Here is a 71464-nt window from a genome sequence, read left to right as displayed (position 1 = left end):
TCTTTTTCATCTCCTTTGCCTGAGGTGCCTGAAACAAAAGGAGCAGGAATCCTGATGAGAATTTCAGAGAGAGATACCGCTTAGAGGGGTGAGGAGGGTTTGCTTAGGGAAAACACAAATTCATTAACTTGTCAAATCTTTCCTCTCAGAAAATAAGAGTGCAAGAGATTCTTGAGTAACCAGAGATCATTTCCTAAAGTAGGGAGCTTCCCTTCTTTGGCTCCTCTGCGTTCCAGTGGAGACTTCCAGAAGTTCCCATGAACTGGCATAGCTTTCCAACAGTTTTTTATGGTGGTGGACAACACTTTGTAGTAATAATTCACATGACTTTTGACTTTGTGTATGAAGGTCTAGAATTAACATGCATGGCACGTGACAGCAATTCATTACATTAGCTGATGAATACAACAGTTATGAATGTTCTTGTTTACAAAAAACATTTATAACTAATTGAAATTTCAAAAATCAAAATTAAAAAGTGAGTTTTGTTTAAATAATTAAAACTTTTATATAGGTTGAAAGTTTATTTAGCCTTTTAATATTAACTATTTTGAATATTTTTTAGGTTTTAAAACTTTTTATTTGCATATTAAAAAAATTGTGCATTCCAATAATTAAAATCATTTGAACAACAACAAAAAAAATGGCACTCTGATTAAACTACATTTTACAGTCCGCAGAACATCTTAGACCAGCTTTTTACTCTAGATTTCACTGTCGTCCCACCCAGCTTCCTCCTTCACCAACATGCAAGTTCTTTTCCTTTCCTTCACAGGCCGATGGGAGAGGCAGGCGCCGCCTTCGTTGTCAGTAGTTCTCCATTCTTTGATGTGAAAAGGGGTAGCACAGTCATTTAAACTCGATCCAACTTCTTTGCATCTTACAAAGTTAAACAGCTAAAAGAATTAAAATACGAAGGCAATGCTTGTGGGATGTACAGTGCATACTGGTGGTGCACGCTTCATTACGACTCGCCTGCTTGCTTCTCCTGTTCAATCCTTTCTTTCGAAGGCAGTGGATTTTTCTCTTGCGTTCCCGTTTTCTTCAATTTCGACTTATCTAACTTTATCTCGGCGGTATTGGGTTTGTCAGACACGGGTGCAGAGGGCTCAGAGCGAACTGCGAGCGAGTGAAGTCGTGTCTCCGCTGTGGCCGCCGCCGAGTCTATTTTGAATACTTTAAAAGCTAACTTTTGGAAACAGATGAAAAAAGAATTCGAATTTTAAATTCTTTTGTTTTTTTTTAAATATAAATTTATTTCTTTTAATTGGAGGCTAATTACTTTACAATATTGTATTGGTTTTGCCATACATCAACATGAATCCTGCAGTAACTTCAATTTACATTTTTTATGAAGGTACAGTCTACTTTTGTACACTTTGAATAATTATTTTTTAATCCTGTAGATTCTGAGTAGATAAGATCATAGTAGAAACAGGAAGTACAAAAATAGAGGTTAGAAGCCAAAAGTAAAAACAAACTAGAAATAGAAAATCTTCAGTGAGGTGGTGGTAGTCTGCTTAAAACTTTAAAACTCCATAATATCAAGTGGGCACAAGCAAGATATATAACACATTTTTAATTTAAAGAAGATTTAATTACTGATCACAAAATGTAAAGTATGTGAAAACCATTCTCATCAAATCCACACCATGAGAAGGTTGAAATCTCTGCAATTTCACCCTGATTATTAATTTAAAAAAATAATTACTGGGGCTTTCCTGATGGTTTAGTGGTAAAGAATCCGCCTGCCAGTGCAGGAGATACGGGTTTGAGCCTTGATCCTGGAAGATCCCACATGCCGCAGAGTAACTAAGCCCGTGCGCCCCAACTACTGAGCCTGTGAGCCGCAGCTCCTGAAGCGCGCGAGCTGGAGAACCCATGCTGCACCGCGAGAGAAGCCAGAAGCGCGCGAGCCCGAGAACCCATGCTGCACCGCGAGAGAAGACAGGGCACTGAGCAGCCTCTGCGCCCCGGCTAGACAGTGGCCCCTGCTCCCCGAAACCAGAGAAAACCCTTTGCAGCAAGGAAGACCCAGCAGAGCCTAAATAAACAAAGTAATAACTGATTAAAACAGTAAGACCAGGGGAGTTCTTTGGTGGCCTAGTAGTTAAGATTCCAGGGTTTCATTGCCATGGCCCAAGTTCAATTCCTGGTCAAGGAACTGAGGTCCTACCAGCTGTGAGGTACAACCAAGTGAAGTCGCTCGGTCGTGTCCCCATGGACTGCAGCCCACCAGGCTCCTTTGTCCATGGGTTTTTCCAGGCACGAATATTGGAGTGGGTTGCCATTTCCTTCTCCAAAAACTAAATTACTTAAAAAAACCCAACGAGACCATAGCTGCGCCTCTGGTGGTAGGCTAGCTCCAGGCCCAGGGCTATCAGAGCCTGGCCTCCTCGCCTTCAGGGAACATTTGCAGAGATGTTGGCATGGGCCCATGTTCTGTCTCATGCATGCTGAAATCATCGTGGGAAAGTCAGAAAGTAGGGCAGTAAAAATGGTAGAGGGATTAGGGGTCAAAAAACACTAGAAGCAAAGGCTTGTTTTGAAACTTGTATAAACTTGTTTGGAAATTTTGTCTTTTCTGTTTTTAGCCTGAGCCATATAGCATGCAGGACCTGAGTTCCCTGACCAGGGATTGAACCCACAGCCCTTGCAGTGGAAGTGTAGAGTCTTAACCACTGGGATACCAGGGAAGTCCCTTGAAATTTTTATTCTTCAGTGGTTTGCCATGGATTGCTGAGGCCCGGTGGAAATTTTAGACCAAAAAACCTGCTGGGAGGCTGCAAACATCTGTATGAATTTAGGGTCAACTCGGGGCTTCCCTCATAGCTCAGTCGGTAAAGAATTTGCCTGCAGTGCAGGAGACCTGGGTTTGATTCCTGGGTCAGGAAGATCCCTTGGAGAAGGAAATGGCAATACACTCCAGTATTCTTGCCTGGAAAATCCCATGGACAGAGGAGCCTAGTGGGCTACAGTCCCTGGCGTTGCAGGAGTTGGATACGACTTAGCAACTAAACCACCACCACCACCAGGGTCAATTGGGGGCTTCCCAGGTGGCTCAGTATTGAAGAACCTGCCTGGCAATACAGGGATGCAGGAGATGAGTTCAAACACTGGGTTGGGTAGGTCCCCTGGAGTAAGAAATGGCAACCCACTCCAGTATTCTTGCCTGGAAAACTCCATGGACAGAGGAGCCCATGGGATGACAAAGAGTTGGACATGACTGAGCACCACACTCACACACAAGGCCAACTGAAGTGAGAAGTGTGTTAATTCCAAGACAGCAGGAAGGTTCACACCAAATGATGACCTGTTAGAACATGACGGTAGATGAATGGAGCCTCAGTTTTTTAGTGTTGAGTAAAGCAACACCCACGCCTTTCTGTATCTAGTCAGTTTTTAGTGTTGGTACATTTCAACCTGAGTAATTCCCAAGAATTCTTGCCTGCTGTACAACTGCAGGTTTGTTCATGCTCTTTATTATGAAATACACTTAAAATGAGCTTAGCAGCAATCAATAAGCAGCATATCCTGAGTTTCTTCTGTCTACTTGGGAAAATCAATTGGGTTGAAAAGATGGAGCATTAATACTCAAAGGAACTGTACATGCATTATACAGTGACAGGTTTCTTCATATGACCGAGTGCAAAATAACTCAAAGGACCCACAGAAGCTGTCTACTCAATCAGAGGTGCTCCCCTCAGACTCCCCAACTGTCCAAAGATGCAAAACCTTACAATTCTGGCATTACTTTATTGCGTTTACATCTCCAAGAGGAAAAAAAGAACAATTTCTCTCTAAGAGAAATGATTAGATTTTAAAACACCAAGTTCAGTTCAGTCCAGTTGCTCAGTCATGTGCGACTCTTTTTGACCCCATGGACTGCAGCATGCCAGGCCTCTCTGTCCATCACCAACTCCCCAGAGTTTACTCAAACTCATGCCCATTGAGTCAGAGATGCATTCCAACCATCTCATCTGTCGTCCCCTTCTCCTCCTGCCTTCAATCTTTCCCAGCATCAGGGTCTTTTCAAATATGTCAGTTCTTCCCATCAGGTGGCCAAAGTATTGGAGTTTCAGCCTCAGCATCAGTCCTTCCGATGAATATTCAGGACTGATTTCCTTTAGGATGGACTGGTTGAATCTCCTTGCCATCCAAGGGACTCTCAAGAGTCTTCTTCAACACCACAGTTCAAAAGCATCAATTCTTCAGCACTCAGCTTTCTTTACGGTCCAACTCTCCATACATGACTACTGGAAAAACCATAGCCTTGACTAGATGGACCTTTGTTGGCAAAATAATGTCTCCGCTTTTTAATATACTGTCTAGGTTGGTTGTAACTTTTCTTCCAAGGAGCAAGCATCTTTTAATTTCATGGCTGCAAACACCAAATCTAAAGTGATTTATCTAATCATTAACTCTGCTGCTAACAAAGGTAAACTCTCATTAAGGCAAGCCTCACCAAGCCTCCTATTTTGGGGCGGGAGAATTTCAGTGAACACACTGCCCATGATTGCTTTTGGCTCCACAGAACTAAGTGCACGGCTTCTAGTTGGAGCCCTGGGAGAGTGACTGGTCACTCTGAATGAGGAAGTCACCTCTGGATTCGGTAGGAGGTGCCCTTCTCGTTCCTTCCGCTCTACCCCTCTGATCAGGTGGGTGTTTGGAGACTTCTGGGTTTGCTTAGTCGGTTCTGTTATATTGGGGTGCTGCACAAGTTGAAAAGGAATTCGGACTTTGGGGCTCAAACATTACTCAAGTTTGAGCTTGTGATGAAAATGCTGAGGGGCAGAGTTCCTGACAAAGGCAGACTCTAGATCCCAGGCCCAGGGATCTGACTGGTAGGTCAGGAAGTCTCTTTCCACAAGGACTGCAGGTGATACAGGACAGAAAGCCCAGGAGAAGGCTGTCTTTACACCACTAGTAACTGTTACGTTGTCCCTCAGACCTCAACATCCCACCATATTTTATGTTTGTTTTTTTTTAAAGCTGTGCCAAATCACTTAGTTTCCCGAACAGGGATCGAATCTATGCCCTTTCTAATGGAAGCTCACAGTCCTAATCACTTGACCACCAGGAATGTCCCCTCCTGCACTTTACATATAAATTTCCAAGAGCCTGCTGGACATCCTACTGGGACAGACCTGAAAAGAAACATCGTGTCTAACGACTCAGGAATTCTGGGACATGGTCTGCACTTTAAGACTCCAGAAGTTACTCTAAAGCACAGTGAGGACGTTGATACAAAGGACAGAAGATGAGTCATGGTAGAATCTTGATAAATGAAAGAATGTCCACGTAAGGGAAAAAAACCAAGAGTGGATCAAAAGTAGACGTTTGTCAAAAAGCAAAGGAAGCCGAGAAGAGGGGTATCCAACGCTATAATGTCACCAATTATGGGTAAAAAGATAACTTTAAGAAAATCATTTACATTCACTGACAAAAGTGAACACCAACCAAAAAGGGATTAAAGGAGCAGGAGCTAAGGATGAGCAGATACCAGAGCACTTCTGGAGACTGAAGGAGGGAGCCAATCGGGCTTGGTTTTTCAGTCGCTAAATCATGTCCGATTCTCTGCGACCCCCTGGATTGCAGCACGCCAGGCTTCTTCTGTCCTGGAGTTTGTTCAAACTCATTTCCATACAATTGGCCTAGACCAACTACAAGTGAAATTATGAGAGAATAATGATCCAAGTTCCTAGGGAAGCTCTTCTCTCTCTCTTTTTATGATGTGACACCCAGATGAACTGCCCAGCTTTGGTAGCATCTGACTTACGAGGTAACACTCGTTGGCCAGTTTTTCTTTAGGCTTCGTGGGCAAGGAGCACACTTGGGGATATCAGGTCCATGTGTATCTAGCATTTAAATGTAAAAAAAGAAATTACTTTGCAGGTCATAATAAAACCATGTCAGATTTAACCCCCAGGCCCTGGTTCTGCCCACCCAATTTAAACCTGGGTCCTTGGACTTGACATGCTTTGAATGTTAGTTTTTTGTGTTTTTTTGGGGGGGTCCAAGAAAATATTATGTTTGAGTACTTCAAGTCAAATCACATATAATCAAATTACAACCAAAGGCAAGCTGCCAATCCCAAGGCCAGGGTGGATGGTCCAGTTCATGTGAGAGGCTCCCCCAGGGAAGTCTTCCCACTCAGCACACACACACTGCTTTGTGAGGGAGGGTCTTTCAAAGTGGTCAGCGCTGTTTATCCACAGAGGTTAAACCTTCAAGGAATTAGGTGTCAGACCCCTTTTCTGTCCTCTCAGTCCCGTGTGGCTGAATGGAGCTGACTGCATGGCTGTGTCTATTTGACAAAGGCAGAACAGTCAGTTAAAGGTAAACGAATGCACAAAGGGAAAACTTTCAGTAACCCCATAGGTAGCTTTAATTTTATTTTAAATTACACAAGATTATATTTACTTTATTACAATTGTATGTTCTAATATAATTATGAAATTCAAATAGTCAGGATGATACCAGTGATTCCCGTGGCTGCCCTCTTGACCCCCAGCCCCAGGGCAGCCCCCAGCATGTTGACTGTATTTTCTGAGTTTATTCCAAGAATTTATATACATGCTTGGACTTACAGAATATATAGATTTGTACTGTTGTGCACAAATCTTACATGATGTGTTATTTTCTTAAACAATGGAACTTGGTGATGATTTAATCTCGGAACATGGGTCTTACTCTTTTAAACTGCTGCACTGGATTACATGGTGTGTGTGTCCACAATTTATTTATTCTCCCACCTAGCCATTTCTAATTTGTCACTACCGCAAACTCTGCTGCCCTCAAAGTCCCTGACATGCCTTCCTGTCCATCCTGCCAGAGGCACTGACCACAACAGCTGGGTTTCTTTTGTCAACAATCTGTAATTTATGTTTATTTTCCAATTAACCAAGGTTATTTAAAGTTATGATGAGTTTCTTTTGCAGCCTACCTTTTGGTTATTTACTTCTCATTGTGTACAGTAAATGTTGCCTATAAGTCTGTCTTTTTGGCATTTACAAAAGCTTCCTCTATGGCAAAAATTCAAAATTAGATAAATCACTTGCATTTGAAAAGAAAAACTTCTCCCTGTATATGACTATATGTCAGACTTGTTGATTATGCTACCCAGTCCCTCTCTGTTCTTACCATTTCCTACTTGACTTGTTGATTTCTAAGTCGGAGGCTGTGATTATGACTCTAGCAATGTTTTCACTGTATTTTTATTATTTGTCTGGTTATCTATAGTTCCCAGCAACACTGTAAGAGGTATCAACTTCATGACTACTGGACCTTCTTGGTGAAGGCTTCCTGTTATATTACTAGATATCATTTTCTGCCATTTAAAAATTATTTTTGTCTTTAACTCCATTTTGATGCTAAGTTTGCTGTTCTTGCTTCCCTCTTGGTAGCATTTTGAATGGGCTTTCTCCTCTTCATTTCAGCTTTCCTGTGCTGCTGTTTTTTTTAGGTGTTACTAACATTACGTAGCTGGGATTTCAATTTTTCTTCTGTCCCATCTTAACATAGTTTAATGGGTGAGTTTAACCCATTTATACCTCTAAGTTTTACTATGTTTGGCTACCTTGCTTTGTTTTCCACTTACCATAATTTCTTTGGGGAAAAAGGCTGTGTAAAGTTAAGGTTTTTTAAATTATTTTTAAAATTTGTATTTTATGTATGGTCTTCACCGGGTCTTCTTTGCTGCTCATGGACTTTCTCTAGCAGTGAGCAGGGTCTACTCTTCCTGGTGGTGCACGAGGTTCTCATTGTGGTGCCTTCTCTTACTGTGGAGCTTGGCCTCCAGGCTCATGGGCTTCAGAAACTGCAGCTCATAGGCTGACTAGTTGCGGCATTCGGGCATGTGGGATCTTCCTTGGACCAGGGATCAAATCTATGTCCCCTGCATCGGCAGGCAGACTCTTAACCAATGGACCACCAGGGAAGTCCTCAAAGTTACATGTCTTTTTTTCCCTATATATTCTGAGTTACCCATACAAGTGATGCCAAGTCGAACATCCTGCAGCCACTCCCGCCCAGATCTGCATTCTGCTCCATCTTTCTTCCTTCCTCAGGGCAGTTCTTTGAGGGCTGTGATGGAGATGAATTGCTTCTTTTGGAATCTCCTTAGTTTCCTTTCAGTACCCTTCTCACTCCTCTGCTGCCTCTTCCTATTGCCCTATCCACCCACCCGCCATTCTTTCTCACCAAACCCACATGCTCCCACCACACCGGTTTATTTGTCTTACAGGCCATGTTCTCAGCTAGTTTCTCCGCTTGAAATGATCTGAAACAATCTCTGAAGAATTATTAGCTAGTAAAGGGCTAGGTGGCAACAACCTTTTTATTAGGACACTGCTAAAAACGAACAAACCTTAACGACCCAAAGGAAGGAATCTGACGGGGCCTTCACCAGACAGACTGAGTCTGAATCATTTCTGTCCTGTATCAATAAGCAACTTATTTCTCTCTCCATGCCTCAGTCTCCTTGCCTTTAAAATGGGCTCACAAGAGCACCTACTGTATAGGACTGAGTTAAAAACGTGTCGAGAGCGTAGAATAATGGCTGGCATGTGATAAGAGCGTGAGAGACCTTAGTGCTATTGTTATCATTCTAATGGATCTAAAGAAATACTTTTTTAAATGATGAGTTTTCTAAAACTAATTTGGCTGTGATAGGTCTTGGTTCACATGCAAACTCTTGAATTGTGGCCTGTGGGATCTAGTTCCTTGATCAGGGATGGAACCCAGGCCTCCTGCATTGGGAGCATAGCGTCTTAACCACTGGACCACCGGGGAAGTCCCTAAATACTTTTGCATGGGGTTGGCCTTGGTGGTTTTCTATGTGTGAGGACTCACTAATGAGAAGAGGAAAAAAAGACACCTGACATACACATTTTGATAAGACTGTGGTCTTACGCATCCTTACACGGCAGCCTGGAGCGCACAGCACCTTGTGCCCTTGGCCGCAGTGACTGCCCGACTCACATTGCTGAATGAGAAATGTAAAGACGGACTGATACTTAGATTTCCAACACATTGTAGGAAATGATGGGGAAGAGATAGGCTGAAACTTCCTATGAGCTTAGACAACAGTGTATCACTGAGGAAAAGGTCCGACAATACAAGATTTCCAGAAGTGATACTACAAACACAGGCATAAATATCAGCTAGATATTTATGTGAGCTATACTGTGAAGTGAAGTCACAATTGTGTCTCATTGCGACCCCATGCACTGTAGCCTCCCAGGTTCCTCCGTCCATGGGATTTTCCAAGCAAGAATACTGTAGTGGGTTGGCATTTCCTTCTCCAGATGATCTTCCCGACCTAGGGATTGAATCTGGGTCTCCCGCATTGCAGGCAGACGCTTTAGTGTCTGAGCCACCAGGGAAACCCCATACATACTGTGAAGATGTGCTCAAAAGAAGTGACCTCTCCACTGAAGAGCTGCCTTTTTTTTTTTTTTTTTGCCTTAAAAAGAAGCAGGGGAGGGGGATGATCAACCTGGTAAAAATTTTATTTAGCATCACGAATTTAAAATTGGTCTCTTCCCTGAAAACAAACAAAATCGGCTTACGTGACAGGCAAGCTACCAGCTTGGTAAACAAAGGTGCAGTGTCTGTCTTGCGGGAAGAGTACATTGTTTTCTTACTTCTGTATGCATAACAAACAATTTGGCTTTATTAAAGTAGCAAAAACCTCCAGGTAGTGCTTTATTTTTTCATTCTCTGCAGAATATTGATTTTGTAACACTGATTACAGTCTGATGCGTACCATTATGACAAAAGTTTTACTTTCTGAAAGATCAGCAAAAATACATCAGCAAGGATATAACTAGTACATTTACTAAAACACACCATAATCACAAAACCAAGTGATTACAATCATCCTCACATTTGACATACAAGCTACATCCTAGGAGAGCTGGTATATTTGGCAGGTGATTTATAAGTATAAGTAATGACACCCATCAGTCTTAACACTTCTGAAATGTTATTCCTTTATCAGTTAAACCTAAAACAGATCAATAAGAGGACTAAAATATAACAAGGATGAAATCCAGAATGTGTTGAACAGAGACAGTGGTGAACAGGAGAAAGAGCACTGAATTGGGAGCCAGTACATTTGGATTTCTGTCTTATCTTTGGCCCTGGATGGATGATCTTGGGTAAGTATTCTGGGCTATATGAATCCTTCACTTTTATTTATTTATTTATTATTATTATTTTTTTTTACTTTTTTTTAAAATTTTTATTTTTACTTTATTTTACTTTACAATACTGTATTGGTTTTGCCATACATTGACAAGAGAGTTGGCTGGATGGTTCTCTAAAGTCTTTCTAAGATTTGAAAGTGAAAGTGTTAGTCACTTAGTTGTGTCTGACTTTTTGTGACACCATGAACTGTAGCCCGCTTCTGTACATGGAACTCTCCAGGCAAGAGTATTGGCGTGGGTAGCCATTCTCTTCTACAGGGATCTTCCCCACCCAGGGACTGAACTCTGATCTCCTGTATTGCAGGCAGATTCTTTACCGAGACACCAGGAATTGGGAGCTTTCCATAATTCTAAAATCTTTGACACTGATTCATTTTTGTGTGGTAAAGTGAAATTCCTGACAATACTGATGTGGCAGTTGGGGTGAGTCCAGCTCTGCCCACATAAATATGACTTGGTGCTTGTGTTCAAGTCTCTTCCTTCTGGGCCCTGTAATGGCCCTATCCTCAAATTAACAAACAGTAATGACAGGTTTCAGGAAGTAAACAAGTCTGTCCTTCCACTAGACACAAACTCAAAACCCCCAAAGTCATGGTTATTAAGAAGAGCTATCATGGAAGAACTATGAGGAAAAGCCACCACATCCTCTTTGGTAAATGGTACAATAACAAAATTCACTAATGGAAGAAGGCAGGGATAGATATGAACTATACTACATGATTTTCAGTTGTCATTTGCGAACATGCACAAAAATATACACACAACTAGAACTGTATTAATATGAAATAAAAATTCAAGGTTCAGGTATATACAGAAGCCTTTCTCGCACTGCTAATCTGAACAAGGTTTACTGTAGCTTCACATGTTTATAACTCTAGGGGAGGTAGTTAGCATTACTGATGTTGGTTTCTACTCTGTCATCTGAAAAGCCCACCTCACTCAAATAACCACAGAAATCAAAGGTGTCCCTGCCCCGCTTTAGGACGATTCATCCATCCCCTACTTTCCTTATCAGAGTACTGTCCTTTCGTTCTGAAAGACTGAATGACTAGTTTCTGTCAGCTCCCTATCTGAAAGTTAAGTAGACTTGATCTCTTTTGATCAGAGGTCTAAATTTGTCCATATTTCTTTTTAATATTCTAACGTAACTCCTATCTCCACTGTCCTTACACAATTCTGAATACTTAACCATGATATGCATTATACAAATTTGAAGAATATGAATGTGTAAAGCAAAATTACTTTGAAAATGTCATTTTCTTAATAAATGTCATCTTTTCATTAAAGTACTAAAGTGCTTCCCATTTGACAGCAGTGATTGCTTTAAACAACTGGATGAACGTTGAAACATTCTCCAACACCTTTAATCCTTGCCCTGTCTCAGGAAATATAACACACTCAGCCCTTCACTGTCCACCTCCCCACTAGGGGACAGAGGACTTAGATCCTATTCTGGTCGAGAATCCCTGATACTGAAGAAGTGGCATCGCCAGCTAGATATTTTGTTGAGCTTTGCCTTTCCATAATTTGTAAAACAACAGATTTTTGCCTTCCCAGATATGTCCTTTTTTATAATATCTCAATATGCTTTTCAAACCCTACAGCTCTCTTGTATTTCTCCTTCCTTACAAGATTTTAATACACTTCATTAAGAGGGTAAGACAACCCCTCTGGAGAATCACCAAACTAAAGTATAATTTCTGAATTACCTATCATGATAAAGCTCAATAACTAAGCTTGAGTAAACAATTTTACTCAGTATTCAATTTAAATTGAAGCTTAAGTATTCAATATAAACAGAAGTAAACAGCATTGTTGGTAAAATGAATATTACAATGTTGAGTATATTCTGATTATTAAATCAAATTATTCAAACTTCATACTTGAAAACTAATGTAGAGACTTTTTATTCTTTTTAAGTCTGATCATCTTTTATTTATTTATTTAAATTTTTTTTTTTTTTTGCTGTCAGCTCTTCTGTCACCTGGGATCTTTGGTTGAGGCCCACAGGCTCTCTAGTTGGGTCACGGGGACCCTGGAGCATGCACATTCAGTAGTTGCCGAGTATGGGCTCAGTTGCTCCGTGGCATATGGAATCTTAGGTCCCCTACCAGGGCTCAAACCCACGTCCCCTGCACTGCAAGGCAGATTCTTCACCACTGGACCATCAGATAAATCCTCAAGACTTGTTTTCAAAATGGTCTACTGCAATCATCATAAAAGACACCTTTTACACTGGTCAGTTATAGTAACAAATTATATTGCTTTCCTTTGTTAAAATGTTTTCTTCAATTATATAAACTATAGAGTTATACCCTCATTTTCCACTCACTTTCTTATATTCAGAACTAACACTTTTCAGTTCAGTTGTGTCCAACTCTTTGCGACCCCATGGACTGTGGCACACCAGGCTTCCCTGTCCATCACCAACTCCCAGAGCTTGCTCAAATTCATGTCCGTCGAGTTGGTGATGCCATCCAACCATTTCATCCTCTGCCGTCCCCTTCTCCTCCTGTCTTCTATCTTTCCCAGCATTGGGGTCTTTTCCAATGAGTCTTTTCCAAAAACTTTTAGATTTTTCCAAATAAATTTTTATCAGTGTCTACCTAGTTTAGCAACTTAGAATTGAATCTGTTTGTTCTACAGAACTGCCAAAGATCACAAATGTCTCTTTGACTGATGATGAATAATGATAGAATATAAAATAGCCATATCTGCAAGAAAGACTTAAACTGTCTTTATTTTTCCAAATTCTAATAAAGTGAAACTTCTGTATACTGAAGCTAGAATGATAATGCATACAGAGTGTTAAAAGTAGTTTTGGAGAAAATACGGGTACATTTCTTCCCAAATTTTAAAAATGATTTTCTGTGCCTAAATTAAGCAGACTGTAAAGAAAAGACAGAAAGGGTCTCAGATCCAAGATGAAGGGCCCAAATGAGATCATTCAGTGAGATGGAGGTCCACAGCCCCCAACAAGGCACGGAGCTTAAAGTTTGATACCAGTGGCACCAGGGAGGGCCCACTTCTTTGGCTGTCCTGTCAGTATTCCGCACGGATGCACTTTGCGATGGTGTTCAGCTGGATATTTGAAGTTCCTTCATAAATTGTGCCTTATAGAAAGGGGAGAAAAGGAACATAAAAGAGTGGAGCCACAGTAAAAGAGTCTGTACGAGAATCAGGTCTGCAAACACCACCTCTGCATTTGCTATAAAACTTTACCAGGAACACTATCCAATGTCCCCTCAATGTGGTATTATTTGACAAGGTAACTCTACCTAAGAGATCACAATATTCCATTTGATTTACAGATTCCCAGAATCAGTATTAAACAGGTGAAGTTTCCCGTTCCTAAACTATCAATGCACCAGCCTGTATGGTTTCCTGGGAATAGGCAGCTTTTATAACTGCTAAGTTTCTATCTTCCTACCTGGCAGTAGAGCAGTGGAACGCTCAAGCTTGGTTACCCACTTAATGTCTAAAATTAGAACTGAGCTTCCAGCAACAGCATTAAGCCAATCAAAAATATTAACATTTTCAGTAAAAGAAAAATTAAGACAGTAGAATCTGTTGTGGTTTTATTGAAAGGCCTTCAGAGGCCATGAGGCATTTAAAAAGACAATTTGATGTTTAAAAAAGAATAAACCTACTTTTTTGAAGGAAGAAGTAGAGGGGGAAAAATCCAGCCACAAAAAAAGGAGAGCCAAGAAACATAGTAACTGAAGCGATTAAAACTGCCTCTGCCTAGGTACCAGTAACAACAACAAAAATATCAAACCAATACAACAGCCTAAAACACCTACAGAGTCAAATAAAACAAAATAAATGTTTAAAACTCTATTTACCAATCTTCGCATCTCGGAAATATTTTTCCACAGGGTAACTTTTGGTGTAGCCCACGCCTCCCATCCACTCGATACACTTGCTGGTAATGACGCCTGCAAGCTACCAAAAAGAAGCACAAATGACGCTGAAACCACATAACTTACACATGACCAACACTCTAAAATATTCTTAGTAACATGGATTCACTGCCATTGGCAACTGGAAGGATCAAGGTTATTTTGTAAATTAACATTTCTTTGTCCCAGTCTCTATACCATTTATGGAAAATTTCCTATTAGTTCATAAAATTCTTCTTTTCTTAAGACAATTAGGGTCTTTGTTTTAGACTCATACACTTGTCAACGGTGTCATTTACTCAGCAAATGTTAACCAAGGGCCTTCCTGTATCATCCACTCTGCCAGCCACAATGTCTGGGTGCTGACCGGTCATGGCCCTTTTGGTCTTGCTGGTCATTCGGAGAGACAGATGTTGAACCACGATCACTGAAACTGAAAAACTGTATGGGGTCAGAGAAAAGCCTGCAGGAGAAGCTTCCACGGTTTAGATGGGGCAATGGGTGAGGAAGGTACAGCCTCGCTGACAACTAAAGGACAAGTCAAAGGACATTTCAAACTGAGGACTGACACATAGAAAGGCTCCAAGGAGGGAGTGGGTTCATCGAGCTCCAAGGCCTGAGGACCAATGGGGTGGGATCGGGGTAAGCTGTGAACAGGGAATGGGTGTGGGCAGCAGTGGGCCTCATGTGATGTGAGCAGTTTAAATAACCTGCTGGCCCCCAAAGGTGTCCACAGGAGAATCCCCAGAAAGTATAAATGTGTATCACCTACATGGCATAGGAACTTGCAGGTCGGTTAAGTTAAGGGATGATCCCAGGTTATCCGGGGAGGTCCCGTGCCATCACAAGGGTCCTTATAAGGGAAAGAGGGAAGTAGAGAAGGGTGATGTGACCACAGACACAGGAAGAGCTAAACACAGGACACACTGCTGGCTCTGAAGACGGAGGAAGGGACCCTGAGACTCAGAAAGCGAGTGGGTTCTAGAAGCTGGGGAAGAAGAGGAGATGGACTTTCCCCTAGAGCCCCTAGGAAGGCAGCTCCACTGACACTCAAAGTTCACCCCATGTGTATGTGCATGCACACGTGTGTGTAGACACGTGTGTGAACGTGCATGCATGTGCGTGTGTGTGCTCAGTCACTCAGTCGTGTCCAACTCTCTGCAACCCCATGGACTGTAGCCTGCCAGGCTCCTCTGGGATTCTCCAGGCAAGAGTACTGGAGTGCACTGCCATGTTCTCCTCCAGGGGATCTTCCCGACCCAGGGATCGAACTCGAGTCTCTGCATTGCAGGTGGACTCTTTACCACTGCACCACCTGTGAGGCTCATTTCAGATGTCTTACCCCACAACTGTGAGACGATAGAACTGTCCTGTCTCAGGCACTAAATTTTTGGTAATTTGTTCAAAGCAACAATAGGTGAATAAAAAGGTCCCATTTGTTGTGAAGAGTCACTGAAGGGTTTAAAACTGGAGCATAGCATGGCCTCATGGACACCTTGAAAGGGACACTGGACTGGAGGAAGCCACAAGGACCATCGAGAAGTTAGAAGTTGCCTCCGGTGGTTTGGTAAAGACGTGGCACAGCTTGGACTAGATGACTGGTAATAAATACCAGGGGAGAGAGAAACAAATTCAAGACAAATTGAGCAGCAGAATTCTCGTAACGGATGACGGATTCAACAGGGAGTGGGAGCAAAGGAGGGGCGTTGAGGGGACTCAGGTTTGTGACTGTGCAGGGTGGGGAGGGAGGGTGGTGTTCGGGGGAGGGGAATGGGGTGGGTAAAGCAGAAGTGGATCTGTTAGTCTGGAGCTCAGAAAGGAGGTTGAAGCACAAGATTAGACCTGGGGACTGAAGGGGTTAAAGTAATATCTGAGGCCAGGGAGCGACTAACACACTACTGAGCCCTGTGATACGACCAAGTTTCAGCCCAAGTCCAACGTGTTACATGCAGAGTACAGTCAACACGAGGATGGTATCTTCCTGCTATTTTCTATTTCACGTTACCTCCAGGGCATTCGCTTCACCCCAACTTGGAACCACAGCCATGATGCCAGTGTTCAGCTGAGGCCCACCTAGGGATTTACAGTGGGGTTTCCACCTGAACTGGGTGACTTGGTTTCCACCCGAGAGCCACGGGAACACAGAAACCTTACAGAGTTAAAGCACCTCCTATGGCAGCTTTACTTTCTTGCATTTCCTGTGTAGCAACTAGAAGGTCCATGTTATTTTACTTGAAAAACAAACAAATGTTCGAGCAACATTCCTAAATGACAAGGTTAATAAATAAATATCTTAAAAATTAAAAGACTGCAACCTGAAACTATCACAGCATTGTTCATCAGCTATACTCCAATACAAAATAAAAAGTTAAAAATTTTAAAAGACTGCATTACTCTTGTTTGTTTTACCTCTGATGCATGGTACTTGGCCATAGATGCTTCTTTAATGATTGGCCTCCCAGCTTCTAAGAGCCTCGCAGCGTTGTATGTGAGTAATCGTGCAGCTTCCAGCTGGGTGGCTATGTGAGCCACTTGGTGTTGGAGCCCCTGGCATAGACAGATCCAAAGTAGAGAATCACAGTTTCTGGAAACACAGCTCATTGTCAAAATCCTGCCTGTATATGGAACACTGACAGACTCGAAACATACTTGCCCCAAAATAAACATTCATTTTGCAAAAGTGTTAGTTAGTTGTATCCAACTCTTTTTGACCTCATGGACTGTAGCCTGCCAAGCTCCTCTAGTCCATGGAATTTTCCAGGCAACAATACTGGAGTGGGTAGCCCCTTCAAGGGGCTTCTTCCTTGAAGATCCCCTTCAAGGGATCTTCCCAACCCAGGGATCGAACCCAGGTCTCCTGATTGCAGGCGGATTCTTTACTGTCTGAGCCACCAGAAGGCAGTTTAAAACCTGCAATCTAAAATAAACTGCTCCACATATTGCTTCTGAAAAATTTTTCAAAGCTCATGTAAATTGTTTACGACTGCCGAGATTTAAAGCTTTCCTTGGTGGCTCAGCGATAAAGAATCCGTCTGCAATGTAAGAGCCGTGGGAGATGCAGGTTTGATCCCTAGGTAGGGAAGATTCTCTTGAGGAAGGGCATGGCAAACCACTCCAGTATTCTTGCCTGGAGAATCTCATGAACAGGGAAGCCTGGCGGGCTACAGTCCATCAGGTCGAGAAGAGTCAGATAGATACAACTGAAGCAACTTAGCATGCACGTGAAGATTTAAAAGATCAATTATCGTAGAATTATGTTTAAAAATGTGTTATTTTTAATACTGTGTCAAGCACTTGGAACATCTGAAAGAAAGTGAAAGTCGCTCAGTTGTGTCTGGCTCTTTGCAACCCCACAGACTGTAGCCTGCCAGGCTCCTCTGTCCATGGAACTCTGCGGGCCAGAATACTGAAGAGGGTAGCTGTTCCCTTCTCCAAGGGATCTTCCTAATCCAGGGATCCAGGTCTCCAGCACTGCAGGCAGATTCTTTACCATCTGATTCACCAGAGAAGCCCCTTAAAACATCTATTTGATTCCAAATCATCCTTAAGAGTATGTAGTATTATCTTTATTTTACAGATGAAGCAGCTGAAGTTTGCAGAGGTGATGTAACATGCTCAAGGACTAAGCCAGCAAGACAAAGAACCAGGATTCTAACCCAGGATGTCTGACCACAAACCCCAGGCTCTGGAATTTGGAAGCCATGAGAAGGCAGCTCCCAAGTGCTCACCGGTATATCCTGAATCATGCCATAACCAGGCGTCAAAGACTACTGTACTACCCTTGGAGAAGGTCAGTGCAGTCACAAGTATACACACTGAGACCTATTCCTTCCTCCCTGTGCCTCTCCCATTAAAATCCCAGAGAGGATTCCCTTGCGGCTTTGTAATGAAACTTTTCATTAACAGGAAGACAAGAGAGTATGCAACGGTAGAAAGATGCTAATAATTACATACCTGAAAATCAAATACCCTTCTGCCAAATTGTTCCCTTTCTTTAATATATGGAATAGTGTAGTCAAAACAGCCTTGAGCCAGTCCCAGCATCTGTTAAAAAAAATCAGAATTTATTTTTTATTAATAGTTTATGTTCTTAATTATTCAGGTTACAAATTCTTTTTACAGGCAAATTGAAAAGTTGGGGTAGAGAAAGAACTAGGCATACCAAGATGGTGAGGCATATGTTAATGACCTTCACCCACTGCATTTATAGAACTTAAGTTCTAGTAATTGGGAGAAAGCTTCCCTGATGGCTCAGAGGGTAAAGAACCTGCCTGCCAATGCAGGAAATACAGGAGACTCGGGTTCGAGCCCTGGGTTGGGAAGATTTCCTGGAGAAGGAAATAGCAACCCACTCCATATGCTTGTCTGGGAAATCCCATGGACAGAGGAGCCTGGTGGGCTACAGTCCATGGGGTCGCAAAAAGTTGGATGTGACTAAGCAGGCAGGAGGGCAGGGGGTTCCATCTCCCTCTGTGTTCTATTGCCACTGTTACTAAGCTTAGATTAGGAAGTCATGAAGTCGTGAATTGGGAGAAAATGTGAGTAATTTCCTATGAAGAGGAGTACATTTGACTCCAGCACGGAGGCAGACTTTTTGGCATGGTTATGCCCACTTTTATGGATTCTTCTTTAAGCTTGAGTTTCTAGGCACAAACTAAGCCTCAGAAATTTTATCGCTTCTGAACCTTCTATCTTCCGGTCCATTTCGTATATGATCAGGATTAATAACAGCTTTGGTGCTGAATAAGACTCTTGAGAGCCCCTTGAACAGCAAGGAGATCAAACCAGTCAATCCTAAAGAAAACCTTGAATATTCATTGGCAGGACTGATGCTGAAGCTGAAGTTCTAATACTTTGGTTGCCGATTACGATGAGCTGACTCAGTAGAAAAGACCCTGATGCTGGGAAAGACTGAAGGCAGGAGGAAAAGAGGGTGACAGAGGATGAGGTGGTTGGACGGATTCACCGACTCAATGGACATGAGTTTGAGCGAACTCTGGGAGATGGTGAAGGACAGGGAAGCCTGGCATGCTGCAGTCCAAGGGGTCGCAAAGAGCTGGATAGGACTTAGCGACTGAATGACAAGAGCTTCAGTGGGTTGGGTGTCAGAACGTAAAGGAGCAGTGTTTCTCAACCCTGACAGCACGTCAGAATCATCTAGGGGAGCTCAAATAATAAAAATACCAATGTGGGGCCACCCTGAGCAGTAACCTCTCCAGGACCACAAATGCTCAGCCACCCTCCTTCCCTTGCCACTTGACTTAGAGCAGAATATGAGAGGGACCCTTTTCATACTGTTCATGGGGTTCTCAAGGCAAGAATACGGAAGTGGTTTGCCATTCCCATCCCCAGTGGACCACGTTTTGTCAGAACCCTCCATCTGCCTGGCCTGCTGCAGTCCATGGGGTCACAGAGTTGGACACGACTGAGTGACTGGACTGAACTGATGAGAGGGACCATAAAGGTAAGTCTGCCCAGCACTCGGGGTGAGTCCTTCAAGGCACAGCGCTTCTTTCTGGGGCAACGAAAATGTTCTAGGGTAAGAGTGGTGACCGCTAAGCAACATTGGGAATATAACACATGCTACTGAATTATTCACTTTAAAATGACTAATTTTGTTAAACAAACCTCACCTCAATAAATTATTTTCAATGGTGGAAAAACAAACAAACAATGTGAGGGTCTAGCAACCAAACCCCAACCCTGGGCGTGGGACGGAAGGGGGAGGGAGAGCGGGCCTGAGCACTAGCCTCCTGAAAACTCTTTAATGATTTAATGCACAGTGGGAGTTGGGGACAACTGACACAGAGGTGCCAGTAAAAATATCAGTGTATACATCCGAGGAACAAATCAGGATATGGTGGCAGTTATAGCTGGACTGTCTCACTGCCATCCCCATCTCCATCAGAACTGAATGAATTTGAGCTTAGAAACTGTTTCTACATTTCAACATTAGGTAGCTGTTAAATCACTATCTAATTACATCAAAGCATGTAGGTTTTAGAAAAAGGAAAAAGAAAATCAATAGTTAAAGCTTTTGGGGGAAATGCCCACAAGCTTATCAATATTTCATTAGTGTTCATTCAAATTTTTCCTCAGCCTTTTACTTTGAACTTTCTGGAGGATGGAATATTATGCCCCATTATATTAAGGACAAAACCCAAACCAAGTCAAAACCCCAAAAGCAAATTAAAATGAGGCAACAACTCACTGCACTTTTGGCTGTGAGAGAAGATGCTGCTGCTAAACTCTTACAACTGAAGTTCACAGGATGCCAACAATATAGCAAATGGACACAAATTGTAGTAATCACTTGTCAGTCAACACAGGCTTTTCCAAAACAGAGTACAATGTGTTCACTATAAACAGTGAAAAACTAAAATTCTTTACAACTATAGAGTTTTGAGGATGGATGCCTTCAGTTCACTGTTACAGGTACCTCCTCCTCTAAAAGTCATTCACAGTATTAATGAAGAAACAATAACTACCAGACCTTACTCTTCGTTTCTCTTTTTTCTGACCTTAACTTTTAATTAGGTTATACGATAACTTGGAGTAATTAGACTAAAGCCCAGGCTGTGTATTTACTGCCAGCCATCTGTATTATTTATGTGTCTGGGAAGAACAAAATCCAGTGCTGTAGTTTTTAATGCCATATCTGATGAAGCGGAATCACAGAAAAACTTTAAAATGAAAAGACAGTTCTCTTTACTGATATGTTATCTGTGCTTTGTGGGAAATATGGGTTAAGTTTTGAGCTAAGAATATTTTTAGCAGATTAACAGCAGTGAAGAAAAATCTGGAGTAAAATTATAATCTAACTACTCCAAATAGTTGATATATGCAGTATCTTCAAAATCTAAAAGCTGTAAGTTTTTGAATTCTGAATACTCATTGATTATAAGTTAATATGTTACAAAAATGAATTCATAAAACCAAAGATTTCATTTTGTGATTCATTTTGTGTCATCTAATACAAAAATTTAATATGCTATTTAAAGGGCAAATTTGGTTAAAAAAATTGAATAGTTCTTATCTTATATATGTTTAATTGTTGCCATTTTATCTCTAAGTGCCAGGCCAAAAAGTTGTTTGATTTTCACATGCAAAACACTAAGTAAAAATCTTTCATTATCTACAGAGACTCTCACTAAGACTGTAACGTCTTCCTTTTTTTAAAAAATTTATTTACTTATTTCAAATGTTTATTTATTTATCTGGTTACATTGGGTCTTGGTTGTGGCACCTGGCACCTTTGATCTCCCTTGCAGCACGTGTGATCTGCAGCCGTGGCTTGTGCTATCTGGTTCCCCGACCACAGATCAAACCCGGGCCCCCTGCACTGGGAACCTGGAGTCAGCTACTGGACTGCCAGGGAAGTCCCCTGAATGTTACTTATTCTTAATTTTTAAAATTGCAAAATGAATTGCATGCTTTGAAAAGTTGATTTTCAAAAAAAAAATACCACATTTAATCTACAATGTACTTAAGTTATCGATCTAGGTATTAGATAATACTTTAATGCTCTCAAAGCAGAAAAAAACTGTTAGCTCTAAGCCACTGTTTGGGTCTCAGGACATTACATAATTGACCAAAGCGGAATTTTAAAGAAATCAGCCAGAAGCTATTCTTTCACTTCATGGAAGGGAAGGGCGCCATCTTGTGTTGACAAACTTCCAAATACTCACTGGTTTTACTGATTTTTTTTTTCTTTTTACATTTTAATTGACTGTGTGAGGAAGAGTCAAGTTAAAGGGTAAAATCTGACTAACCTGTGCAGCGATTCCTATTCTGCCTTCATTAAGACTCCCGATGGCGTATTTATAGCCATGCCCAACTTGTCCCAGGATATTTGTTTTTGGAACCTGAAAAGAAAAATATGCAGTTATTTCTCAATTTAATTTGCCATAATTCATTTTGATTATATATTTTTAAATGCACATATACTCTCAATTTCTGTGATAACACTCTAGCATAGTATTCATTAAACTCCAAGGAAATTGTCCAGTATGTCTCTGTAACTCCTTCTAAACTGCTTCCCACGCACTCTCAGAGAGATAGAACTCAAGTCCACGCTGTTCACTACTGCATTCTCCAGAGCCTAGCACAGACATCTGTTGGATCTAGAAGAATGAAATCTCATACAATTAATCAACAACATAAATGAATAACAATTTCCGCCCCCCTCCCCGAACTCTTACTTGTATGATACAATGTGAGATAAACTATCAGGAATAACAGAAAACGTAGACGGGTAGTCAGCCTTTCTTCTGTTGAGACTATTATTGCGACAAAAATCAATGCAGGGGTGTGTGTGGACACATGCATGTGGACACAAGATAAAGGAGGAGTGAAGAAACAGATTAAGCTGTTTACTCATACTTAAAAAAATCTAGATCAGGAGCAATTAAAAAAAACATACACTTAGCAGAATTCCCTGGTGGTCCAGTGGTTAGGACTCTGCGCTTTCACTGCTGGGGGCACAGGTTTGGTCCCTGGTTGGGGAACTAAGATCTCACAAGCCGTGTGGCATGGCCACAAAAATAAACCTGCTTTATAGATAGCAGGAGAGAAATGAAAAAAAAAATACACTTAGCTTCTTAACATGAGCAGTTAGGAGACAAGAGTGGGCAGCGTGGGGAAAGCAAAGGGAGATGAGAAGAAACAGAGTTGGGGTGCAGCAGTGAGGCTCACACGACCCCATAAGGACACCCCAGGAGCACATACACAGTCACCAGGGAGCCAAAAAGGTGACATTCTCACCACTGGCAGCTGATGGATCGCTGCTATATCTCAGTCAAGTCTAAAGCACCCCATTCTAGTCATCGCTTCTTTTCTTTTTAAGACTCAGCTCTCACCTGCGGGGGCTGCCTGGCTGTTTTCCACTCTTACTGGGCAACAGCCCCACCTTGTGGCCTTGCTGTGGGATTCCTCCTCCAAAGCCATGTTTGGTACACAAGTAACAGGTTGCTAAACTATGAATGAGATGACTTCTCGGGGTTGACACTTGAGACCAGCGGCTGGGCAGACAGGTTTCCATCTTTGGTCTCAACGCTTGTGAGAAGCACACTGAGGTCATGACCTCAACTAAGATCACTGTTCAAGAGGTTTACAAAATACTCTCCTGTGTAGGACTAACAATTTTGATACCTTACTCCCAACTATGCATACAGGCAGAGCGTATTCCTTGTCTAAGATACCCACCTTGACATTTTCAAATGTGATTGGGCAGGTGGAAGACGCTCTGATTCCCAATTTGTTCTCTGGTTTCCCTACATGAAGGCCCTCGGTCTCACCGTCGACCAAGAAGCAGGTAATTCCTTTATACCCCTGAAATGAAGATTTAAAATGCTATCACCACTTTGACTGAGAAGATCTCTTGTTCCCAAAGGGCTCAAAGTAAACAGAAAACTAAAAGCAGACTTTAGCATTAATTACTAATGAACTCAGAATTGCACCATGTGTGTTATGAAACCAGAGTGGTGAAAGTAGATTCAAAATCAAGAATTTTACTCTTTATTTTACACTTTCAGAAACCACTGTTGCTATTAAAATTATTAAGCAACACAAAAGTATTACATGATTAATTCCCCATCTTCAACTTAACTTTATTTTATAAAGTTTCAAAATTTAATTAAATTAAATGTTACCCTAGAGAAAAAACAAAAGCAATGTTTACCATTTTGCTATATGTCTATTTTTCAACTGAACGTGTACGAGCGTGTTCAGTTATGTCCAACTCTTTGCAACCCCATGGGCTGTGGCCCACCATGCTCCTCTGTCCATGATGGATACTCTAGGCAAGAAAACTGGAACGGGTTGCCATTGTCACCTCCAGGGGTTCATCTAGACTCAGGATTTGAACCTGTGTCTCCTGTGACTCCTGCATTGGCAGATTCTTTACTCCTGAGCCATCTGGGAAGCCCTTTTTCTTTTAAATAAGAACAAGCCTTTCTTATTTTAAGAATGTAATAAAACATTCTTAAAAATAAATGTGCTAGAAAAAGAATTTTAAAAAATAAATGTGCTAGGGGACTTCCCTGGCTGTCCAGTGGTTAAGACTTCACCTTTCAATGTAAGAGGTGTGGGTTTAATCCCTGGTTGGGGAGCTGAGATCCCACATGCCTCCTGGCCAAAAAATAAAACAGAAGCAACACTGTAACAGATTCAATAAAACTTAAAATGATCCACATCAAAAATAAATAAATGTACTTAAATAGCTACTTAAATTCTTCATTATTAAACAGAAAATCTGAAATTCTATAAAATTCAATATTTTAGCCTCCTGTCTAACAGATTAGGAGATTAATTAAATGGTCTTCCATGTAGCTAAAATTTATTGTTAATTGTAATATTTGTTTTAGGAGTTTAGTAAATAAGCGGATGAAAAGATGTCGGCTGTCTAACTTTTCCAATTCTGAGGAGTATGAAGAATTTAAGACTAAGTCCTAAGAAGAAAATGCAAGCAAGGAAAAGAAACAAAGAGAAAAGATGAGGGGGGCAACAGTGAGCACGTTTGTCCTCAAACTTACAGCAGAAAAGTCTGCATTTGCCATCACCAAGAACAGCCCAGCAATCTCAGCGCTGCTAATCCACATCTTTGACCCGTTGATGATGTAATAATCTCCCTTTTTATCAGCTCTGGTCTTCATAGCAAATGAATCGCTACCTGCTCCAGCCTCTGAAATGCAGATACTTGATGCCTACACATGAGAGGAAAAAATTCCAAATTAAGACTTGTATTTATATTCTGCATAACAAATACCCACTTACAGCAAAATCAACATTTGAAAATCAAAAACTTTCAGCTACTTCCAAAAGCCTGTATGTATCAAAATAGTAATGGCATTCTGACAGCATTATTTCCCAAAATATATTCCACTATTTGTCTAGGTCAGACTTAAAGATCTAAGCACATATTCAAAGTTATGTTTCATTAAACTGGTTTTCATAATCGCAATGTAAATGAAACCACCAATCAAAATAATAGATAAAACAGAAATGATTTAATTGTGCAACGGTCATTCTCTAAATTTCCGAGTGTATTTTTCTAGAGTGTATTAGCCACTCAATCATGTCCAACTCTCTGCAATCCCATAGACTGTAGCCCACCATGCTCCTCTATCCATGGAATTCTCCCAGCAAGAATACTGGAGTGGGGTGTCGTACCCTTCTCCAGGGGATCTTTCTGATCCAGGGATTCAACCCAGGTCTCCTGCATTGCAGGCACATTCTTTACTGTCTGAGCCACCAGGTTAGCATTAATTTACTGAGCACTGCTTGAGTAATAATCACTCCATGGCAAATAGATGGGGAAACAGTGGAAACAGTGGCTGACTTTATTTTTCTGGGCTCCAAAATCACTGCAGATAGTGATTACAGCCGTGAAATTAAAAAACGCTTACTCCTTGGAAGGAAAAGTTATGACCAACCTACATAGCATATTAAAAAGCAGAGACATCACTTTGTCAACAAAGGTCCGTCTAATCAAGGCTATGGTTTTTCCAGTGGTCATGTATGGATGTGAGAGTTGGACTGTGAAGAAAGCTGACTGCTGAAGAATGGATGCTTTTGAACTGTGGTGTTGGAGAAGACTCTTGAGAGTCCCTTGGACTGCAAGGAGATCCAACCAGTCCATCCTAAAGGAGAGCAGTCCTGGGTGTTCACTGGAAGGACTGATATTGAAGCTGAAACTCCAATACTTTGGCCACCTGATGCCAAGAGCTGACTCATTTGAGAAGACCCTGATGCTGGGAAAGATTGAGGGCAGGAGGAGAAGGGGACAACAGAGGATGAGATGGTTGGATGGCATCACTAACTCAATGGACACGAGTTTAGGTGGACTCCAGGAGTTGGTGATGGACAGGGAGGCCTGGCGTGCTGGGGTTCATGGGGTCACAAAGAGTCGGACACAACTGAGCGACTGAACTGAGCTGAGTAATTAGTGGTGCTGTGTTGTTGTCTTAAACAGAAAAGTCAACACTGTAGCTACTTTTCTCCTGAAAACATCCTACATTTAGACAAGATCAGATCCATTTAGACAAGACAGATCAGAACAACTCATGTCAACTCACCTTTTCAGTAGCTAACTTGGGCAAATAGGTAGCCTTCTGTTCTTCGGTTCCATATTTTCCAATCATCCTGTTAATTAATGTGTTCTGAATGTCACATACCAGAGCCACAGATGCATCAACTTTGGCTAACTCCTCTATCACTAGGACAGAGGAAAAAAATGAAGCTCCTGTTCCTCCATATTTTGCGTCAATTTCAATACCCATCAACTAAAGGAAAAAGAAGGAAACATATATTAAGAAAGCTATTTTTTATATGGGACAATTTCTTGCAAGAATGAGTTCAAAAATAATTTGTAACTATATAAGTTCTTAATTTTTAAATTCTGTATATATCTCTTATTTTTATTTGGTATGGCTCTATCCCTCTAAGTAACAAAAATAAATCTGTAACAGAAATATATATTTTCAAAGGATAAAATGACATGCTGGAACTATCAATTATTTGCTTTGGGAATCTAAAAAACAAAAATAAGAGAGGTAAAATGTTTTAAAAGATACTGAAATGGAATAGTAATAAAATATGTAATAAGGAAACTGGAGAAAGCAGTGAATATCTCCAGTCTCATTGAGCAGAATGTCTTTGAGTCAGTCCCCTCCACCTTGACCCTTTAAACTGAGACAGTAATTGAATAAATAGCTGAATGGCCATTCCTTTTGGGGCCATTTCAGCAAGTCCAGATGGTTAGCAGACCACATGTGGTAGTGTTTCCTAGAATCACACAAGACAAGGCCCAGCTGCCTGGTAATCACAGTCAAAACTGATCAAGGCTTTTCAGTAACTGCCTGACTGTTCAATAACCAGTCCTCAGCCTGGAACATGAAACATCCACAATATTCCGTTTTTTAAGTGTCCTCGTTTCAGAAAAAGAATGTGTGCATATGTAATTCAAGACCCAAAACTGTGTATTTGCTGATTTCTCTTCACATAGAATAAATCTTCTGCCTTTTACTAAGGGGGAAAAGGAGAAGGAAATGGCAACCCACTCCAGGCTTGCCTGGGAAATCCCATGGACAGAGGAGCCTGGGAGACTATGGCCCAAGGGGTCACAAGAGTCAGACATGACTTAGCAGCTAAACAACAACATGCAAATCCCAGAGTTCCCAAATATTAACTTTTATATTCAGCATCTGCATAGACTTACTTAGCATACTTGGTTGCCTTATGGCCATCAGAATTCTTTCATGCTCACCTATCTTTAGTTTGCTTCCTGATATTTGTGGCTTGCATCAGCAATTCCCAACTTACTGTGACATTAGAACATTATTTCTGTGGGTTAATTCTACTTTATTAAAATTTAATGGGGTAAATAGCATACTTACTTAATACATCATTGGGCTTCCCTTGTGGCTCAGCTGGTAAAGAATCCGCCTGCAATGCAGGAGACCTGGGTTTGATCTGTGGGTTGGGAAGATCCCCTGGAGAAGGGAAAGGCCACCCACTCCAGGATTCTGACCTGGAGAATTCCATGGACTTTATAGTCCATGGGGTTGCAAAGAGTCGGACATGACTGAGAGACTTTCACTTCACTCACTTAAGAGGGGAAAAAAAGACACAAAGCTGTGACCAGGCAAAGAGGAATGCTTCTCTCTGCCTTCTCCAGGTAGTAGGGAGTTGCATGCGCTACAGCCAGGGTATGTTTTTAGCTGATGACAAACTTAGCTGATAGGAAGTGAGAACCACAAGGGGGAAGATAGAAAGGCTGAGCAAACCAGCAATGATGTTCTGTGAGGAATTCAGGACTGGGAGGTGCCTGAAGGCTGACGGAGGCATGAGAATATCGGACTATCGTATCTTTAACAGCTGTCAAGAGACATTGCTTCTCTAAAAAGGTCACCGATGGACATATTTGTCAGTTATCTTGGCAGGCGACCTCTGTAGAGGTCAGAAGTTAGGAGTCACGTGAGGCTGAGAATAGCTGATCCAAGATGTGAAATGAAGCAGACCCCCCCAAGGGGTGTGTGACAAGCAGGCAGGAGTGACTGTGACGTGGCAGGCAACCTGTCGCTGCAAATGACGCTGCCTGCAAGAACTACCCCCTCGAGAGAGTGAAGCTCAAAGTGTGGGACCCCAAGACCGCTCAGAGAAGTCTTGAGGTTCTGTAAATGGACCTGGCTGAGAAATGGATGCTTTCTGAACCATTGTGACTTCACATAAGATTCTATTTTCCCAACAGTTTCACCGCTAAAAGAAAATTGAAAAACTATTGTATGGTATTAAAAAAAAACAAAGGTAGTATTATTTGAACAGTAAGAAAAAAAAAATTACTGGAAAAGGCTAATTTTCAAACAGGATAACTGGTTAGGATTTAAGCCAATGGCTCTGAACTAATAGGGACTATTAGTTCTGGAACAGCCTTGTGTGCTAACTTGCTAAGTGTCCGACTCTGTGCGACCCCATGGACAGTAGCCCACCAGGCTCCTATGTCCATGGGATTCTCCAGGCAAGGATACTGGAGTGGGTTGCCATGCCCTCTCCGGGCGATCTTCCCAATCCAGGGATAGAACCTGCATCTCTGCCTGGGGTAGCCTTGCATGTGTGTGCTTAGTTGCTCAGTCATGTCCCACTCTTGGTGACCCCATGGACTGTAGCCCAGCAGGCTCTTCGGGGATTCTACAGGCAGGAATACTGGAGTGGGTTGCCATGCCTTCCTCCAGGGTATCTTCCCGACTCAGGGATTGAACCCAGGTCTCCCACACTGCAGGCAGATTCTTTACCAGCTGAGCTATCAGGGATAGCCTTAGTATTGGGGTGGGGGGGAGGCGGGGAACAAAAACTTCCCACCTATACAGAAGGGAGAAGCGAAGAGTCTGGTGATTCTGAAATGTTCTCCGTGGGGTTCCCATGATGATAACCTCTCCCTATATTCACAGTCAGAACATTTCTATTTTTATCCATTTCATATACTGTGCTTCTATTAAAGCACAATTAAAAAGTTGGAAATTGGTTGCCTGGGTTAAATTTGATGGATTTCAGATACGAACCTCTTGCTTTTAGGTTTCCTACATACACAGAGAGTCAGGTAGATGCTCTGGTATGAAGTTTTACTAAAGCGAGGTTTTGTAACCTTGGCGTTACTGAGCTGGATAATTGTGTGTCTCAGCAGCCCATCCTGTGCACTCTGCAATGTTCGGCCTGCATCTTACTGGACATCAGTTGCACACCTAGTGGTGACTACCACATCTTCAGACATTGCCAGATGTCCTCTGGGGAACAAAAATAGCCCCCAGTTGAATACCACTGGTCTGAAGAAATCACTCTTGCTTCTAACCTTTTACTTACAAGGCACTGGTATTTCTAATTTTAAAAGTTAATTTGACTAAAAAAATTTTTTTAACTAGGCTCTCAATCTGAAAGAGAAGTCACATAATTCTGACTAGGAAATTATGCCATCATTATCATTTCTAAATTTAAAAGTATACATACATTTTAACACTGGAAGGTATTTATGAAAGTTTGAAATTAGAATAATTATTAATTATATACCCCTTGTTGAAATAATCCTTGTATTATGGATTTTTCCATTTTTGAATCTTCATCCATTTTTGAAACAAAAGGAGCAACTTGTTCCTGGGCAAATTTTTTAACTGTAGGGGAAAAAAAAACCACTAATAAGTCTTTATTATAGAAATCTGGCACGTATTAATTTAAAAAAAAGAAAAAAGGAAGACTTAAAATTAATGACAAAAATTCCACTCACAAACTTAGGAGAACACCTCCGAAAGTCCTGTCACAGGCCGTGTGATCTCATACCAAAGGCCACGTCGTGACCCGGGGAGAACTCTGGTGAACCCGGGTTCACTCACCTGTGCTCTTTATCATCATCTCCTCATCCGTAAATGTTTGCAGAGGGGCGAGAGGTAGTCCATTGCTTGTCGCTTTGAGCTGAGCTTCTGACTGAGAAGAATTTAGGGCATGAGGAGGAGTTTTCCAGGAAGACAGGCAGCTTGGGAAGTTTCTTCGTAGCTGTGGGAACAGTCGCCACTGGGTAATGAATACACGCATGCGCGCGAGGGCAGAAAAGCCCGTCGAGAGGAGGGAGCGTCAGCTGCTTTGGGAGTTACCTTTACAAACCCACCCTTCATAACTTCTTTCAGCAGATAAGAGAGACTGGCCTGGCGCGTTAAGATTCACCATCCTGTGACCAAAAACCCAAGCTGGGTTATCAGGGAAGGAGCTGTTCTAAAGGAATACGTCTCCCCACATAATTACTTCTTACCTTCGAGGAAACAGAACGTTCCAGGTGGAACTCATTCTTCAAATGACACGTTTCTGTAACTTCTTGGCTAGGAAAACTGGACTCTAACAGTACTGACTACAGTGAAGAGAATTCTCTCGTGGGGCAGGGATGTGTGAGGGCCCGGGGACAGCTGAGGGAGCTGAGCGTCCCAGCTGCCCTGCCTGGCTGCAAGGAGCTCTGCTTCTTGGGTTTCTGTGGCCAGTGTTTTTTTTTTTTTTTCTTCAGCTTCTCATTAATTAGTACCAGAAGATACAGGTTAAGAAAACGGGCTCCGGAGTCGGAAAGAACTAGTGTCAGTCTGGCTGCTTACTATGTGATCGTGAAGTGAAAAGTGAAAGTCGCTCAGTCATGTCCAACTCTTTGTGAGCCCATGGACTATACAGTCCGTGGAATTCTCCAGGACAGAATACTGGAGTGGGTTGCCTTTCCCTTCTCCAGGGGATCTTCCTAACTCAGGGACCGAACTCAGGTCCCCTGAATTGCAGGCAGATTCTTTACCAGCTGAGCTGCAGGGAAGCCTAAGGATACCGCGCTGGGTAGCCTTTCCCTTCTCCAGCAGATCTTCCTGACCCAGGAATCGAACTGGGGTCTCCTGCATTGCAGATGGATCTTGGGCAGGTGGTTTTTAACCTCTCTGTTAAAATCTCTCAGTCTTAGTTTCCTTCCTTATAAAAATGAGGAAATAACCTTTGGAAAATAGGGATAATAACCGTGTGGAAGCAATCCACATCAAGGGTTTAACATGGGATCCACTGTATAGTAGGAGTTCAACAAATGGTAATGACTAACTCTGCTCTAAGCCCTAAGAACACAGCAGTGGTGGTCTAAGAGAAGCAGTTAGGGTTGTAATTCAGTGTAACTGCAAGGCTAGCTCCTCCTGCCATTAGTGTGTCCCCCTGTCACAGGGTCCCAAGTTCTTCAACAACAAATCCATTGTTGACCAGAAACAGAGAGAGGCCATCCGATTTCAATGAAAAGAGAGAGACGCCATCTGATCTCAAATGCTTGTTGTAAGTCTGTTCTCTATGTGTGCATCTCCATTGCTGTCCTGCAAGTAAGTTCATCAGTGAAGTGAAAGTGAAGTGAAGTCGCTCAGTCGTGTCTGACTCTTTGCGACCCCATGGACTGTAGCCTACCAGGCTCCTCTGTCCATGGAATTTTCCAGGCAAGAGTACTGGAGTGGGTTGGCATTTCCTCCAGGGGATCTTCCCGACCCAGGGATCAAACCCGGGTCTCCTGCATTGCAGGCAGACGCTTTACCATCTGAGCCACCAGGTTCATCAGTACCATCTTTTAATATTCCATATGCATGTGTTAAGAGGGCGGAATGAATTGAGAGAATAGCATGGAAACAGATACATTACCATCAGTAAGATAAATAGCAGCGGGAGCTCAACCCAGTGCTCTGTGACCACCTAGAGGGGTGGGGTGGGGTGGGAGGTGGGAGAGGAGTTCAGGAGGGAGGGGACATATGTATACCTGTGGCTGATTCATGTTGATGTATGGTACTTTGGCCACCTCATGCAAAGAGTTGACTCATTGGAAAAGACTCTGATGCTGGGAGGGATTGGGGGCAGGAGGAGAAGGGGACAACCAAGGATGAGATGGCTGGATGGCATCACGGACTCGATGGACGTGAGTCTGAGTGAACTCCGGGAGATGGTGATGAACAGGGAGGCCTGGTGTGCTGCGATTCATGGGATCGCAAAGAGTCGGACGCGACTGTGCAACTGAACTGAACTGAACAAAATATTATAAAGTAATTACCCTCCAATTAAAAAAAAAGTGAAGAAAAAAAGTACATAGGATATCTAGTATCACCTCTACCTGGGAAGAACCCAGAAAATGCTAGGCAGACGGAGGTAAAGAGGATGAGAAGGAGCACAGACAACCGTGGCTTGGGATGCAGGGAATCCGACGTCAGGTGTAGGGGTAGTAAAAGATAGGAAGTTAAATAAATGGATAAGTGTAAATTGCATACATGAAGAAATTATATGAAAATGCCATTCAACCACACATAATTACACACCATGAATTATATTGCTATGTAAATTAAACCTCAGTGAAGCTGTTAAAAAAAATTAGTGTTTTCCTTTCAGCCAACAAAAATTAACAGAATATACTCAAGATCTGCCAAATGCCTGAGAGCACATTGGGACAGAGTTCACCAGTTCTGAGAAGCTGAGGGCACTGTCAGGACAAGACAGAGTTCATGGAACAGGAAAGAAACAAAGTCAAGCTTTGCAAAATTAAAAAGCAAATGTAAAGTTGAGGGGAAAAAAAAAAGCAAATTAGGCAATCTGACTAAGCCCACAAGGCATAGCCAGCCCCCATTAAAAATACAGAGGAAGGAGTAGCACTTTCACAAAAAAAAAAAAAAAAAAAAAACCCCAGGGGACCAAATTCTTCTTAAAACCTGGAGAGAGGGGTCTCTCCAAGATCACCTATTGTCAAAAGGGAAGGGCTCCTATAGAGTACATTTGACCACCCCTATTGCTGTCAAACTGCAGGGGATATCTAGTTGGGTACACCTGTCCAGACTAAAGCTTTTGCCCTCAGAAACCCGGCAGGTCACAACAGAAAATAGTATACCTGTAAGCCAGAAGAAGCTCTGAGATACCTGTTCAAAAGACAGGCACCATCAGACAGCTAAGAAAAATGATTTAGTGGGTTGGCTCCTATTTGAAGACTTACAGGAAGTTGGAAATGCTCTTGTTCCCTTGGCTGACGTGGTTCTTGACAACTGTCTGACTCTTGATACTCTTCTGGCAGAACAACTACTTCCTGCTGCACTTGGATCAATGTGCCAGAGCAGATGAAAGTTAATATTAAGGAAATACAAGCCTAGGTTGTATATTGTCACCCTGCTTATTTAACTTATATGCAGAGTATATCATGCGAAACGCTGGACCGGATGAAGCACAGGCTGGAAACAAGATGGCTGGGAGAAATATCAATAATTTCAGGTATACAGATGACACCACCCTTATGGCAGAAAGCGAAGAGGAACTAAAGAGCCTCTTGATATCAGAAAGTGAAAGAGGGGAGTGAAAAGCTGGCTTAAAACTCAACATTCAGAAAACTAAGATCATGGCATCTGGTCCTATCACTTCATGGCAAATAGATGGGGAAACAATGGAAACAGTCCGAGACTTTATTTTCTTGGGTTCCAAAATCACTGCAGATGGTGACTGCAGCCATGAAATTAAAAGACACTTGCTCCTTGGAAGAAAAGCTATGACCAACCTAGACAGTATATTAAAAAGCAGAGACATTACTTTGCCAACAAAGGTCCATCTAGTCAAAGCTATGGTTTTCCCAGTAGTCATGTATGGATGTCAGAGTTGGACTATAAAGAAAGCTAAATGCTGAAGAACTGATGCTTTTGAACTGTGGTTTTGGAGAAGACTCTCGAGAGTCCCTTGGACTGCAAGGAGATCAAGCTAGTCCATCCTAAAGGAAATCAGTCCTGAATATTCATTGGAAGGACTGATGCTGAAGCTGAAACTCCAATACTCTGGCCACCTGATGCAAAGAACTGAGTCATTGGAAAAGACCCTGATGCTGGGAAAGATTGAATGTGGGAGGAGAAGGGGACAACAAGGGATGAGATGCTTGGATGCTATCACCAACTTGATGGACAGGAGTTTGAGTAAGCTCCAGGAATTGGTGAAGGACAGGGAGGCCTGGCAATCCATGGGGTCACAAAGAGTCAGACATGACTGAGCAACTAGACTGAACTGAACTGCACAAGCCCAGGCAGAGAGGCTTCAACTGAACAAGCCCAGGTGATATTGCCTCCCTTATCAACATTAAGGAAGACCAAAGTTAACCAGGTTCCTTCTCTTTTTAGGTCTTTCAATGGCTATTGCTCTCCTTTACATCCCTTGCTTGTTTAACCTTTTGGTTAAGTTTGTGTCCTTTTGGCTCCAACAGCTTGATGTAAGGCTCATGGTGGCTCAAGGAACTCAGCCCATTCCAGTGGAGAGTGGCCCAGGTCCCTACAGGTCCTTGGAACAGTCAGAGAGGGACTTCTATACCTCTAGGGTCTATGGTCCCTGTCTAGTAGGAGGAAGTTTCAGAAGAAGAGACCTTCAACATCTTAAGAACAACAACGTAGAGTCTCTCAGTGGGGAATGAGACAGGTCTGGGATCTGGGACCCTTTGCTGCACTGCTGCAAAGCTTATACCTGAACAACCTCTCCTCCAGCAATAAAATACAAAGAAACTATATGGGATGAAAAATAACTGCCTGCATTTAGCAGTTAGGGCAGATTCTGGGCAAAAGATACAAAGAGACCAAAAAACCCAACTGCCATGTCTGAAGAGCCTGGAGCAAAAGCATGCCACAGCACACACCACCACCTAAGGGATGGGCAGACCACCTAAGCAAGCTACCCTCCTACCTGACCCCTGGACACATCCCTACCCTTTCCCATATAAGGAACAAGCTCAGCCTTCCTTGGGGTGCAGAGCAAGCAAGGGAACCTGTTGATTTGTTCTCATACACCCCCACCCTGCAGCAAGAGTCCCACTAAAGCCTGGCCTGAAAAAAAAAAAAAAAGCCTATGTAGTAATACATTGCAATATATTTTCTTAATAGCTTTGAGTGCTCACTGAAAACCTTATTGATAAAAAGAGGAAAAAAGAAGCAAGAGTCACCATGTCTGACATCACTGTTAATCTCGCCTACATAGGGGTTAGTCTTTGCAGTTCTGTGCCTAAGAGTACATGCAGTCTGCTCTGGGTTCTCCTGGGGAAAAGAAATACTGGCCAGTCAGGGGAAAAAAAATGTGTCCATCTCAATTTTTCTAGCTGATTCTGTTTTGAGAATTAGGAGACAGGTAATTCAGGGCAAAGTTGCATGGACCTTTTTTTTTGTCTCATTAAAAGACAGAGCTGAGACATGAAGACTTGGGACTAGATAAAAGGCAGGGGGAAGACACCGCTTTCTGACTGTTGAAACAGACAACAAGAATGAAAACACAGGACAAGAAGGAGTCAAGTAAGAAATGCAAATATGAAGGGGCTCCCCACTCGGCCTCTGGGGGGTGGGGCAGGGGAGTGTTGCTAAGCAGCAGAAGGAGACAGTGATCAGCAGTAGCAGGCACAAGGAGGGAAGAAGAGTGGGAGAAGGGGAGCTGGAGGTGAGTGTGCGTGCGCTTCTGGTCAGTGGCCAGATGGGGCCCTCAATCTATATTCGAATGAATGAAAGAATGGACCAAGCTACGTTCTCCACAGAATGCTCTGGAATCTTGCCTATTACATGTCAAAAGCTGTAATACACTGCCCACATTTCTTATTTCTAGGGGAGATTTGCTTCACTAAACCCACTACAGAACTCACTGTACATCACCTTCTATCAAAGCTGCTCTTCAGCAGAAAACCCAGCACTGAGAAACTTAAGATGCCAGGGGTCTTACTGCATCCAGTTTTCCCCACTGACACAATTGTGACCCCCTTAGTCTCAGTATTGCTACTGATAAAGTATATGACTGTCCAACCCATAGCAGTTACTTTAGACACAAGATAACAGGGGCAAACGTACTTTTAAGAAGTGGTGTATATAGACATTTCTCCAAAGAAGCCATACGGATGGCTAACAAACACATGAAAAGATGCTCAACATCACTCATTATTAGAGAAATGCAAATCAAAACCACAATGAGGTACCACTTCACACCAGTCAGAATGGCTGCGATCCAAAAATCTGCAAGCAATAAATGCTGGAGAGGGTGTGGAGAAAAGGGAACCCTCCTACACTGTTGGTGGGAATGCAAACTAGTACAGCCACTTTGGAGAACAGTGTGGAGATTCCTTAAAAAATTGCAAATAGAACTACCTTATGACTCAGCAATCCCACTTCTGGGCATACACACCGAGGAAACCAGAATGGAAAGAGACACATGTACCCCAATGTTCATCGCAGCACTGTTTATAATAGCCAGGACATGGAAACAACCTAGATGTCCATCAGCAGATGAATGGATAAGAAAGCTGTGGTACATATACACAATGGAGTATTACTCAGCCGTTAAAAAGAATTCATTTGAATCAGTTCTGATGAGATGGATGAAACTGGAGCCGATTATACAGAGTGAAGTAAGCCAGAAAGAAAAACACCAATACAGTATACTAACACATATATATGGAATTTAGGAAGATGGCAATGACGACCCTGTATGCAAGACAGGGAAAGAGACACAGTTGTGTATAACGGACTTTTGGACTCAGAGGGAGAGGGAGAGGGTGGGATGATTTGGGAGAATGACATTCTAACATGTATACTATCATGTAAGAATTGAATCGCCAGTCTATGTCTGACGCAGGATGCAGCATGCTTGGGGCTGGTGCATGGGGATGACCCAGAGAGATGTTATTGGGAGGGAGGTGGGAGGGGGGTTCAGGTTTGGGAACGCGTGTAAGAATTAAAGATTTTAAAATTTAAAAAATAACAAACTAAAATTAAAAAAAAGAAGTAAAAAAAAAAATAAAGACCATCTGAAAATTAAAAAAAAAAAAACTAAATGGCTAAAAAAGGCTAAATATTTGCTCTAAGAAGCAAATGCAGTGTTAATATTGCCTTGCAATTTATTTTAAAGAAATAATTTAATTGCCTTATTCTAAACATAAGAAAATGAATTACAAAATGGATTAACAGTGCCTATGTAAAAATTTGGTTTAAGAACCAAGCAGAGGTGGCCAGAGTCAGAAGCAAGAGAACTATAATGCGGTACCTTTAGTCCCAAAATAAGCTTTCAACATGTAAAGGGTCATAAGAAATACATTTGTTTGTAAAGTAAAGAGAGTTTGATATATATACATTTTGCTCTCTTGAGCAACAACTTAATCGATTTTTGCTCCCTGATTTCAAGTTGAACTGATTTTCCCTCTTAGATCCTGCAGATGGTGACTTTCTAGCCTGGATAACTGTAGAAATGAAAAGAACCAGTTTGAGTCCTTTCAAAGACATTTTATCCACCTTAGTAGTTTTCTTATTGTTTACCTGGATCAGTTAATGTAGTTCAGCTATAAAATGAATGTGTAAAAACAAGTAACATCTCTGGCATGGCAAATAGTTAATCACTTACTTAATGCTAAGAATGCATTTTATAGTCACCAATTGTATTTTTTTAAAGGAAGAATAAAGTTGTTTTTAAAACATTTCATCTTAAGGAAAAGACTGAGAAGTGTGAACAGCTTACTAACAATGTCATAGGTACATACTATAAGTCTTTATCTTTAAAAAAAAAAAAAGAAGTGGTGTATGAGTATAGGAGATTACTGAAGATATTCATCATAAAATAGTGGCTGTATATGCTAAGTGAGTGGAATCCATTATAAACCAAAGCATTGAAAGATAACACCTCTCCTTTTGGGCAGGAAAAAAAAAAAAAAAAGATTTCCTTTTAACACAGCAGTTCTTAATAAAGGAGATGTCTCCTTGCCGAGCCTTTAACAGCTCAGCCTAAGGTTTCCACGATGATTTTCAACTGCCCCCTGCCCTTCAGTGTTGACCTCAGCCTCTGCAATTTGGTGTCCACTCCATCAAAATGATTTTCCACGGTTATAACCCATTGCACCACATCATCACATTTTTTTGTATAGAGCAGCAATTGCTAGCTGAACGGAATAATGGTTATTTATACCTTGCCAAATACTTTTCGAAGCTTGAGTCTGATCTGTTTCCTACTCAACTGCCCAGAGTTCTGCTGCGCTCAGAAGTACTAATGATCAAATCTGGGGTCTGCAGGCTCCTACAGGCAGAACAACAAAGCCCATGAAACATAGATGGGGGAAAACTATATTTTATTTCACTAACCTCTAACTGGAATATTAGAGAGTATGCTAATATTTGATTCAGTTCAGTTCAGTCGCTCACTAGTGTCTGACTCTTTGCGACCCCATGAATCATAGCACGCCAGGTAATGCTAATCAAAGAAATCTGCATTCTTTGATCATGAATGTTGGCAACAAGTTACAGTTGTTATCATCTGTGACTGTCACCAAAATAAATCACAGATACCTTTACATCAGTTGAAATATTGTTGGGAGCTCATCACCACTTCAAAATTATAGTTGTTATCCAAACTTCTGTCAGCTCTTACTTAAGAAGCACATATTCTTGTATCACAACATAAGGTATACGTATCACTTTTATGGTAACTGATTTCCTTTATGATCCTATATATTTTATGCATTTTAAAACATTTTGAGAAAAGGTCTATAAACGCAACTACATTTCTGTCTACCTTCCACAAACAGCACAAAAATGTTTAAGAAGGCCCAACTGCCGAGCGTTCTGGTGAAACTTGTTTAACTCATTGACGGAATCGCAGCCCTTCTCTGCTACGTTCTAGCTAACAAAGTGGTGTTGGAAACATCCTTCAAGTGTTTCGGTCAAGAAGCTTTCACACATCTGAAAGGTAAAAAGGAAGACAGAGGAGAGGTCTTTTCCAAGGACACGATCGGATACAACAAGACCTTGCACCCCCGTACACAGCGGTTCCCTCCACTGTGCCTCCCTGACTCTCCTCCCTGTACATGTGCCAGAATCTCTTTTTTTTTTTTAAATTCCACTAAGCGCCAGACTTCACAACAGTTCATTCCAGCCAGTTTTTCTTGTATGAACTTCTGACAATGAGAAACCTGGCTATGGGCTCATAATCTAGGATGAATTTGCTTACTCAAATGTAGCACATACATGAAATCATTTCAGAACACACTACACCATGAGAATCAAATTAATCAAGGTGCTTGAGTCCAGTTCTGTCTTTAGCCCCATGTACCCAGTCAAAACCTTTGACTGTGTGGATCACAACAAACTGTGGAAAATTCTGAAAGAGATGGGAATACCAGACCACCTAACCTGCCTCTTGAGAAACATATGCAGGTCAGGAAGCAACAATAAGAACTGGACATGGAACAACAGACTGGTTCCAAATAGGAAAAGGAGTACATCAAGGCTGTATATTGTCACCCTGCTTATTTAACTTATATGCAGAGTACATCATGAGAAACACTAGAATGGAAGAAGCACAAGCTGGAATCAAGATTGCTGGGAGAAATATCAATAACCTCAGATACGCAGATGATATCACCTTTATGGCAGAAAGTGAAGAGGAACTAAAAAGCCTCTTAGGAAAGTGAAAGAGGAGAGTGAAAATGTTGGCTTAAAGCTCAACATTCAGAAAACGAAGATCATGGCATCTGGTCCCATCACTTCATGGCAAATAGATGGGGAAACAGTGGCTGACTTTATTTTTCTGAGCTCCAAAATCACTGCAGATGGTGATTGCAGCCATGAAATTAAAAGACGCTTACTCCTTGGAAGGAAAGTTATGACCAATCTAGATAGCATATTCAAAAGCAGAGACATTACTTTGTCAACAAAGGTCCATCTAGTCAGGGCTATGGTTTTTCCAGTGGTCATGTATGGATGTGAGAGTTGGACTGTGAAGAAAGCTGAGCGCCGAAGAATGGATGCTTCTGAACTGTGGTGTTGGAGAAGACTCTCGAGAGTCCCTTGGACTGCAAGGAGATCCAACCAGTTCATTCTAAAGGAGATCAGTCCTGGGTGTTCATTGGAAGGACTGATGCTAAAAGCTGAAAGTCCAATACTTTGGCCAACTCAAGAGTTGACTCATTGGAAAAGACTCTGATGCTGGGAGGGATTGAGGGCAGGAGGAGAAGGGGACGACAGAGAATGAGATGGCTGGATGGCATCACTGACTCGATGGACATGAGTTTGGGTGAACTCCGGGAGTTGGTGATGGACAGGGTGGCCTGGCGTGCTGCAATCATGGTGTCGCAAAGAGTCAGACAGGACTGAGCAACTGAACTGAACTGAACTGAACCCAGTCAAGACTGCTTCTGAAAGTTCTTTCTTCACCCCATCTCAGCATGGTTGTGTGATTCACTTGTAATGATTCTGAGACCAATTCCAACATCTGAGGGGCTTCCCCACACCAACGAGCAACTTTCCAGCACCAACTGAGGGTCCTTCTATTCAACTTGATTTTGACACTACAGACCTGTGAAAGCAGCTCTTCGGCCCCTTTCCTGTTTCCCCATTTCTGTCTTCTTCCCTTCAGAGAACGTACTTAAAGAAATGAGAGCACAGAGCAACCTAACTCCTGACTTAACACTCTCCAGAATGCACACCTTGACTTGCCTACTCTGCTAATTCTTTTCCAAGACTAGCTGTATAACCCCAAGAGAATCAGCCAGTCTACATACAATGGAGAAGGAAGCAGAATCCAACTTTCTGCCTCAGGGATTCACTGATATTCTTCCCCTCTTTTTTCTCCTCTTTAAAAACTGTCAGGGCTGAGCAGAATCTTTGGAGGTGGTCTCAGGACATGAACCCACCTTTCCCCCAGATTTCCAGCTTTTCTGATTAAAGCATTTTTTCCTTTTTTCTGACATTTGCCTCTTGATTATTGCCTTTGAGTAGCAAGTAGCCAAACCTGAATTCAGTAACAGATTTTGGTATCCAACGTGGGGCTGGGCTCTGCATTGGAGCTGCCAGCTGCAGTGACTTGCCCTTAAAATGGTGCGTCATAAAACTGCTTAATCTTCAAGAAGATTCAAAGAAAGGATTTTTTGACAACTGCAGGTTTTCAATAACTTTTAAATCATACTGTTGAACTAGTTAAGATATACAAAAGGTCTAATGGAAACTGATTTCATAGAACTGTTAAAAAGAAACTAGTTGACTTGAATACACTGATGAATATGGTTATAATTTTTTGGTTTTGTAAAATATTATTGGCTTTTAATCTTACTTTCCCAGATATGAGGAAAACCTTTCCCCTTAAGCTAATATGATTGACAGCAATTTGGTAAATTATACATTTGTCAGCAGACTTGAAACATTTTTTCCTCTCCACCTGATCCCTCCAGAGACTGAAAACGCTTACGTTCCCAGCAGCTTTATCAGGGAAATTAGGAAGGCCACATCTTAACAGGTGCAAAAATCTCACAGTATTTTGGGGATCTCAAAAAGCAAGGACTTCACCTAAATCCATAGCACAAAAACATATGACAAGCCCTTGGTACTTGGTATGGTTTTCCTGGCCGTGAGACTCCTTATGAAACATTCTAGCACAGCCAATTTAAAGGAGCCACTATGATCAATCAACCAGATTCAGTTTACAAACAAGTTTAACCTTAATTTGGTTATATTTGATTAAAACAAGGATAATTTTAGATAGAGACGTTTCAATGGATATCCAATTCTGATTCTGTTGAGTTCAGTTGTTCAGTCATGTCCAACTCTTTGGGACCACATGGACTGCAGCACACCAGGCTTACCCATCTATCACCAACTCCCTGAGCTTGCTCAAATTCATGTCCATTGAGTTGGTGATGCCATCCAGCCGTCTCATCCTCTGTCGTCCCCTTCTCCTCCTGCCCTCAATCTTTCCCAGCATCAGGGTCTTTTCAAATGAGTCAGCTCTTTGCATCAGGTGGCCAAAGTATTGGAGTTTCAGCTTCAACATCAGTCCTTCCAATGAATATTCAGGACTAATTTCCTTTAGGATGGACTGGTTGGATCTCCTTGCAGTCCAAGGGACTCTTGAGAGTCTTCTCCAACACCACAGTTCAAAAGCATCAATTCTTCGGCATTCAGCTTTCTTTATAGTCCAACTCTGACATCCATACATGACTACTGGGAAAACCATAGCTTTGACTAGATGGACTTTTGTTGGCAAAGTTTCTTTAAAAGATGCTGCAAAGAGTAACTTTTGATCTACATGATTTCACGTCTGTGCATTTTACTTCTACCTGCAGGATAAGAATTCTCTAGCAAAGGGCAAAATAAACTCAAAATACTGATGAATTTTTCCTTAACTGCGCTTTGCAGCAGTTAAACCATTCTCCCTCCCATTAACAAATATATCATGGTTCCTATGTCCCTAGCATCTTGCCAAAACAGCTGGTAGGCCAATGTTTAGGTCTCTGCATGCCTCTCATAGTTTTAAAAAAAAACAAACAACTTGTGTCATACTGTTCTTATACTTGTCTTCATTTATAAGTCTGCACACAGTGTGATCACTCATCTAGAGCCAGACATCCTGGAATGTGAAGTCAAGTGGGCCTTAGAAAGCATCACTACGAACAAAGCTAGTGGAGGTGATGGGATTCCAGTTGAGCTATTTCAAATCCTAAAAGATGATGCTGTGAAAGTGCTGCACTCAATATGTCAGCAAATTTGGAAAACTCAGCAGTGGTCACAGGACTGGAAAAGGTCAGTTTTCATTCCAGTCCCAAAGAAAGGCAATGCCAAAGACTGGGCAAACTACCGCACAATTGCATTCATCTCACACGCTAGTAAAGCAATGCTCAAAACTCTCCAAGCCAGGCTTCAGCAATACGTGAACTGTGATCTTACAGATGTTCAAGGTGGTTTCATAAAAGGGAGAGGAATTAGAGATCAAATTGCCAACATCTGCTGGATCATCAAAAAAGCAAGAGAGTTCCAGAAAAAAATCCATTTCTGCTTTATTGACTATGCCAAAGCCTTTGACTGTGTGGATCACAACAAACTGTGGAAAATTCTGAAAGAGATGGGAATAGCAGACCACCTGACCTGTCTCTTGAGAAACCTGTATGCAGGTCAGGAAGCAACACAGACTCATTCCAAATTGGCAAGGAGTATGTCAAGGCTGTATATTGTCACCCTGCTTATTTAACTTAGTGCAGAATACGTCATGAGAAACGCTGGGCTGGAGGAAGCACAAGCTGGAATTAAGATTGCTCGGAGAAGTGTCAGTAACCTCAGATACGCAGATAACACCACCCTCATGGCAGAAAAGTGAAGAAGAACTAAAAAGCCTCTTGATGAAAGTGAAAGAGGAGAGTGAAAAAGTTGGCTTAAAGCTCAACATTCAGAAAACGAAGATCATGGCATCCAGTCCTATCACTTCATGGGAAATAGATGGGGAAACAGTGGAAACAGTGGCTGACTTTATTTTTCTGAGCTCCAAAATCACTGCAGATGGTGATTGCAGCCATGAAATTAAAAGACGCTTACTCCTTGGAAGGAAAGTTATGACCCATCTAGATAGCATATTCAAAAGCAGAGAGATTACTTTGCCAACAAAGGTCCATCTAGTCAGGGCTATGGTTTTTCCTGGGGTCATGTATGGATGTGAGAATTGGACTATAAAGCAAGCTGAGCACTGAAGAAATGATGCTTTTGAACTGTGGTGTTGGAGAAGACTCTCAAGAGTCCCTTGGACTGCAAGGAGATCCAACCAGTCCATCCTAAAGGAAATCAGTCCTGGGTATTCATTGGAAGGACTAATGTTGAAGCTGAAACCCCAATATTTTGGCCACCTGATGCAAAGAGCTGACTCATTTGAAAAGACCCTGATGTAAGGAAAGATTGAATGCAGAAGGAGAAGGGGATGACAGAGGATGAGATGGTTAGATGGCATCAGCGACTCAACGGACATGAGTTTGGGTAAACTCTGGGAGTTGGGTGATGGACAGGGAGACCTGGCACTCTCCGGTTCATGGGGTCGCAAAGAGTCAGACTCGACTGAGCAACTGAACTGAGCTAAACTGAAAGAATTACTTTAAAAGTAAATTAACACAGTGGGATATAATTACATACCTATGAGAATGGCTAAACTAAAACAATTTACTGAGTACTCCAACTGCTGGTAAGAAGAAGGAGAAACAGGATCTCTCATATCCTGCTGGCAGGAATGGACAATGGTAGGGCTAAGGTGAAAAACAGTTTCAAAGTGAAAGCAAAGTGAAAGCAAAGTGAAAGTGTTAGTTGCTCTGTCCTGACCAACTCTTGTGACCCCCATGGACTGTAGCCCACCAGGATTCTCTGCCCATGGGATTTTCCAGGCAAGAATACTGGAGTGGGCTGCCATTTCCTCCTTCAAAATATATATGAGTTACTCCAAAAAGGAAATAGAAGAAGAGAGGAGGAAGGTCCTTCATACCAAGTTTTTTTAGATAATACATACAAGATTAAATGTCAATTTGCTTAATTATGGGCTTCACAGGTGGCTCAGGGATGAAGAATCCGCTTGCAATGTAGGAGATGAAACTTTGATCCCTGGGTCAGGAAGATTCCTGGAGGAGGGCACAGTAATCCATTCCAGTATTCTTGCCTGGATAACCCCATGGACAGAGGAGCCTGGTGGGCTATATAGTTCATGGGGTCACACAGTCAGACACAACAGAAGCGACTTAGCACACATGCATGCGCTTAATTATGCTCATTTCTTGTTACTGCTTTAGGTTAACTAACCTAATCAAGACGAGAACTGTGATTTTCTGATGTTTTTATGCTCCATGAGACGATAAAGGCGTAATATGGCATACAAACAGTTCTCTAGGTTGATAGGTCAGTTAACGAAGAATTTAGATTTGAAAGATACGGTTCCTACTCAATTCTGACTAAACATAGGATATCCATTTTAAGATCTGACATAAGTACTGCATACTTTACTGTAGGTTTTAAAGCTGATCCTTTCTCTGTTTTAATATGCTCGAGCCAAAACTTTAGCAGCAGAATCTCTTGAATTCCTGCATGCTTTCTCTCTAAACAGTAGCTTCTCTTCTAAGGTGTTCCCCAAAACTACTGAACATGTAATCTCTCCCTTCCATTAGTCTCTAGCTCTTCATTCCAGTCACTAGTAGTTCCTAACAATGCCACCACCTTCTAGAAGAACAGCAGACTGCCTCAGGAATGGGCTAAATCAACCAAGACAGAGTACAGTGCCCGAACCAGCATAAAGGAAACCTGTTTGCCTTCTGTGTAACCTTTGCAAGTCAGCACGTTCTCCTTCCCAAACTACCAATGCACAAAAATGAAAGCAAAGACTAACTTCCCTTTACTTCCAAAGGAATCTTAAAAGAAGGAATTATTAATGAATCTGGTTTTTTAACTGTGCGATTAACTTGGGTCCAATACCTTCTGGGAGCTGGGAATTTCTTTGACCTTTCCTCCTCTTCAGGGAAGCCAGGCTGGTAGCAGATAAAACAAAGGTCAAAGTTAGCACACCTAAATTCCAGAACAGGCATGGCATAGTCCGACACCAGAAGGGGCCAGGTGGCTGCCAAACCGAATGACGACAGATCTAGCGCCTCAGGCAGTTCTTCATGGTTCAATGAACCAAGTTCACACCCTGCCTCAATTTTCAATCCAGCATCATAAATTTGCCCTGGGTTAGGGGGCTGTATTTGGAACTTCTCAAAAAACATTTGCCTTTGCTTTCCTTAGGTTGTTTTGTGTGGCACAATCTCTGCTTGTACTTCTGCTCTTATGAAAGGACTTGAAATAGCCCTCTCCTTCTTTTGCTGGCTCAGAGGTTAAAGCATCTGCCTGCAACGCGGGAGAGCCGGGTTCAATCCCTGGATCAGGAAGATTCCCTGGAGAAGGAAATGGCAACCCACTTCAGTATTCTTGCCCGGAGAATCCCATGGATGGAGGAGCCTGGTGGGCTACAGTCCACGGGATCGCAAAGATTCAGACACAACCGAGTGACTTAACTTAAACTTTCTTTTGCTCCAGTTCTGAATAAAGCACGTTTGCTACAAACCCTCCTCAGATATCCTACATTTATTCTTCCTTTGCTTTGCCTTTCTGCAACATTCACCCAGAATGGTCTGTAATGTACCCCAAGAGGGACAGACTTGTGCTTTCTGGAGCTTTCAGTCCCTCAGATGTCCCATGATCATCTGTGACTTCAGCTAATACCTACTTCTTTAGTTCTTGTTTTTCTGATTTCCAGATCCTCATCCTGCCCACCTTCCCAAACTCTCCAGAGATACGTTTCACTGACATCTTTTAAAATTGAAAGTCTAACGGAGAATTATTTTCCCTCTGTTTCCTCTAAATTAATTTTCCTCCAAACATCCCAATCTTTACCCATCACTAAGCCACTCCATTTAGAAAATATGTAATTTCTCCATCTCAGTGGGAGTCAAAGATAGGGTTAGTACCCAACGATTGTAAGAGAAAGGAGAAAGAATCTTATGGCTGCCAGAGAAGATCTTTAGGGTTAGCCTTTGGGGCACCAGAGAGAAAGGAGGGTGGTAAACAAACTGCAAAGAAATACCGTCCTTTCTGTACCGATGAGTAATAGCATTTTCAGTGCTGTGTTTTAGTAAACAAAAAAGGGCTGTTGTCTGTGACTGTGGGCAATGCTGTTTGGGCTATACTCCGTGCTATAGGAACAAGTAGAGACAGACATAACCTCTGAACATGGTAGAGTCTTGCCGGCTGAATTCGTTCCATCCCTCTGCAAGCACCACATCAGCTATCCTGGCACAATTATTCCTCATTCCAACCTCCACACCTTTGTTAACACATCTCTTGGTCTGGAACCTTCACCCTCTGAGCTTTACTTAAACCTAAGATATCCCTGTTTTTGGTGCTCACGTCAAGCCCCACCTCCTGTAAGCACATCTCTCTGAACTATTTATTTAGCACTGGCACTAATTCATGCAAGGCAATATTAAGCTAACAAAGAGAGCCGACTCTATGCTGGGCACTGTTTCAAGTGCTTCACTCACACCTACATACGAATTAATTTAATGTTCACAAAGATCCCACTGTATAAGTACTGTTATTCTCCCCGTTTTACAGGTCAAGAAACTGAGACCCAAAGTGGTTAAGTAAGCTGCCCATGACCTGAGCGATCAGTCTACGGAACCCATGTTCTAACACACTCTGCTACAGGCAACATCCTGTCCATCAGATTTTGCTAACTTATGTAACAAAGCTACAAGTGAAAATGAAAGCCGCTCAGTCATGACTCTTTGCGACTCCATGGTCTACACAGGCCATGGCATCCTCCAGGCCAGAATACTGGAGTGGGTAGCCTATCTCTTCTCTAGGTTATCTTCCCAAGCCAGGAGTTGAACCCAGGACTCCCGCACTGCAGGCAGATTCTTTACCAGCTGAGCCACAAGGGAAGCCCAAAGAGCTCCAAAGGCCACAATAAAACCAACAAACCCAAACAATAGGCTTTTGATATCTCTGAGGAAGGGGAGGCTGGTGCAGGAAGGTTAAGCTTAGAAACAGACTGTGGAGAAATTACCTGACAACATGAAGTCAGTCAGGCTCTCCTGTCCCACTCTCTCATGGTCTCACACCTTATGTTCTGTAAACAATGATATTCTGACCTTGGTAGCACTGGGCCTGTGCGCCCACTTGGCCATGGGTCACTTTGTCTGTCTTAGTACATCAGTAAGTAGTCTTTGAAGACTCCTTGCTGCTGCTGCCGCTGACTGGAGAATAAACACATGTCTGCAGTCCCCACAGCTCCTTCAGTCTTCTTCCAGCTTCCCTGGTCTTGCCTTATCTACCCTGGGTTCTGTGAACAGTGCGAATGGAAAGACACAGACCAGTTAGAATACCAGCTCTACCATTTTCTAGTTAACGGACTTTGAGCAAGTCAAGTCACTTAACTTTTTTTAGAGTGAGCCTCTGCTTCTGAAAGATTATAAACTAATTTTTAGAATGGTTGTGAGAATTAAATGAGATGATACAGGTAAAGCACCAAGCACATGGCTGCCACATAGCATGTGATCAATAAATGTTGGCTCTAGAACATGAAAGAGGCTCAAATTGTGAAATACAGTGAACTTTCTGTGCTAAAGTATTACACAATGGTTATAAAATGGTATTAAACAATAACCATAAAAACATAATTCTTTGTGACAACACACTAATGTGATTTTACTAATTTCCTTAATACCCCAAGCCTGTAAAAGAGCCAAACATTAATTATCTCTAATGAAACAAAAAGCCTTGCCTCTGGGTATCAGACTGAAACAGCAGACGGGCTATAATTCACCAAAAACAAAAGCAAATAAGTATAAAAAGCAAACAGCCAGCCGTGGGAAAGTTCCCATAAAGTGCCCCAACAAACAGGAGTGCATTGGGATAGCTCTGGAAAGCGCGTTTTAAGGGCTGAAGGTTCAACGTGATGAGAACCCGACGCAAGAGTCTACAGTTTTTGGAGGTCTGGAAAGCGGAGTTCGGTACAACTCCTGGGAGGTAGGTTTCAGTTCCCTTTCTAGGGAGAGGGATAGGAAAGGGTTCCCCTGTGCCACGATGAGCCTACCCGTGCAAGAGGCTCGCGTCCCAGCAGGGTTAAAGGGCAGAGGATATTCTCCTTCTGGCCGGTAAGGCCCACCAGCTCCGAGGTACCTTTCTAACTCTGGAGCCGGGCCGTGTTAAAGAGGAAAGCGTGAACACTGCCCAGAATGAGGCTGCTCACATTTCAACAATCTTTTTAGGGGGGAAAGGTAGGCGGTGAAAATGTAAGCATTGGGAAAAGCCGGCATCAGGTAAGTGACATCTCTGCAAAATGCCTCCAAAGAGTCTCAGGACCCAGTGACCTGCAAAAGCTTCCTTGCAGCTCTTGTCTCTCCGACCGCACGCAAGGTTGACTGCTCCTGCAAAGAAGCTTCTAGACCAGCCCCTCGCCTACTTCTCACCAGCTGCTATTCCCAGCCTTCCTTACGGAAACTGAGGCCTGTTGGACCAGAGGCCTGGAAACAGGTCCGGGTCGTGGCCCGCCCGCGGTAACGGGTCTTGGGACAGACCTGGCGGAGGGAGGGAACCGCTGGTCCTGGACAGGGACCGGGCATACACCACCCCAGTCCTGTTGGAAAAGACCCCTCTTGCCGCTGCCAAGGTCATCTGGGACCTCCTCCGCCCCCTCAAGACGCCGGCCTCTAGCGCACTCACCAGCGCGCCGCCGCGCAGCAGCCGAACAGTAGCTCGGTCCATTAGTGCTAGAAAACAGATGCTACAGATGCAGCGAAGATGCGCGTGAGGAACCTCGGGCCGCACGCCAACACCTGAAGGCAGGTAGAGCCAGAGCCCCGCCCACTCACCCCGCCCCCTGTCCCGACGGTACGCCGAGAGGGACAATAGCCTCTCTTCGCTTTTTCGCTCTGCTCACGCGAGAGTTGGGCATGGCAGTGGGGCGGGAAGGGAACCGGAGACACAACAAACATGGCGGCGGCGGTGACGAAGACGGCGGGGGCGACAGGAACGGCAGCGGCGTTGAACAAGGCGGTGGGGGTTCCTCGGTGCGACTGTCAGGCGGTAAGTAGCTGGTCGTCGGCTCGGACGGCGGTGACAGAGCTGAGCAGAGCGGTTAAGGAGGAGCGGCGGGGGTAGAGAGCCGGGTATTCTCGACGGGCCGGCTGACTCCGCCCGGAACTCAGCTCCAGCGGAGGGGCGGGCGTGGTTGGTCGGTCGGTCGTTAGGGTCGCGACCCGGGACCTTCCTGACGGGAGCGCGGAGGGTGCGGTGTCTGGGCCTCCGGAGCCCCGAGGGAGCGGTGCCTGCGGTGGGGTCGCCGCCAGTTGGGGGCTTGGAGGCTCCTGGGTAGGGAGTAGCCCCTCTCGCTCTGACAGGTGGTCGCGAGGGCGGGGGCGGGGCGCGCCCCGAGGTTCGCGTCATCACTAGGTCCCTGGGCCGGGGGGCTCCGCTGAGGCGCGGGTCTCCTAAGCGTTCCGGATCCTGGTGAGGATGCCGCCCCGACGCCAGTTGTGGGCTGCAGGTTGGGAGGACTTTTAAAACCTCCCGTCTTTTATCAGACAGTCCTGTCTTGATCCTTTTCTACTGCTTGAGCACTCCCTCTACTTGGGGGGAGATGTAAGATGTAGGGAGGATTTTGCAACAAAGAACTGTTGAGGTTCGTGCAGGATTTAAATCTTAACGTAACTGGCTGAAGTGCGAGTAGCCAAGCCATCCACCTTCTAAGTGCTTGGTAACTGAATCCAAACTGAAGTTAAACAGCTCCGGCTGCCCCTAACCGTGCGGCCCAGTGTCCCCTCAGTGTGCTGTTTAGGTCCGAAGTGGATCGACCAGTGGGAAAAGAAACACAGGCTGTTTAAGTTGTGAGCTCTGAAGAACTTCAGTTTGGAAGACACACGACTTCTTTAGAATGACTATTTAAACATCTGAGCTAACAGTTTTACAGATTCCCTTTAGTTTTTATTTATGTTGTGCATTTAACACGACTATATATGTTAATATAATCTTGGGAGTTCGTTACAGAGAATTGAGGTGTTTGGTGTTTTTTTGCCTCCAGGGATTCCCAAGAGTTTCCAAAGGAAACCCGAAGTGTTTTGAGTCTCGATAGAGAGGATAATAAAGATGGGGATCAGATATGCCGTTATTGGGCGTGCCTGGTGGGTTTCTTTCTTTAAACCTTTCCCGGCAAATGTTTCCCAGCGGGGCTAGGCTAGTACCTTGTTTTTATGCAGTTACAGCTGTTCGGCAGTACTAAGCCTGAGCCTAGAAGTGTACTATGAACAAATGAAATAAATAATTTAATTTAGAAAGACAAAATTTTTTTGCCAAAAATGAAATCTTAAGAAATCCACCAGCGGAGGGGGAAAAAAAACGATAGTCACACTGATGCATGTTACTCTTTGTTGTTTAGTTGGAGCTTTTGCTGAAATGAAGCTGCTGCTTTGGTCTTTCTCTTTTAGCCTAGTTTTCTGGTACTAGTAAAATTGGCACGTTATTTTATTAGCTTATTAAACCTGTGGATGCTAATTTTTTGTCACAAAGGTTTTGATTTGTGGTATATTTTTCTTTGCGGAACTCTGTATGGCTTTTCAATTTTAGTTGAAATTCCCTCCATGGCCTTTGGGAGTCCCTTGGTGTGTCTCCAGAGTAAATTTCGATTACTCTACATTTCATCAATGTTGGAGTGGCAAGAAAAAGGAGGAACTGATTTGGGTGAAAAGGTTAGATTGCATACATCTTTATTTCTTCCAATGTGTTTTTATTTATGTTTTATATTATGTTTTATGATTTCTCAAAGCCTCATAATGTCCCTTTTGCCTTCGAAGAACTTGCTTTTTAGCCAGTTATGTAATCAGAGGAAATGTGTTCTAATGCTTTCTGAAGTTCCATGTTCTCTGTACAAAGGAAGCGTTTGATACGTATTCTATAGCAGAGTAATCAGTGACCATAATTGTTAAGGTATAAAAGTATATATACATTCATTGAACTGCAGTTCACTGTATGTATATAGGCTGTCTAAACCCCAAATTAAGTTATTGTAAAAGGAAGTTAGTCAACTACTTTCTGTAGATTAAATAGAATAGATCCTACTGCTGCCTAATCATGTTCTCAAAACCTCTTTTTAAAAAGAGAGTGTAGCTTGTTAAAAAAAGAGTTTGGAAGGCAGGTAGGTTAAAGAGCCCCTTCTGGTTCTCATGTTACCTCTCTTTCTTATGATTGTCTTCTAATTTGCATCATGATGCCTCCGTTTTAAATTGCTGGCTCCTAGTAAGAGGGTTTGTGGGTGTATTGATGAGCAACTTCCCTTTCTTAGTGTGAGACTGAAGGAGATCAGAGGACTTGAATATCAGGACCCAGAGAAGGTCAGAGAAAAGTTTAACTTATCTGCTTAAAGAGGTTTTTGTGTTCTTTTGGGATATCAAAACTTATTTCTTAGATGCGTCTTTCTTTCACTAGCATGGGTAATTTCTGGTTGTTTTGTAAGAACCTTATTTTGTGAGTTTTGAATGGGTAGTTGGGGAGAGATGTTGGCATAAAAATAATTTAGGTGCATTCTAGCCAATTTCTATATAGACGTATCTAGAACCCGTGGAATACCATGCCAGCTTAACTTTAATCAGAGGGGTCACAGGGAGGACTCAGAATTTTGCTGTATCATAGGAAATAATAATAGTGAAGTATGGTAATGAGGACATTATAGTTTGCTGATTCTGAAAGTACATTTTTATGTTAATATTTGCGAAAGTTTTGAAATTTATCACTGTCTTAGCTGCATCTCTAGATACCAGTTAATTTATGGAGTTCTTACATTAAACATTGGGTCCTGAGACTGACGAGTACTTTATTAAAGATAAGAAGATGGTTTGGATACAAAAACCCTTAAATTTTTTTCCTTGATAGTAGGAAGTCTTCTGTAGTTTCAGAATTATTGTTCTTTTTTTAATTATTGTGATTAGAACTACTGACTTGAGATGGAGAAAGCTTGGTTTTGAACTGTAGACTCTATTTGTATTTAGGCATCTCTCATATATACTTGCTTGTTTTATAGACTAGACCCCCGCAAGGGCTTGCAAGTCTGCCGTGGGGGAGGGGTCTTGCAGGTCTGCGTGAGAGGAGGTGATGTAGGTCAAGTGGGCACAAAAATGCTTAGGGATGGAATGACAATTTTTAAATCATTGCAGGATGTCTGTGGTTATAAACCATATCGATATATTTAAAAATCTTAAGAATAGAGTTTCTCTCAAGTTGACAGTGTTCAGTTCAGTTGCTCAGTCGAGTCCAACTCTTTGCGACCCCATGAACTGCAGCATGCCCGGCCTCCTCGTCCATCACCAACTCCCAGAGTTTACTCAAACTCATGTCCATTGAATCAGTGATGCCATCCAACCATCTCATCCTCTGTCCTCCCCTTCTCCTCCTGCCTTTAATCTTTCCCAGCATCAGGGACTTCAAATGAGTCAGTTCCTGACATCAGGTGGCCAAAGTATTGGAGTTTTTCAGCTTCAGCATCAGTCCTTCCAATGAATATTCAGGACTGATTTCCTTTAGGATGGACTGGTTGGATCTCCTTGCAGTCCAAGGGACTCTCAAGAGTCTTCTCCAACACCACAGTTCAAAAGCATCAATTCTTCGGTGCTCAGCTTTCTTTATAGTCCAACTCTCACATCCATACATGACTACTGGAAAAACGATAGCTTTGACTAGACAGACATTTGTTAGTGAAGTAACGTCTCTGCTTTTTGATATACTGTCTAGGTTGGTCATAACTTTTCTTCCACGGAGCAAGCGTCTTTTAATTTCATGGCTGCAGTCACCATCTGCAGTGATTTTGGAGCCCAAAAAAATAAAGTCTCTGACTGTTTCCATTGTTTCCCCATCTGTTTGCCAGGAAGTGATGGGACCAGATCCCATGATCTTAGTTTTCTGAATGTTGAGTTTTAAGCCAAGTATTTCAATCTCCTCTTTCACTTTTATCAAGAGGCTCTTTAGTGCTTTGCTTTCTGCCATAAGGGTGGTGTCATCTGTATATCTGAGGTTCCTGATATTTCTCCCAGCAATCTTGATTCCAGCTTGTGCTTCATCCAGTCTAGCGTTTCTCATGATGTACTCTGCATATAAGTTGAATAAGCAGGGTGACAGTATACAGCCTTGACGTACTTCTTTCCCGATTTGGAACCAGTCTGTTGTTCCATGTCCAGTTCTTACTGTTGCTTCTTGACCAATGTTGTCTTCCCTTTTTTCATTGGCATCCTTTGTGGTTGTTTTTTTAAGTCCATCGTACATTTTGATTGAAAATCAAATTTATGGCGGGGAACACAGTGAAATTTGTAATGTGACAATGTGATAATAGCCAGATCTGTCAGAATATGCCAGCCATCCTCTGTGATTAGGCTCATTTGTGTTCTTAAAACTTGAGACGCATGTATAAAAATGTCCTGCTTTTTTTCCCTGCAGTCTTGTGCGTTTTCCCCCCTGCTTTGTCGTGTGTACTTTAGCAGTGTTATGGTTTCTAATCAGGATTTGGTATAATTTATCTTGCTGTTTAAGAAGTATATTCAGATATCCAGTGGAAACATCGGTTTTTATGTGAAGTGATCAGCAAAAAGTGACGCTAAGTTGAAATGAAACACGAGGATTTCTTTCTAAACTACAGCCTTTATAATTAGAACACAATCTGTGGGGCCTTAACAGCTTTTATATTTTAAAAAACAATTTCCCAGATCTTATTCTTTTTTTTGGGGGGGGTATCTCCCAGTCCTTTATTACTTTTTTCCTTTTTATATTGAGAGAGGCCTTTACCTGTGTTGAATGGCAGCAGTAATAGCAAGCATTCTTGCGTTCTTGATTCTAGAGGGAATGCATCTAAATTTTATCCCTTAGTTGTGATGTAGACTTCCGGAAGTTAGCCTTTAGCAGCTTGAGGAAGTTTGTTGTTTCTTTGTACCCAGTGCTGCTACTCTGTTTTTCTGTGTGGGTTGGCAGTCTTTTCCCACTAGAAAGTTTCCTATTACTCCCTTTGTCTTTGAGGTTTTAAAATTTCACGATAATGTGTCTAAGTGTTATTTTATTACATGTTCTATTTTGTACTCTATGCTCCCTTTCAGATTGAAATGAAAGAAATCTTTAATTCTGGAAATTTCTTGATCATTTCTTTAAAAAGCATTTCTCTTTATTTTTCTCTATCATTTTGGAATTCATTCTGCATCTTTATCTGCTATTATTTCTTACCTTTTAATGTATATTTTTATGTTTCTCTCCATCCCTGTATATTTTGAGGTGTGGTTTTCAGGTTTATTGAGATATAATCTTATCAATTCAGTTGCTCAGTCATGTGCAGTTCTTTGCTACCCCATGGACTGCAGCACACCAGGCTTCCCTGTCCATCTTATAGATTATTTTTATTTTTTTTTTGGCTGCACTGTGCAGCCTGGAGGACCTTAGTTGCCTAATCAGGGATCTAACCCATGCCCCCTGCCATGGAAGTGTGGAGTTTTAACCACTGGACCGCCAGGGAAGTCCCTATTACAGATTATTATCATTATATTTTTTAATCTTATTCTTGATGGTCTTTTTCATTGTAGCTGACTGGCCAACTTTTTCTTTTTTCCTAAGCAAAGGGCAGATTTTAAAGGACAAATAATCGGCAGAATCAAGTGTAGTCATAAATACTAATACAGTGATTAGAAAAGAGAGGCAGTTCGGGTTAACAGACAGGATGGGAAAACAACTGAAGCAAACTGTTCAGAAGCCAGCAGTAATCCTTAAAACTGAGAAAGCTGAGCCAGATTAAAGCGAGTGAGTTAAAGAGGTGGCCTAAAGGAGGAAAATGAGAAGAGATGAGTTTGGGAAATTGTAAGTTGATTTGGGAAATTGCAAATTGGAATATATGAATAATGGAGAAAAGTGGCCCATGTTTGTTTCATTGTAACCGCAGATGAGATATATAAAATGATAACATAAGACACTTGGAATTTTGGACAATGGGGAATTTCTTAATCTAAAGTATAACCATTTTTGGCTGCAGAAAAGCTGCTGTTGTCTGAAAACATACCATAAACTACACATCTTGCAAGACACTTACAATTATGTGTAAAACTTAAAACGGTACTGCAAATTGGTACTGTTACTTCATTTTACAAAATAGGATACTAAGGCTAGAGAAGACACTGTTCAGAGTCTTTAAGGTAGTAGCTTTAACCTAATACCGCAATAATATTCTGTTCATCTAGAGGACAGACTTTCAGTAGCCTCAACTTTGTAGAAAATGGTGAAAAGAGACAGTAATAATAATGACCCCCTAGGCATCTTCTCAAAAAGGAGCAAAGAAACTATTCAAACATGTTGCCTTAAGACAAGTGAGAATTACCTGCAGATTCTTACTTGGCTGAATGTGTCTGGAATAAAGAACAAATTAAATGTTAGGAGAGAGGAAGGCAGAAAAGACAAAAATAAAATGTATCGGTCTGGGGCCAGTGAACAAGAGAAACCAAACCAGCCCCCCACCCCCTCCCCACCCTGCCCCGTGTTCTTATTGGTTCCTCAATTCAGTTCAGTTCAGTCGCTCAGTCCTGTCTGACTCTGCGACCCCGTGAACTGCAGCACGCCAGGCCTCCCAGTCCATCACCAACTCCCGGAGTCCACCCAAACCCATGTCCACTGTGTCGGTGACGCCATCCAACCATCTCATCCTCTGTCGTCCCCTTCTCCTGCCCTCAATCTTTCCCAGCATCAGGGTGTTTTTCAATGAGTCAGCTCTCTGCATCAGGTGGCCAAAGTATTGGAGTTTCAGCTTCAACATCAGTCCTTCCAATGAACACCCAGGACTGATCTCCTTTAGGATGGACTGGTTGCATCTCCTTGCCATCCAAGGGACTGTCAAGAGTCTTCTCCAACACCACAGTTCAAAAGCATCAATTCTTCGGCGCTCAGCTTTCTTCATGTTCCAACTCTCACATCCATTCATGACCATGGGAAAAACCATAGCCTTGACTAGATGGACCTTTGTTGACAAAGTAATGTCTCTGCTTTTTAATATGCTGTCTAGGTTGGTCATAACTTTTCTTCCAAGGGGTAAGCGTCTTTTAATTTCATGGCTGCAGTCACCATCTGCAGTGATTTTGGAGCCCAGAAAAACAAAGTCTGGCACTGTTTCCACTATTTCCCCATCTATTTCCCATGAAGTGATGGGACTGGATGCCATGATCTTCATTTTCTGAATGTTGAGCTTTAAGCCAACTTTTTCACTCTCCTCTTTCACTTTCATCAAGAGGCTCTTTAGTTCTTCTTCACTTTTTGCCATGAGGGTGGTGTCATCTGCATATCTGAGATTATTGATATTTCCCCCAGCAATCTTGATTCCAGGTTGTGCTTCCTCCAGCCCAGCGTTTCTCATGATGTACTCTGTGTATAAGTTAAATAAGCAGGATGACAATATACAGCCTTGATGTACTCCTTTTCCTATTTGGAAGCAGTCTGTTGTTCCATGTCCAGTTCTAACTGTTGCTTCCTGACCTGCATATAGGTTTCTCAAAAGGCAGGTCAGGTGGTCTGGTATTCCCATCTCTGTCAGAATTTTCCAGTTTATTGTGATCCACACAGTCAAAGGCTTTGGCGTAGTCCATAAAGCAGAAATAGATGTTTTTCTGGAACTCTCTTGCTTTTTCAGTGATCCAGCAGATGTTGGCAATTTGATCTCTAGTTCCTCTGCCTTTTCTAAAACCAGCTTGAACATCTGGAAGTTCACGGTTCACATATTGCTGAAGCCTGGCTTGGAGAATTTTAAGCATGACTTTACTTAGCGTGTGAGATGAGTGCAATTGTGCGGTAGTTTGAGCATTCTTTGACATTGCCTTTCTTTGGGATTGGAATGAAGACTAATATGAATACACAATCTATAGTTGCTACTTGACAGACTAACTGTCAAGTTAGTCTGTTTCTAGTAGATTTCTAGTTAATTAAAACAGAAGTTTTTGTTTTTAAAATATTGGTCAAGTTGTTTGGGACCTCCTTGCTGGTCTAGTGGCTAAGCCTCCATGCTGCCAATGCAGGGGGCCAGGATTTGATCCCTGGTCAGGGAGCTAGATCCCACATGCCATAACTAAAGACCGTGTACACCGCAACTAAGACCCAAAGCAGCCAAAAAAAAACAAACAAACAAACATTTTTTTTAAGTTGATCATGCTTTTGTTAATTGGAAAATGTGCTTTTATCTCATTTCTACAACACTGTAATTCTTGCCACGGAAACACTTAGGCTGAAAACGGTGGTGGCTCAGACCATAAAGAAAAGAACCCAGAGTGGTCCAAATATTCTTGAAGGAGAAAAACAACTGGTGGACTTAAATTACTGAGATATTAAGATTTTTATTACTGAGACTGTGTAGTGATAGTGTGAGGAGAGACAAAAATAGGCCAATGGAACAGAATGAAGAATCCAGAAATAGCATCTCATATATCATCTGGTTTAGAAAGGTGAGAAAAGAGGCTGGTGGAGAAAGACTGGTCTATCAAATGCATGTTGTTAGGACCGTTGGATATCTCCATGGGGAGAAAAAGTGTATTTTGACTCGTAACTTTACAATCGACAAAGCTCAATTCCAGATAAAAATATGAAAGGTAAAAACAATAAAAATTTCACAAGAAAATACAGGAGGACATCTTCATGTAAAACATAGGCAAGGACACCAGCAGCTCTAAATGTAAAGGTAGGGGAGGATGGGTAAATTGGACTCTATCAAGAACTTCTGTCCATCAGAAGTCACCATTAAGAAAGTGAAAAGGCGAACCGCAGGGTGGGAGAAGTACTCAAGATACACATGCCTAATAAAGGGCTTCCCTGGTGGCTCAGTTGGTAGAGAATCCACCTGCAATGAGGGAGACATGGGTTCGATTTCTGGGTTGGGAAGATCTCCTGGAGGAGGGCATAGCAACCAGTATTCTTGCCTGGAGAATCCCCATGGACAAAGGAGCCTGGCGGGCTACAGTTCATGGGGGTCGCAAAGAGTAGGACACGTCTGAGTCACTAAGCACAGCACAATAAAGAACTAATATCCAGAATATTGTGAAGAACTCTTACATGTCAATTAAATAGACAACCCGATAGAGAAATGAACAAAAGACTTGAACAGATGCTTCACTGGGTGTGAAGTAGAGGTTATGTAAGCGGGAAGTTAACATAACAAGTACACAGCTTAATTAATTATCAAGTCATACAAATTAAAACCAGTGCGATACCACCATACACCCATCAAGATGGCTAAAATGAAAAAGGCAAAAAAAAAAACCCTGCGCGTTGGTGAGGGTGTATGGCAACAGGACTCTTGTTCCGCACTGATGGGAGTAAAGATTGGTATACTCACTTTGAAAAACTATCTGGCATTATCTGAAGCTGAACCTTCAGGGTTCATTATCTGAACCTGAAGCATACCCTTCGGGCCAGCAGTTTCAACTGTCAGGGATGTGGAGCCCTTGGTGATGCACGGCAGGGCTCCTGGCATGCTGGGAGCCTTCTGTTTCTTGACATTAGTGTTCATTTCATGGATGCGTTCATTTTGTGACAATTCACTAAGCCTCTACCCTTAGGACTGCTGCTTTTTTCTGTGCGTGTGCTATGCTTTGAGAAAAAGTTAAGCATATATACTGAGACATGAGTGATTTTAGCCTACTACTGGCTATCAAAGATAACTTTCTTAGGTAGTAAATTACTCATTAAGTAGTTGGGGTTTAGGGAAAGAAATTTTTAGCATAAGGCATATTTTAGAACATGTGCATAAATATGTTTTTATTGGAAGGAAAGACTTGTTGTCTCCTAGGTGCTAGACTTCCTCAGCTTGTTTTTGCTAGAAAACTTTTTGGTTATTTGATTTGTGAATTTGGGCCATACACCTATGTGAAGACCAGTTTTTAGTTTATGACTGCAAAATCTGACATGAGAGTTTCTCTCCCGTCAGCATCAGGTATTTTTTTCTTTTCTGTAAAAATTTTTTTTTCTTTTTCTCAGAATGAGTAGGATGGTGAGTGATGGTAGAGGTGGTGATTTGGATTTCTAGGGCAGGGGTTGCAAAGTTTCAGCCCATAGGCCAAACCTGGCTCTGTGCCTGCTTAGACCCTGATGCATGAAAGATTGAGGCCAGGAGGAGAAGGGGATGACAGGATAAGATGGTTGGATGGCATCATCGACTCAATGGACATGGGTTTGGGTGGACTCCGGGAGTTGGTGATGGACAGGGAGGCCTGGCGTGCTGGGGTTCATGGGGTCGCAAAGAGTCGGACACGACTGAGCGACTGAACTGAATTTAGAACATGATCACATTTATTCCTTTACGTATTGTCCATGGCTGCTTTTAGCTATAGTGACAATCGCAGGCTAAAATATTTCTTGCCTGGCCCTTTTCAGAAAGTTTGCCACCACTGTTCTAGATCGCCTACTTCTAGAGTTCTCATTCGTGTGAGAATGTTGTCTTAAGACCCTTTGCTGTTTGATATGTAGTCACTAGCCACATGTAGCTATTTCACTTTTAAATTAAACAAAACTCAAGTCATTTGTATTAGCCACATTTGAGCCCTCCGTAGCTACATGTGACTAGTAGCTCCTGTACTGGCCAATGCAGGCGCGCACCATGGGCGTCGTCCAGAAATTCTCTCCACCAGCCCTGTTTGAGCCGCTTGGTTTCTCTACTGTCTCCTTCAATGATAATCCCTGCTGATATGCCGATTTCTTTCATCTGGGTTTTTCTTTTTGTAATTTCTTTCCATCCCAGTTTATTTAGATATTAAATATATGAATTGTTAACTGTTTTTTGTATGTCTTCTTTAGTTCACCAGGAAGATTATAAGACATTTAAAAGCAGGGACTGTGTTCTCTTGCTTTGTAGTACCTGGCCCATAATAATCTTCGTCAGTGTTGTTGTTTTAATACATACTGCATCTCCCTAAATAGTGTAAAATTATTTTATTTTCCCCCCATAGGTATAACGAACTGTAAACTCCAGAAATATTCATATATATATATATATATATCAAAATCAAAGATGGGTGAGAAGAAACCGGAGCCTTTGGACTTTGTGAAAGATTTCCAGGAATACCTAACTCAGCAGACCCATCATGTCAACATGATTTCTGGATCAGTTAGTGGGGACAAAGAAGCAGAGGCTCTTCAGGGAGGTAGATTCCTCTTAATACCATTAAATAATTCATTTTTTATACATGTAATGTTTGTGTGTTGTTATCCATAGTGTAAAGCCACTGTTGCTTGCTAATGTGAATCATTCTGTTTTGGGCAGAAGATGGGCAGTTTTTTTCCCCTTTCTTTAAGCAGGTCAGGTTTTGCTGAGGGAGAGGAAGCCCCCTCCCCAGAGCTTACCCTGGGGTCCAGAGATGCATTCTCTCCTGTGCAAAAATTGGAGATTCTAAATTTCTTTCCCATTCTCCAGGTTCCATTAGCTAACAGTGGTTACAAGGAGCCCAAAGGGGGTCCATCTTCACTACACAAGGCCTTTGGCCATTAGGAAATTTGTATTAGACCTGAGACAAAATAGAGGTTTCTGTTTCTTCTCTTAAAATGAAGAGAGGGCCCACCACGTGTGCTCACCTAGGAGGTGAAACTAGCAGAGAGAAAGCAGTGAGTACTTGAATCTGTCCTGCCTGCCCTACAGAGAGACCGGCAGGTTTGTTCCCGCACGGACTGAGGTCTTTTCCTGACCCTCACTTGGGAGGCAGCAAACTGCAGCCTGTGGGCCCCATCTAGACTGTTGGTGTGGTTGCTAAGAGTGGTTTCTACATTTGTAAATGGTTGGTGGGAAAAAGAAAAATAATGTCATGACACATGAAAACTAACACGAAATTCAAACTTCAGCATCCATAGTTTTACTGAAACAGAGCCATGCTTGTTGAGCTATTTTCTATAGCTGTTTTTGAGTTACAGCAGCAGAGTCCAGTAGCTGTGAGAGACCCTGTGGCCCACAAAGCCTGAAGTATTTGCTATCTGACCCGTGTGGGAAAAGTATGCTAACCTTTGACCTAGATGGCCTAGGGCTTTGTAATCCAGGGACCACCAACAGCAGGGATAAGGCATCACCTGCGAGCTGGTGAGAAGTGCAAACCATGAGGCCCACCCCAGATCGACTGAATCAGCAGGTGTATTTTATACACTTCCCAAGTGATTCCATATGCACGTAAAATTTTGGAAGTCACTGCCTTAGAAAAGCAATGGGAGGAAGGGGGACACTGAGCCTTGTTGTCCCTCCAGTGCAGTGGACCCACTGGATTTTGGACTTGCACTAACCAACAAAGTCCCTTCTCTCCTCCTGGTGAGGGATGGAGGAAGCCATAGAGCAGAGGGCTCAAACTGTCCATACTGTCCATCCTTGGCTGCCTCCTGAAGAAGGTGTAGAAGTGCTTTTCCCATGAAACTGGAGGAATAGACACTCTCTAAATGCTTTAGTGTACAATTCCTGGACTCAGATCCGAGAGAGCAGGGCTGTAGTCCCCACCATCTGCTGGTTTTCCAGACCTGAGCACTTGTTCCTTCAGTTTACCTATACAAATTAGTTGATTAAAATTGAACAGCCAAACATCTCTTAGCTGAAATTCTTACAGGTTCTAACATCCAGAGATGTGAGGTACAGTGTTTCCCTTTATGTGCTTAATTAGAATTTTAAGATCCTAAATGCAACCCAGGGTCTAGAACATACATGTAAGCTGAGTGGAACTATAAAACTCAACATGAATTACTCTAGATTAAATAGACTAGGATTTGGGGAGTTGATCATGACGGCCCATTGTATTTATAGAAGTGGCTAGAATCTTAAACATGTAATTGCCATCACTGTTTACTCCCCTCTGTCTCCTTACCTGTCAGATAAAGGTAATGCCCTGTTCTCTTCCTCAAAAGCATGTTGAGCACTGATATGTGTTAGTGATTTGAGAACCCCTCCTATAATGCTGCTTTTGTATGGAATTAATGTCAGTTCAGAAAGACTATGTGATTTTTGTGAATTTAACTTTTATGCTAAGTGACCTGTCAGTTTATGAAAGATTTCCTACCACTCAACACTAAATTGCTAAATTGAGTTGATGCTGAGATGCATAATTTCTTTTGCTATACTTTGTTTGTAGCTGGAACAGATGGTGATCAAAATGGACTTGATCACCCATCTGTTGAAGTTTCCCTGGATGAAAACTCAGGAATGTTAGTAGACGGGTTTGAAAGGACCTTTGATGGAAAGCTCAAGTGTCGGTACTGCAACTATGCCAGCAAAGGCACCGCCCGGCTCATTGAACACATTAGAATTCACACAGGTAACAGAGAAGGGGCTGGAGAGGGTCCAAGGAGGGCAGGTTGATCTGTCATATAAATAGTTGTAATTGTTTGAAAATGAAGGTTGATGTAAGGTTTGAGTAAATGGAGATGTGAATCCAGTTTTACAAAGCAATAGCATGACAGCATACAAGGAAGGAAGGCCCCTTGTAAGCTCCCCCTTCCTTAGCTATCTTCCTTCGTGATCTAAACTCCGTATCTGTCAGCTTCTCCTGTTGGCCAGCTTAATGCTGAAGGCAGAATGAAGTGATAAATGTTTTTATCTTTATCCTAAGTCCATTGCCATTGCAGACTAGGGAGGAGTTGTCTGTACAATTGCAGGCGACACTGCTAACCCTTAGACGTTGCCTTAGCCATCCCTTCTGTGAAAGGAGTATCTTCCACTAGTCAGTATGGTATGAAGATTGTTGTATGCAGCTTTCTTAACAGATTTTAATAATCTTTTGTGCATGTGTGTATTTCTGAAAAGCATTTTATTTTTGATCAGTTTCTAAATAATGAATGGACAGAATATGAAACTTTTCATAAATGAGCTACTCCTGCAGTTTCTCTCCCATTTTTCCTTTTAAACAGGTGAGAAACCTCATCGATGTCACTTGTGTCCATTTGCATCTGCCTATGAGCGTCATCTGGAAGCCCACATGCGTTCCCATACAGGAGAAAAACCATACAAATGTGAATTGTGTTCCTTCCGCTGCAGTGACCGAAGCAACCTGTCCCATCATCGAAGGCGCAAGCATAAAATGGTACCAATTAAAGGTACTAGGTCTTCCTTAAGCAGCAAGAAAATGTGGGGGGTTTTACAGAAGAAAACTAGCAACCTGAACTATAGCAGAAGAGCACTCATCAACTTAAGCCCGCCTTCCATGGTGGTTCAGAAGCCAGACTACCTTAATGATTTTACCCACGAAATCCCAAACATCCAGACTGACTCCTATGAAAGTATGGCGAAAACCACACCAACTGGAGGCCTGCCAAGAGACCCCCAAGAACTCATGGTTGACAACCCTTTAAACCAGCTCTCAACTCTAGCCGGACAGCTGTCCAGTTTGCCACCTGAAAACCAAAACCCCGCGTCCCCGGATGTAGTTCCTTGCGCCGAGGAGAAGCCCTTCATGGTGCAGCAGCCCTCTGCCCAGGCGGTAGTTTCTGCCGTGTCAGCAAGTCTTCCGCAGAGCTCCTCTCCCACCAGCCCCGAGCCTCGGCCCTCACACGGTCAAAGGAACTACAGTCCGGTGGCAGGGCCGAGCAGTGAACCGAGTGCCCACACAAGTACTCCAAGCGTGGGAAACAGCCAGCCGAGCACTCCAGCTCCCACCCTGCCCGTCCAGGACCCGCAGCTTCTCCACCACTGCCAGCACTGTGACATGTACTTTGCCGACAATATCCTTTACACCATCCACATGGGATGTCATGGGTATGAAAATCCTTTTCAGTGTAACATATGTGGGTGCAAATGTAAAAACAAGTATGATTTTGCCTGTCATTTTGCAAGAGGGCAACATAACCAACACTGAAAACAATCACGCTCTGCTTCCCTTGCTTTGCCTTTTTGTGTTTTGTAGTTTACTGTTGTTTCTTGCGGGGGAGGGGTGGGGTGGTGTCATCCCTAATAAGGTGTCTGCTAATTTAAAGTTTTATACATATAGAGTATAAGTTTGACAGTGGAAACAAAATGTCTGTTTTCTTTTTTTCATAGAAGCCTCGTCAGGGTCATTTATGTATTAGAAGAGTTGGACACATTGGTATCTTAATTTTTTTTTCCTTTCATTTAGACATTTGAGAATTTGAGTGCAATCATAATCTTACAAGTGGTTATTTAAATTTCTCACATTTACAGTCCATAAAAACATCAAGGCTGATGGATACTCTTGGTATTTCAACATCTAAATTGCCGCTAGATGTTATTTCTGCCATAATTTCAAAATGGTAGAATAAATTACTTTCTCTTTCAAAATCTATTCCAACTTATTTCAATGTTTTGTAGAGGAATTGCCTTTGAAATTGCCCTTAATTAAAAATTAGTTAACATAGCTTAGTTGAATATTTCAACTATTACCTGGTAATAGTAAAGCAGTATCAGAGTAGTAAATCTTTTTTCCGTTAGGGCAAATGTAAAACATTTAATTCTTTTAAAATTAAAGTTATAAATATATGAAGTAAAGGTTCTGAAAATAAATGAAACTTTAAAACTGTAAATTGAAAATGGAGTTTAATATTTAAAATACCTGCTTATTCAGTTTCTAGTTTAAACACAGCAGTTTTCCATTGTATTTTTATTGTAATTTATTTTTAAAACTACCAGGAAGTACTCCAGAACGCTAGAAATATCAGAAGGTTATCTATGAAGATGCCTTTTTTCCTTTTAATTTGAATTTTTCATTTAAATCTTCATTCTAATGTTATATATGCATTTTACAACCAAACTGAGAATCTGTTATTCCTTCCATTCCTTTGGTGACCAAAGAGGTACAGTGGAAGTCATCCATCTTATTCCTAGGAAATGTGGTCCTTCCAAAAAAAAAAATCTGAAGTTTCCTTTTCCTGCCTTCTATCCATTTATTGGCATAATTCTCAAGAAAAGGTAGATATAGAAACAAATGGGAAAATGTGTTGGTGAAGTAACATTTACAAAAATGAGAACATATGTCCACAACGAATTCTATTCTCCTCTTCAGAATTGGCCGTTTAAGATATTTTCTGTGAATTCAAGTTATAACACTTACTTGCAGTTTTACCAGTCTTTCATGTACGGCAAGAAAACTATATGAAAACTGTGAACTGAATTGTCGCCTTAGTAGAAGAGGATATACATATAAAAATGCATTTAAACATATTTGTTTACAAAAATAAAACTTGCTATATAAATCTAGAATAATTTTGAATAGGAGGCTGTTGTTTTTATATTGTGTAATAACTAGCATACTCTGAGGACAGCTTGGTCAAACAATAAAATATATTATTACTAACTGTTGGTTTCTGTGTACTTTGCAAAATTTTTGTTTTTAATTTGGTTCAAATCTTGAAAGTGTTACTAATTGGCCTCTTAAAGCAAACATTTTAATTATTAAGCATTAACTAAAAAGGACTTCTGCTCTTAAAGTGAAAGGGAAATATTGGTGGTATCTTTCCACAAAAACCCCCAAGTGCCAAGTTAATGGATCTTTTGCCCTCTCTTCCAAATACTACAAAGCCATTAAAATGAGTTCTTGTGGTTTAATCTAATCTCCACTGCACTGTGGAAAGAACAGCACTGAGGAGTTTCTCTAGACAGCTCTCCTTGTCAGTCTGAGGCCTGTGAATCTCGAGTCTGCAGTCTCTTCTGCTCTGTCGCTTGGAGCTCTTGCTCTTCAGATCAGTTTTAGAGCAGCCTTTTTCAGATGTGTAACTTGACCCTCATATGTATATACTGTCAGAAACAGGGTGCTGTCATTTGGACGCTTTTGTATTTATTTTTTTCTTCTATTTTATTCTTCATATAAAAGCAATACCACAAAATAGAAAATGGAAGTTTTCATTAAACAAAAAGGAAGAACTCTCATGTTAAAACCAGTTTATTTACTGTATATTCTGGGCCAAATAGTGACAAGTATTTTTTTTTTTTTTCTGACAATTAAAGATGCTTTGAAAGAGCATTTTAGTTAAGATAATTTTTTCATAATTACAAACTAGAATGTATAATGTTAAAATTCCTATGACTTAAAGAGCATAGTTGTATTCCAAAGGTATCAATGCTTGAAAGCTACAGTTAATTCTAAATGCACTAATGTTTTTGAAGCAAATCTAACTTAGAAACTTTTTTAGTATTGTATTTTTAAAAATATTTAGGATTTTATTTAAATTTTTTGAGAATTAAATTCTGTATTGGAAAGATATTATCTTCCATTAAGTATTGAATATGTTTCTCCCATTTTATTTTTAATCATATATTTTATAGAAATGAGTTGAGAAAAGTTTAACATGCACTATTTATAATACTTTGCTGATAACAGGCAATGTTCTGAAACTAAATTTATTTTTGTTCAGTGAACATAAGTTTAGATTTTTAAAGTTGGTAGATAATTTATCTCCACTAATATTTTTTTAAGAAACTGTGACGAGATTAACACGGAATAATTTTATTTCAGATTTTTATTAATATAGTATGTAGCTACAACTTGAAACTCAAGTAAAAGCTAGACTTTTACTTTGAAAAAATTTAATTGGATATTTTCCAGTGCTGTCTCATTTTAGAAATGTGTTTGCCATTCATCTGCAGAACTGTTTGACAAAGGGAATATTACCTAAAAAAAATGTCCAGAGATAAACCTCATTTAAGTTCTACAAAAATATTTATCAAATGGAAATATTATTTTTAAAAAATTCCCTGCTAAGGACTTTTCATTAAGTAGTCTTAGAGGAGATATGATTTCTAGAACTTGGTTTCATTAATATGTACTTTGATGTAAAGAACATATTTTGTATGTAAAATATAAAACTTGAGTATGGTTGCAAAACACACTATATTTAGGGATTCCAGAGAGCAGTTTAATGCTGAAATAACTCTATCTAGTATGTAGTTCATATTGTGAATGAAGCTTTGCTTTTGTAATGTATGAATAAAAAAATCACACTTTCTAATGGATCTCGATTTTTCTTTTTTAAAAACTAGGATCTAGTTTTGTTAATATTTTTTCAGTATGTCAATGTTAATTTTTTTTTTTTTAAAGAAAAGGTTTTATGGCTACATTGGTTTCGATTTGTAGAATGCCTTACACATGAGAAGATCTGTCACATGAGTTACCAAAAACAAAAATGGTAACATAATTAGCATTTTGTCTCCTTCCTAATTTCTCTTTATTTAAGGTGTGACCCCCTTAAAGTGTTGTGGCACAGGAATGAGGATCCTCTGCTGCTCAATTATTCATGTCATGTTGGGTTCCTTTAATGGACCGGAACCTGGTGATCCAGAGTCGACCGATAAGAAAGTAAAGGAGAGAGAAAGAGGCTGATTCTCCTTGGTTTATGCAAAAGGCCAGTAAAGCCCCTGACACGGTGCCCTCTCGATGGGGTGAAGGCGCAGAGCACCTTCTCAAGAGGGTCTTAGAAGCCTGAGCAGGAAAGTGAACTCAGAGAGCCTCTGTGTTCCAGGGGATCAGCCTGAAAGAGAGAGAGAGAACGCAAGACACGGGGACCAAAGCTCTGATGAAGCTAAGGTGTCTTATTCAACATTTTGTAGGTATTTATACTGTCTTACAAGATAGCTATTTTCAGCAGAGATAAAATCAAAACTTACAAGTTATCAAGGAACCATGAGGTCATGCATATGAAAGAGAGAGGGTTGTAAATAATCACTTCTACCATATGGTTCACTTTCAACTTTCACAAGAAGGAAGAGGGTACTTAACACCATATAGAAAAACTAATGAAGGAAATGCTTGGATTCCGCCCCCCCCCCCCCCCACACTTGCCTCTCCTCTTAATTCCTGAATATTCAGGAACAGAAAATTCCTGACAGATCCAAAACAGCACACAAGAAGCCTCCTGTTAAATGCTTCCTGACAGTGTCACATCTGACAAGTGACTGATTGAAGGAGTTTCTGTTATGACAAATGAACTGATTTTATTTCCTTCTTTTCACTGAATATGACATTCTAGGTGCTGTTGCTGCAAATGGCCTTGTTTCATTCTTAATGGCTGAGTAGCATGCGAGTTGGACTATAAAGAAAGCTGAGCGCCGAAGAATTCATGGGGTTGCAGAGTCGGACACGACTGAGTGACTGAACTGAACTGAACATTCCATCGTATATATGTACCATATCTTCGTCCATTCCTCTGTTGATGGACATTTAGGTTGCTTCCATGTCTTGGCTATCATCAACAGTGCTGCAGTGAACATTCAGTTCAGTTCAGTCTCAGTTGAGTCTGACTCTTTGTCAGACTGGACTGTAAGAAGCACAAGCTGGAATCAAGATAGCCGGGAGAAATATCAATAACCTCAGATATGCAGATGACACCACACTTATGGCAGAAAGTGAAGAACTAAAAAGCCTCTTGATGAAAGTGAAAGAGGAGAGTGGAAAAATTGGCTTAAAGCTCAACATTCAGAAAACTAAGATCATGGCATCTGGTCTTATCACTTCATGGGAAATAGATGGGGAAACAGTGGAAACAGTGTCAGACTATTTTTTGGGGCTCCAAAATCACTGCAGATGGTGATTGCAGCCATGAAATTAAGAGACGCTTACTCCTTGGAAGGAAAGTTATGACCAACCTAGATAGCATATTCAAAAGCAGAGACATTACTTTGCCAACAAAGGTCCGCCTAGTCAAGGCTATGGTTTTTCCAGTGCTTATGTGTGGATGTGAAAGTTTCTTCACATATCTATGAAGAAAGCTGAGTGCCGAAGAGTTGATGCTTTTGAACTATGGTATTGGAGAAGACTCTAGAGAGTCCCTGGACTGCAAGGCGATCCAACCAGTCCATTCTAAAGGAGATCAGTCCTGAGTGTTCATTGGAAGGACTGATGTTGAAGCTGAAAGTCCAATACTTTGGCCACCTCATGCAAAGAGTTGACTCATTGGAAAAGACTGATGCTCGGAGGGATTGGGGGCAGGAGGAGAAGGGGACGACAGGATGAGGTGGCTGGATGGCCTCACCAACTCAATGGACATGAGTTTGAAACTCTGGGATTTAGTGATAGACAGGGAGGCCTGGTGTGCTGCAATTCATGGGGTCACAAAGAGTCGGACGTGACTGAACTGAACTGAAGGAACCTCCATATTGTTCTCCGTAGTGGCCATACCAGTTCACATTGTCACCAACAGTGAGAATTTATATTCTCACCAATTTAAATTCTCTCCACACCCTCTCCAGCATTTCTTTGTGGAGGTTTTGATTACAGCCACTCTAGCTGCTGTGAGGTGGTATCTCCCTGTAGTTTTGATGTGCATTTCTCTAATAACTAGCAATGTTGAACATCTTTTCATGTGCCTGTTGGACATCTGTCCTCTTGGATAAATGTCTATTCAGGTCGTCTGCCTATTTTTTGAGTGGGTTGTTTGTTTTGATGCTATTAAGTGTCAAGCTGTTTCTAAGTTTTGGAGACTTAACCCCGTATCAGTCACATAATTTGCAAGTAATTTCTCCCAGTGTGTGGGTTGTCTTTTCATTTTATTTCCTTTGCAAAAGTTTTTGAGTTTAAGTAGGTCTCATTTGTTTATTTTTGCTTTTATTTCCATTATTCTGGGAGATGGATCAAAAATGGTGTTGCTAGGATTTATGTCAGAGAGTGTTCTGCCTGTGTTTTCCTCTTAAGAGTTTTATAGTGTCCAGTCTCACATTTGGGTCTTTAATCCATTTTGAGCTTATTTTTGTATATGGAGTTAAGGAATGATCTAATATCATTTTTTCACATGTGGTTGTCCAGTTTTCCCAGCACCATTTGTTGAAGAGGCTGTCTTTCCCAACACTGTGTAGTCCTGCCTCCTTTGTCATAGATTGACTATAGTTGCATGGGCTTATTTCTGAGTTTTCTATCCTGTTCCATTGATCTATGAGAGGGCAATGGCACCCCACTCCAGTACTCTTGCCTGGAAAATACCATGGACAGAGGAGCCTGGTAGGCTGCAGTCCATGGGGTCGCGAAGAGACGGACACAACTGAGCGGCTTGACTTTCACTTTTCACTTTCATGCATTGGAGAAGGAAATGGCAACCCACTCGAGTATTCTTGCCTGGAGAATCCCAGGGATGGGGGAGCCTGGTGGGCTACCATCTATGGGGTCACACAGAGTCGGACACGACTGAAGCGACTTAGCAGCCAGTACCATACTGTTTTGATGACTAGCTTTGTAGTATAGTCTGACATCAGGGAGCCTGATTCCACCAACTCTGTTTTCTTTTTCTCCCCCTCCAAGATTGCTTTGGCTATTCAGGGTCTTTTGTGTCTCCATACAGATTTTGAGATTTTCTGTTCTAGTTCTGTGAAAAATGCCATTGGTAATTTGACAGGGATTGCATTGAATCTGTATATTGCCTTAAGTAGTATAGTTATTTTGACAATATTGATTCCTAAGGTCCATCTAGTCAAGGCTATGGTTTTTTCAGTAGTCATGTATGGATGTGAGAGTTGGACCGTGAAGAACGCTGAGCGCCAAAGAATTGATGCTTTTGAACTGTGATGTTGGAGAAGACTTGAGAGTCCCTTGGACTGCAAGGAGATCCAACCAGTCCATTCTGAAGGAGATCAGCCCTGGGATTTCGTTGGAAGGAATGATACTAAAGCTGAAGCTCCAGTACTTTGGCCACCTCATGTGAAGAGTTGACTCATTGGAAAAGACTCTGATGCTGGGAGGGATTGGGGGCAGGAGGAGAAGGGGACGACCGAGGATGAGATGGCTGGATGGCATCACTGACTCGATGGACGTGAGTCTGAGTGAACTCTGGGAGTTGGTGATGGACAGGGAGGCCTGGCGTGCTGCGATTCATGGGGTCACAAAGAGTCGGACACGACTAAGCGACTGAACTGAACTGAACTGAATCCACAAACATGGTATATCTTTCCATCTGTTTATGTCCTCTTTGATTTCTTTCATCAGCATCTTATAGTTTTCAAACTAAAGGTCTTTTGTCTCCTTAGTGAAGTGAAGTGAAGTTGCTCAGTTGTGTCCAACTCTTTGCGACCCCATGGACTGTAGCCTACCGTGCT

At 41.8% G+C, this 71464-nt stretch overlaps 3 protein-coding genes across 8 annotated transcripts; 1 reads left to right on the top strand and 2 right to left on the bottom strand.

Moving 5' to 3' along the window:
- Positions 1 to 868: 868 nt before the first annotated feature.
- Positions 869 to 1207, bottom strand: LOC138427656 (thymosin beta-4-like; the record flags this gene model as incomplete). Its single annotated transcript, XM_069567430.1, has 1 exon — positions 869 to 1207. A coding segment is annotated over one exon (243 nt), but the record flags the coding sequence as incomplete, so codon positions are not given.
- An 11719-nt stretch (positions 1208 to 12926) lies between these two features.
- Positions 12927 to 49849, bottom strand: ACADSB (acyl-CoA dehydrogenase short/branched chain). Of its 5 annotated transcripts, none has more exons than XM_069566786.1 (12): positions 49159 to 49333; positions 47501 to 47776; positions 29992 to 30151; positions 29672 to 29772; positions 26188 to 26394; positions 24646 to 24816; positions 23318 to 23443; positions 21886 to 21978; positions 18068 to 18157; positions 16523 to 16660; positions 14057 to 14156; positions 12927 to 13324 (listed from the first exon to the last, which is right to left on the bottom strand). In XM_069566786.1, exons 3-12 carry the CDS (start codon positions 30008 to 30010, stop codon positions 13254 to 13256), a joined length of 1116 nt encoding a protein of 371 aa, XP_069422887.1. In that variant the 5' UTR covers positions 30011 to 30151; positions 47501 to 47776; positions 49159 to 49333; the 3' UTR covers positions 12927 to 13253. The 5 variants fall into 5 exon arrangements, 4 of the variants coding, with proteins under 4 accessions (XP_069422887.1, XP_069422885.1, XP_069422884.1 ...); XM_069566784.1 differs by having other exon boundaries at positions 47586 to 47776; XM_069566783.1 differs by lacking the exon at positions 47501 to 47776 and having other exon boundaries at positions 49159 to 49849.
- Positions 49394 to 67395, top strand: IKZF5 (IKAROS family zinc finger 5). 2 transcript variants are annotated; one of them, XM_069566778.1, is made up of 4 exons: positions 49394 to 49521; positions 60426 to 60620; positions 62574 to 62756; positions 63349 to 67395. In XM_069566778.1, the coding sequence occupies exons 2-4, from the start codon at positions 60488 to 60490 to the stop codon at positions 64290 to 64292; spliced, it is 1260 nt and encodes a 419-aa protein (XP_069422879.1). In that variant the 5' UTR covers positions 49394 to 49521; positions 60426 to 60487; the 3' UTR covers positions 64293 to 67395. The 2 variants fall into 2 exon arrangements, with proteins under 2 accessions (XP_069422879.1, XP_069422881.1); XM_069566780.1 differs by lacking the exon at positions 49394 to 49521 and adding an exon at positions 51090 to 51179.
- Positions 67396 to 71464: the final 4069 nt, after the last annotated feature.

Source organism: Ovis canadensis, chromosome 22, assembly GCF_042477335.2.
Source record: "Ovis canadensis isolate MfBH-ARS-UI-01 breed Bighorn chromosome 22, ARS-UI_OviCan_v2, whole genome shotgun sequence".
Lineage (NCBI taxonomy): Eukaryota > Metazoa > Chordata > Mammalia > Artiodactyla > Bovidae > Ovis > Ovis canadensis.
Note: the sequence above shows the minus strand (reverse complement) of the source record. Positions and strands in the feature narration are given on the sequence as shown.

Excerpts from the sequence above, each read along its gene's own strand:
- ACADSB (XM_069566783.1), bottom strand. The coding sequence starts at position 49,200 with ATGGACCGAGCTACTGTTCGGCTGCTGCGCGGCGGCGCGCTG. Across the intron at positions 29,773-29,991 it reads GATGATGATAAAGAGCACAG|TTAAAAAATTTGCCCAGGAA; the intron begins GTGAGTGAACCC and ends TTTCCCCTACAG. Across the intron at positions 14,157-16,522 it reads CCAAGTACCATGCATCAGAG|CTTGCAGGCGTCATTACCAG; the intron begins GTAAAACAAACA and ends TCTTTTTGGTAG.
- IKZF5 (XM_069566778.1), top strand. The coding sequence starts at position 60,488 with ATGGGTGAGAAGAAACCGGAGCCTTTGGACTTTGTGAAAGATTTCCAG. Across the intron at positions 60,621-62,573 it reads AGCAGAGGCTCTTCAGGGAG|CTGGAACAGATGGTGATCAA; the intron begins GTAGATTCCTCT and ends CTTTGTTTGTAG. Across the intron at positions 62,757-63,348 it reads ACACATTAGAATTCACACAG|GTGAGAAACCTCATCGATGT; the intron begins GTAACAGAGAAG and ends CCTTTTAAACAG.